This window comes from Mytilus californianus, unplaced genomic scaffold (assembly GCF_021869535.1).
Source record: "Mytilus californianus isolate M0D057914Y unplaced genomic scaffold, xbMytCali1.0.p SCAF_11, whole genome shotgun sequence".
Lineage (NCBI taxonomy): Eukaryota > Metazoa > Mollusca > Bivalvia > Mytilida > Mytilidae > Mytilus > Mytilus californianus.
The window spans coordinates 62,265,957-62,338,045 of NW_026262593.1; the positions used below are offsets into that span (position 1 = coordinate 62,265,957).

Below are 72,089 nucleotides of genomic sequence, written 5' to 3' on the forward strand. Positions count from 1 at the left end.
GTCTGTTTCCGTTCGATTCCGTTAAATACCAATTTCTCAGAGCAATTGGTACTTTGCGGAACGGAACGGAATAACAAATTTAAATAGTTTAAATCAGAATCAATGTATCTAATCATCGTCGGAAAGGACGACGGGAGGTCTTGTCTTCTTAGATATAATTACAAATGAAAAGAGTAATACTTTTTGTCTGACTTGCCTATTTCATATAAATCATTGATCCGGTTATTGAATGCATATCTAAAACACTTACCACTCATTTAAAAAAAGAGGTGTAAGACAAAAAAAAAATGAATCATGCCGTCTTTAACATAGATGTCCGTTTCCGTTGATTCCGTTAAATACTAATTCCTCAGAGCAATTGGTACTTTGCGGAACGGAACGGAACGGAATAACAAATTTAAAAAGTTAAAACCAGAATCAATGTTTTAAATCATCGTCGGAAAGGACGACGAAAGGTCTAGTCTTCTTAGATATGATTACGAATGAAAGGAGTAATACTTTTTGTCTGACTTGCCTATTTCACATAAATTATTGATCCGGTTATTGAATCCATAGATATCTAAAACACTTACCAATCATTTAAAAAAAGAGGTGTTCAGACAAAAAAAAGAAAAGAAAAGGGAATCATACCGTCTTTTACATAGATGTCTGTTTCCGTTGATTCTGTTAAATACCAATTCCTCAGAGCAATTGGTACTTTGTGGAACGGAGTAACGAATTTAAAAAGTTATTTAAAATCAGAATCAATGTTTCATATCATCGCCGGAAAGGACGACGGTAGGTCTGTCTTCTTAGATATCATAATGAATCAAAGGGGTAAGACTTTTTTCTCTGACCTGCCAATGCGTGAAATTCATGATAATTTATCAGGACATGAATGTACATCTACAGGATATTAACCGATGTTATACATTATTACACATTTTACATGTGAAGATGAGATTTAGTATACAATTGTGTTATCTGTATATTGAAAACCGTAAACAGAGAAATTTAAAGTTTGTTTTGTTTCAATGATTTTTCGAAATTTTGTAAGATGCCCCCTATGGATACCTTATATGAAATTCCATTCCGTTCCGTAAAGTACCAATAGCCACAGGGACATCGTAATAGCTTCTAAAATGACACTTCTGGGGAACCATTTCAACAACATTACGTTTTATAACTTTTGAGTACTGTAATATTGATTGTTGGACCTTCTACAGTACACAAAATTGAGTCAGGTGAGATACTTTTTAGCCAAGAACATTATGCTACTGCTAGTCTGATTTTTTTTTTATAAATAAGCATTCAATTTACAGTTAGTAGATTTCGGTAATTTTAGTGAAATCATGTCAATAGACTTTTTTCATATTAACGACTTATGAATCCAGGTTAAATGGTTTTCCGATAAATTACCTACTATTTGATAGGACATCCTTGTATTCGGCGAAGTAAGAGCAACCAAAAGAAATGAAATCAAACATATAATCGGTGCAATTAGGGAGCAAAGTTTACTGTTTTTCGATGATTTTGTCGTGTATAGAAAACATAAAGCAGTTAATTTCCCCCGAAAACTGTTCCGATTGAAAGCTTGATTTTTCTTCTTTACGTTGCTCTTATACTTGACCGAGTACCAGGATGTCCTAGCAATGAGTAGGTAACCTGTCGAAAAAATATAAAATCCGGAGTCAAAAGTTGGTAATATAAAAATAGTCTATTGTGTAACCTGAAATTGAAAACAAAAGCATACAATTTAACCTTACACAAGATGCATGCATATCAGGATCAATTTACCCTGTCGACGCACCCTGTATCGCTCCTTTTTGCAGTTCATGCAATTCCCTTAGTTTTTATTTGTCTCTCTCTTATCGATTTACGGGATTTGAACATTTCAGATTTACTGTATTTTAATATCGGTGAACTATCGCCGCTTTAATTTGATACTCAGAGCGTTGACAAAGTGTACTTTGAATTCTTGATTTCGTAACATTATAAAATTTTGTAATTAGCTTTACTTCATTGTGTCAACATCATTATTCTTCGAGATTAACTTTATACTATTTGTTAAAGAAACCAGCACAATAATTAGAATGCATTTAAATGCGATTTAAAGATTTTATCTTTGAAAAGTACATGTGATAATCATCAGAGTTTAACCAAAAGTACAATTGATCGATGGTAAGTTTACAATGTTTCGATGTTTCATACAAACAAAATCTGTGTAAAATCTCTTAAGGCATCTTTTTTTCTAAATTTTCTTCAAAACGAAAGTCTTTAACACGATATAAATTATTCTGCACTAATCAGTTTTTGAAAGTTTTTATCATAGAGCTTGCATTGTCTACATCCAATTTTTTGCAAGTTATGCAATTGAATTTGCGTTTGCTATTTCTTTCTTGTGTGTTCTTTTTTATACTTTTAAAACTGAAAGTACAAAAAAGATTTATCCTGGCACATGATCAGAAATATTTGGAGATGCACAAAATAAATGTTTCTGCACAATCCTCTATCGAATGTGCTTTAATTTGCATCGAAAGCCGTACATGTGAATTTTATAGTTATAACGGTGTTGGAGATATGTGCCTGGTTTATACAACCGATCTATACAAAGGAAACATGACCATGCAAACAGATTCAAAATGGGTGACATTCGAACTAGAAAAAGGCAAGTTTATAAAAAAAAAACTGTTCTCTTTTTTTTATTTAGATAGATTGAAAGCAAATTTGCGATATAAAGTATTTACATGTGCATTTGAACACGGATCGCTTTTTGTATTATCGTATTAATTATTGAGCTTCTAAACAAGTATTATCATGATTAAACTAACATATATAAAGGAATGAAACAAGTTCAATTGACCGATTTAAGAATACAAAGTAAAGTCATTTCCATAACCAACAGACGAAGCACTTTTATCTTGATCTTAGTAACTGTATGTATTTATTATTGCGGTGTTCTACTGTTACACTATGGTTTATGCTATGCTATTGCCGATTGAACTTGTTATTTATTTTTTTCGTAGCCTAATCTTATTCACTGTTGCTTTAATGTGGTTACCTTTACAACAAATATTACCTGACCACTTATGCATGTAGTAGTGATTGTTGAAGAGAAAATTAGAAAACTAATTACTCAAATCATAGAATTAACAGAACTAGACATGCTTAAACTAAGGAAGTTATGGGCTCGTTGTTACAGTCGAACTCCTTCGTATTACCAAAAATATAACCTATGTGTGTAAACCTCTTTGCTTGTGTTATTAAACTCGGTCTCACTTTTATTAAATAAGGAACTGTGGTATGATTGCTCATGACACAACTATCCACCAGAATTCAAATAATGTTGATGTAAGCAATTATAGACTATCCGTACGGCATTCATCAATGAGCAAAACTCATACCGTATAGTCAGTTTTAACTCACTCAGGCAATGTTGGCCCTGCATGAATTAGGCTATTCTATTGAGGTTCTTTTTTTTTCAAAGAGCTTTTCAACTGTTTTGATTCTTATAGATCCTTGGCTTTCAAATATTTGGCTTTGAACGGTCCTGATAAAGGTACGTCCACAAAAGCGTTTCTTTTAGTGTTGTTTTATTGTTTTGTAACTGGCCCGACACGACAAAATGTGAAACAATTCATCCGAGAAAGCCAACGGCCTTAATAATAATAATACAATATATACGAAGAACAATATGATTGAAATTAACCAACGACAGCCACTAAATTACAGGCTCCTAACTAAGGACAGATACATACAGAATGTGGCGTGGTTGAAGATATTTGCTCAACCGTCCAATAACCAAGGACAGTGGTGTAGCAGCACACCTTAAGTAAAATTACTATTATACATATAGATTACGTTCGTAGATGAAATCTTAAACGTCACTACAGACATTGACATAGCGAATAAATTGTGAAATGTACACATTTCACATTACAAGGGGACTAAGGAACATTATCGTTCGAAAAATGAAAATTCACAATATTTTCTTGTTAACTTTATTTATTTTCGTCTGTCACGTTCTGTGTCTTCTCGGATTTTTTTTTACATTTGATTGTAGCACTCGATAATTAAGGTGTTACGGCTAGGTATATCTTCTTTTTTCTTCTCCGATTCGATGTTTCCTATCATCTTTTAATATTTTTAGATAGATTTCAGCACATTTTTTTATGTTCAAATTCAAGTCCACCAGTTTTAGCCAATGTTTTATAGCGTGTTGTCTGTAAGGACGTCTGCGCGCAATTATCACTTAAATCTTGTCTTCTGAGAATAGTCCTAGTAGCTGTGCGTGTTCCGGTGTACAAAATGTATTCGAATCGGCACACAATCTAGACAATCCAAGTGTGCAGTTAGATTTTAAATAGTTCATAGAAAAAGAAGATCTTGATGTACAAATTCTTTCTTATCATTCCATAAAATCCTGTTTGTCTACACCTATGCAATTTGTACTATTTTTTAATTATTTCAAATATTGTTTTTTGTATTTCAATATCTAAATAAAAGAAAGAACAACTTACATAAAACATCCCTTGGCCACTATCATCTTTTCAACAAAAGAAAAAAGAAAATAATGTGCATCTGAAACTAATTAGTTTGTAATTAATTTGAACCCTATACAGCATGTTCGGGCCCAACAGCTAGATGACAAACATAGCACAGTATAAAAACAGAAAACCAGAAAAGTTATAGTTCTTTAGTGCAAAACGTTACCTTTGCGTTAATCGCTTGGATATTTGTAAACAAAAATGGAATGAAAAAGATTTTATAATTCAACCGCCTCAAAAGAGTTAGGAATGTTCATTAAATTAAAAGCCATGTTCCATACCCGGCAAGTACAGTAACGGCAAGTAATGGGTATCATGTTTCAGAGAACAACAAGTTTTATCTATAGATGATGATTTTATGAAACAAGACTGCAACAGCTATGAATGAAAAATTGTCATCTTTTTTTACACAGACCTTCACTCTATTAAAACAGAAGCGTGGACAGAATCAAACCTATATATTCTTAGATGCAACAAAAACTCTACTAACTAGGAACATTTTATTCCAAAAATTATGGAAGACTACCTTAAATATCATTACTAGTAATCAAATCATCATAGGAAAGTCAACATATGAAGACAGTCCTCATTATATGAGGTGGCGTGCATTACTAGTCCTTAAATTATGCAAATAGAAAAAAAGATTTAAGAAGATAAAAGAGGGGCGAAAGATACCAGAGGGACAGTCAAACTCAAATATCGAAAATAAACTGACAACGCCATGGCTTAAAAATTTAAAGACAAACAGACAAATAATAGTACACAAGACACAACATAGAAAACTAAAGACTAAGCAACACGAACCCCACCAAAAACTGGGGGTGATCTCAGGTGCTCCGGAAGGGTAAGCAGATCCTGCTCCACATGTGGCACACGTCGTATTGCTCATGTTATTACAAATCCGGTAAATAGTCGGTAGGTTACATTTGTGGTGAAAAAGGAAGTGGATTGAAATTACGACATAAGGAACATATCCGATATCATCTGTGAAACAGCTATTCCATAACGGTCAACCAACTCGTGATGGCGTCCGTAAAATTTACGAAGGGATGATTTCAACTTCACCATTTGGAACTCTTGCTTTAATAGCTTCCTTGTGAGCAGCAACCCTCTATCAAGGAAATCATGATATGACATACAAGCCCGGGAATATCGTATCAATTGGGAGATATGTTTTAAGTATTAAAAGGACATATAACTGAATAAGGGTCTGAATGAACCAATAAATCAATATGTTAACTTAACTGTACTTTACATGTCTTCAAAAGAGTTACAACATACTTTATTGTTCCTGCAACATATCAACTAACAATTTAACCAAATCTAAAAGGACTGAAAAGATGAACAAAGTGCAGACCTCATCTTAAGTACGTTTACTGATTCGGAGGCATATACCACGGAGTATGATGGTGATACACAGACATATGTAATGCATATTCAGGACGAAAACATGTTATTGTGAAATGAATATGAATCCTATGTGTACCAGACTGACACGCTAGATCACAAGGTAACAGTTCGCAGATAGACAGGTCACCATACCCGGATAACACTATTTTGACTCCGAGTCGACGTCTTTGATTTTACTTTAAAATGGATGCTATCGGATAGGCAGCAAATACCCCTTCCGAACATGTAACCAAGATACCAGCGGGGAGGTAAAACGATTTTAAACTTTACTAATCAGATTTGAAACTGTCGTTTGCATTCACTTACTTAAAATATATTAAATTTCATAACTTGTAACTTGTAGTCAGATTTGACCGCTAGTGTTAAAATTATTAGTATTCGATAAACAGAAGAATGAACAGGAAAGTAAATAAAATTGAAAATTAATCTTCTTGAATTTTGTAATGGCATGGTGCACAACGTTCTTATAGAATCTCATGATTTTAATTACATAAAATTAAATACCAATATATATTGTTCAATGATCTGATTGTTAATGAATAAATGTAAAGATACATTATTCTTTATTAATCATTTTTATCTATTTTAGATTGGTCTAAAGTAATTCATAGGAAATTACATACAAAAATATACATTGATTTCAGCAGCATATAAATGTACCATTTGAGCTGTAATTATGCACTGATTTAGGTGCACTAGTTCTTCATAAATGGCATGCTATTTTCTTAATCATGGATCACAAATAATGGTTTGTTGGCGAAAACTCTAACACAAATATTGTTCGTGATTTCCTTTGATGATTTTGTTGAAAAAAAGTGATCTAGACATTTTTAGGACTTAAAATAAAAAAAAACAAAACTAGGTGTGTGTATAGTTCAATTAAAAAAATCTAACATTTCCGCTTTATTTATTTACCAAATATGAAAGGTGTTGCCTCATTTCCTCGTTTGTACGTTTGTCCAAACAAGTAATCATTGTCTCGCCTTCGACGAAAGTCGCATAAAGCGAGACACAGGGATTACAATCCGGCGGAGGCGGCGACGGCGTAAACTATTTGTATGAAGCTTTAGATTTCAGAAGCTGTAAGACCTGGATGCTTCATACTTTGTATGCAGATACCTTATGTTACGTATTTCCGTCTGTTGTATGTGATTTGTCCTTGACCTAATTTTCATGTTTCAGTAACTGCTTGAAAAAAATCTGATTTTTTTAAAAAGTGAAATACTCTTTTATTATGAATAATAGGATAGCTATATTGGGTATATGAATTTCTTGCAAGGTCTACATGTCTGTCAGGTAGGGTTCACCTGACCTCGACCTCATTTCATGGATCGGTGATCAAGGTTAAAATTACGCGGTCAAGTTTGTCAATATAACGGAACTATAAACAACTATCATACAAGTGGGATGTTTAGCTTCTTATAAAACTAGGTTTAACCCACCATTTTTTTCTTCCAAGTCAGAAATATGGCAGTTGTATTGTTTCACTGTTCTGTTGATTGATAGCGTTTGATTTTGTCAGTTTTTAATGACATCACCTTTTTGAATTTGCCTTGGAGTTCAGTACTTTTGTTATACTTTTTTCATATGAACTTGACCTTATTTTCATGGTTCATTGGTCAATGATAGAATTTTGTGGCTATGTCAGTTTATCAGTTACTATACACAATATATCAACTAAAGTTGGTGTATGGAATGATTATAAGGTAAAAATGTCTGTCTGGGAAGGCTTATATTACTTTGGCCTCATTTTCATGGTCCACTGATCAATGCTTATATTTTGTGGTTTGATCTGTTTCTCGGGTACTATAAGCAATAGGACCACTATATTTTGTGTATGGAATGATTGTTTCGTGTACATGTCTGTCTGATCGTGAATTCATTTTCATGGATCATTAATAATGTTAAGTGTATGTGATCTTGTACAAATGTTGAGGTAAAACCTTCATATTACAGACTTCAAACATGTATTCAATCAGAAGTAAAACAGGCGAGACATTTCAGCTTGTGCATTCTTGTTTAATAAAAAAAAAATCCACTCAAAATAGTTATGTACTTATTAATTTGTTAATGAATTTAGAGATAACTGTATTGTATTTGAAGCTTTGCGGACGTCCATCGGTAGTTTTACTGTCGCAAATTAAGTTTACCTGGCGACGCGTAGCGGAGATAGGTAAACGGTTATTTGCGACAGTAATACTACCGATGGATGTCCGCAAAGCTTCAAATACAATAGAGTTATCTCTATTCTAATGCAAAATAAACAAATCATTCAAATTTAGTCATCATTTTAGTGTAAATTGTCATTAAACGAAAATTCCGCGAAATAATGTTATCTTCTTTGGCGCCTTAACTTGGTGACGTCATAGGTATGCTTCCGGCGTCAAACGTAAACACCGAGCGTTTTCTGACTTCTTGGCTGCTTCAAAATGTAATAAAATTTGATAAAAAGAAGATTTCTAGGTGCAAAAAGGGGAGGTTTTTTTTTTTGCTTTTTATTAGAGAAATGACATGTCAATACATTCCAGAAAATGTCGGCTTCCTTGGTTACAGACAGGGAGATAGAGATTTTTACGCTTATTGTCATCCAATCAAAACCATTGATACAAAATAATTGCATTAGAATGATACTTATGTTCCCTTACGTAACAATTTGAGTAAGAATACAATTAATATTGTGACTTTTTTACATTCATAATACAATCATCTCTTACAATTTTCATAAAGCAAAATATAGAAACTATACAAGAAGATACCAAAGAAACAATTGATATCGTAAATCGAAAAAAAAAATCTAACAAAAAAAACTTAAAATACATATGAAAATCAACACCATTCTGCACAGAAAAATAAAAAAGATGTGAAACAAATACTAAAAACTAGGTTAAAAGGATGTGGAAGGGTAATCACCCTTTGCTGTCATAAGAAAACAAAGATGGGCATCATAAATATCGGATTTGTCGGTGTCTCTGATTAAACCAAAGGGTAAAGCAAAATTCATGTACCGTGAAATTAAAACAAAAATGCTTAAGATTTAAAAACATGATACAAACTATAGAGTCTTCCGATTTCAATTTTTTGTCCTTACTCGTTATTGGTTGAATATGAGGCTAATGTTATAGGTCAGCATGGGTTGTTAAGTTTTAATTATTTCAATGTCAATTTTGTTTGATGCTTAAATAGAACGTTGACAATAAAGCTTTGTGAGCATTTGTTTGTATAACGGTGAGAAGTTGTGGTATCATGGCCAAGACGACTACAAAGAACAAGGATTAACAGGTCATGAGTGTAACCAATGTCGTATAGTCAGTTACTACTCAGTTAATCACATTTTTTATAATCTCATTTTTTACTTATATTTTCCTATTTTCTATGGATGGATATGTACTAATATTCGAGGAAGCACCACAAACGAACATAAAACCCAGGATTGTTTACAAAATCCATACATGTATAAAAAAAACATATGTCGTCATCCTTGTTTTTTTTTTAGATAAATCGCTTCAAAGATGACCGATACTCTTAGAATTTGACAAAAGTATGTGACGTTACGAAATACAGAATATAACGTGGTTTACATTGACTCATTTCAGTTGTCTATCATTTTTTGTAATTCAATGAACATAAAAGTATCAAGAAAATAACTCGCAAATATGTATAAAAATATAATTTAATGGACATGGTCAATTCGATAAATACTACCTAATACGATTTATAATTTTCTTTTGATTACTAATCCGTGGTTTCCCATTTAAAGTCCGGTAAGCAAAAATACTCCGAACGCCGTCTTGTCCAGCTCTGCTAAAAGAAGACTTAAAATGTCCGAACTTAAGTCCACGTCCAGCTGCCCTATCGCATAGTGCTTTTGACGTAATCGTTTCTCTGATAACTCCATTATAGGAGATCAATAAATGCTTCTTTGCATGAAACATCTTCAATTGTCGTTTTATATCATGTAAAACGAAACAATTCTCAATAAGTTGTTCATTTTCAATTTCAATCTCAATCATTTAACATCATATCAAAGGCATTGTGTGCATTATATGTTGTCTTTAGAATGTCATTTGCAAGTGAGCTTTGTGAATACGATTTTCTGTTCGGATATTTCACACGGAATAATGGTAAAGTGTCTGAAAATCCCAGTATATGGTCTTTGCGGTTTTGTAAAATGCTTGAATTTAAAGGCTGCTTCTGGGAAACAAGTATATTGGCATTGAATTGTTTACAATTATGTTGAGCCAGTAATGAGTGTCTCGGAAGCCAGTCAACAAAACTATTCAAACATTCTCCTTCGGTTCTGTTACAAGTTGCTGACCTTTATAATAAAGACGCATCCCTGTACTGAAAAGATGGGTGACTTCGGTAGCTTTTGGATGAATCGGTTTTGTCGGAATAATGAACTTATCAAAATCTCCTTTGTTACAAACTTCTGACAATTGAACTATCTCGGAATCATATCCTGTAATAAATACATATAAATTAAACATTAGAACATGTTATTTCTATAAGTGTGGACACAGATCAGTGTGGATAGTATGATGAATGTTTGACAGTGTATTCTGACAAAAATGGTTTCTATGTTTTTTTTTCCATAGTGTTATATGTTCCACAGTGACAGTCATCCAGAATATTAGACCAGTACTAAACACCCAAAATTCGCAGTGTTATGTGGATTACAAAATGATTCTGTTAAAGTATATGTATGTTTCACAACTTTGGTTTTGAATAAAAACAAAAACTCAAAATTAGTAGACGAACACATTAGTTGTATTTCTGCATTATATGATTTTAATATGCAAGGTGGTTTATGAGAACCTTTATGTATGTTCGTCTCGTATGGTTCTATTTATGTCCGTTGGGGCGGTCATTTCTTACTTGGAACTGTAAATTTGTTAAGGATCATCCCAGTATCATAAGTGAAAGATTTCGTTTAAATGTTTAAAATTGTTTTTAGATGATGTCTAATAGTTCAAAGTGATGAGAATATCTGGCATGCACATGTGGCTAGATTAGCAAGAAAGTACACTTCTGTTGTTTTAAACATAGTATTTTAATTCTTTCTTTGAAAAAGTCTTTTTCTTAGATTCTTCAAGGCCTGGTTGAAGTTATAAAAGAGAAAAATTTACCAGTATGAAATTATTTTAATAACATGGTATGTCCAATTTATTTGTTTATGATTCTTAATTTCTAGAAATAAATTATGATAAATAGTGTAGACTAAAAGAAATATGAACTATGATTCTGTAGCATTTGAAATGAAAAAAAGTATTGCAGAATTATTCTTGTTGCAAGGTTTTTGTTATGTTGATAAAAATATAAACGAAACCTGTAGAATACAGTTTCGTTGTGATATGAAAAAATAAACAGTGCTGATCTGGTTATTAATATTAACAAATTAAGAAATTATCAAATGGATGATAAAAGTTGAACAATGAAAGATAATTTTAGGAAACTGACTAGGCCTTGTTAGTTTCGTCCATATGTATGAATGAATGACCAGTTGCACTCAGGACTCTTCAGTTAGCAGTACAGATGGTTAAAAAAGTGCTTTTAATCTCCCTTTAAATACTTATGTTCTGTGGATGCTGCTTCAATAATTCCTTGTGCTGACAATTTTAATGATCTTACATTACAGCTATTTATACATGTATGTAGATATATTTGTCTGTTTATGAATCTCATTTTCACAAAGAATGCATTTGCATAACAATGAACTGAGCTCAATGCAAAGCACTTTATTAATATACTTAGATAGAGATCTCAATCCAGTGATATAATTTGTTATAATGGCCCTTCATAAACACCGCTAACAAACATGCCAAACTACACGGATCGAAGGTCCTGAAAATAGACATGTCAATTGATTATATTATATGTAAATAAAAATGTATATGTTTATAAAAATGTATATGTATATAAAACTTATACAAAGTTGTGGTAAAAAAGTTAGCAAAAATGTCACTACATGTACATTCACAAATAAATATACACGGAATGCCACTCTCTATAAATAGGAACAAACTTCCACCTTATCATAGTAAACAGGTGAAAAAACATTCAAAACTATAAAATATTTTCAGTGTCTATTACCGTCACAACCGAATCAATATATTTGTCTGTGGTTGTATCTTACGATCCTTTACGATAGATAATTTAACTAATCAGGAATCGATTCATGCCTAATATATCATGTACAGAGCACAAAAATGTCAGTATTCACCTCAAAAGCTAACAAAACCTTTAAACATACTTATTAAGAAGGGATATAGTTACGATACTGTTGTCAGGTCATTAAAGATTGCATATTTTGGCTTTAATATTGATTCACTTATAGGGTCTTTGCATCGGAATTAAACATATTTATTCTAAAACCAGTTGTTGGCATGACACGGGTTATGTTCTTCTCATATATTTTATGATGGTATAATACTAAACCCCTAACAGGAGAGATTGTGCCTGATATTCATATGATGAAGACATAATCTTTCAACCAGTTTAATTGAGGTCTGGAGCTGGCATGTCAGTAACTGCTAGTAGTCTGTTGTTATTTATGTATTATTGTCATTTTGTTTATTTTCTTCTGTTTCCTACTCTGACATCGGACTCGGACTTCTCTTAAACTGAGTTTTACTGTGCGTACTGTTGTACGTTTGTTTTTTCTACATTGGCTAGAGGTATAGGGGGAGGATTGAGATCTCAAAAAACATGTTTAACCCCACCGCATTTTTGCGCCTGTCCCAAGTCAGGAGCCTCTGGCCTTTGTTAGTCTTGTATCATTTTTAATTTTAGTTTCTTGTGTATAATTTGGAGTTTAGTATGGCGTCCATTATCACTGAACTAGTATACATATTTGATTAGGGGCCAGCTGAAGGACGTCTCCGGATGCGGGAGTTTCTCGATGCATTGAAGACCTATTGGTGGCCTTAGCTTCGGCTGTTGTCTGCTCTATGGTCGGGTTGTTGTCTCTTTGACACATTCCCCATTTCCATTCTCAATTTTACTGTGTTATAACTCTAGATTCTACTGACGAGGACAGGTAACACTAGGCCACCGAAAGCTGAATTTTTAGTTCAGTCTAGGAGGCCGAGTGGTCTAGAGCGCTGGACACAGTGCAGGCGGTGCTGTCTCGATATCTGAATAGCATGATTTCGAATCCCGGCAAGGGAAGAACAAAAATTTGCTTCCGCAAATTTGCAGATTTAACATTGTCGTGCTGATATTTGGAGTAATTATGAATATAATATGTGTTTTTAGCCGTGTATCACCTTCACTGGTGATCCAATGGATGGATCTGTCGTAGAGTTGTCACTTGTTTAGACGTACTTATCAAAATAGTTGTTTCTGTGGCTGTATCTTACGATCCTTTACGATAGATAATTTAGCTAATCTGCAATCAATTCCATCTTCATGCCTAATATATCATGTACTATGTTACAACTCTAGATTCTACTGACAAGAAAAGGTAACACTAGGCCACAGAAAGCTGAATTTTTAGATCAGTCTAGGTGGCCGAGTGGTCTAGAGCGCTGGACACAGTGCAAGCGGTGTTGTTTCGATATCTGAATAGCATAGTTCAAATCCCGGCGAGGGAAGAATAAAAATTTGCTTCCGCAAATTTGCAGATTTAACAATGTTGTTCTAATAATTAGAGTAATTATGAATATCATATGTGTTTTCAGCCGCGTATCACCTTCACTGGTGATCCAATGGTTGGATCTGTCGTAGAGTTGTCACTTGTTTAGACGTACTTGTCAAAATAATTATTTCTGTGGCTGTATCTTACGGTCCTTTACGATACATAATTTAGCTAATCTTCAATCAATTCCATCTTCATGCCTATTATATCATGTACTGTGTTACAACTCTAGATTCTACTGACGAGGAAAGTTAACACTAGGCCACAGAAAGCTGAAAAAGAACAAAAATTTGCTTCCGCAAATTTGCAGATTTAACATTGTTGTTCTGCTATTTAGAGTAATTATGAATATAATATGTGTTTGAGCCGTGTATCACCTTCACTGGTGATCCAATGGATGCATCTGTCACTTGTTTAGACGTACTTATATATATATATATAAAAGTCTAAATTGAAAACAACGTTCAAACCTATGATTGCGTTGGATAAAAACCGCAATTTTTATACGTGTGCATGTAAAACAAATTTCTTGGTAGAGGGGTCTAAATACAGCACAAACAACAATTTCCAAAAGACCAAAAAAAGTGAAAAAGTCTATTTTAACAAAACGCATTTGACTAACAGGTCGAACAACTGATGTTCTTAAACCCTGCTGACTGCCATTGGCGATTGCCACATAAGTTTATCACCAGATCTAACAAAATGGATCTTAATATTAATTTAATACCAAACAGAAAACAATAAACTTATATATATATCGCATCTTTGTCCATTCTTGAAAAATCGCAATAGTAAATGCACGCAATAATTTTTGAATTTACCGTAACTGGCCATATGTACAATAATTACTTAAATATTTTTACTTAATTTAAGAAAAAAAACTATATATGCTACAATTTAATCTGTATCTAAACTCATTGGAGTTTCAGAGCCAAGCAAATTAGAACAGTGCAATCACTGAAGAAAACATGTACATTTCTGTCAATACAAAAATAAAAGTTGACTTGCTTTTCATGCTTTTAATACCTTATTTAATGAATGATTTATTTTGGAAAAGAATATTAAATATATATAGATTTTTAACATTGTCATAAAATAAAAGAGGGAGGTTTGGCTAGCCATAAAACCAGGTTGAACCCACAATTTTTTCTCTAAATGTCCTGTACCAAGTCAGGAACATGGCAGTTGTTATCAAATAGTTCGTTTCTATGTATGTTGGCGTTTGTTTTTGTTGCACTTCAGTGTTCCTATTGTTCCTTTGTTTTCCTCTTATAGTTGATGTGTTTCCCTCGGGTTTAGTTTGTAACCTGGATTTGTTTTCTCTCAATCGATTTATGACTTTTGAACACCGGTATACTACTGTTGCCTTTATTTATCAAACATAGATATAATCTAGATTATTATGCAAATATGTTTTTATTCTACCTAGAGTGGGGATATATTGCATTCACCTTGTCCGTCTGTATGTTTATCCATTCGTCCAAAAAAATATTTCCGTCACACTCTTTCATGTATGTCAATAGGTTGCATTATTACTTGTGTATACCAAATATCCTTTTATTAACTTTAACACATATTATTATTATTTTGTTTATTCATTATTTTGTTTATTCTAACCAATTTGATTTGTCATGTTTGTTCAGAAAGTGTCACTCAGATGTTCAACTGTATTTTCAAAGGTAAAATGAAAACTCACATTGCATAATTATTTTTAAAATATCTAAAATAGAAATCTTAAAACTTCAATACTTTGTGACACAGCTGTAACAGCTAATCAACTAATTTTCTGTTCTATTTCTGGAGTATTGGCAATAATAATTTAACAATGTTTGCCCTTGTATCAAGTCTACATGAGAGTATATCAACTTTAAGAAGATCAAGAAGTATATATTTGTGGGGGCCTGGAGGATTTTCTGCAGATTGAATCATCATTTTCATCTGATGCTACGCATGCTTATTTTATTCAGTGAATACAATAACCATTTTCAAAATCCTGCTCCCCAAAATCAAATTCCTTTCAACTTTTTACCTGCATGTGCTACCTCTGTGCGGATTGACTATACATTTTCATCTGTTGCTACGTTTGCCGATTTTATCATGTTTATTAACAGTGGATACAATATTCATTTTTCAGTGGATATAATATTTATTTTCAAAATCCTCCTTCCAAAAATCAAATTCCTTTTAACTTTATACCTACATGTACTATCTCTGTGCGGATTGACTATTCATTTTCATCTGTTGCTACCTGAGACTACTATAACACATTGTGTTATAGTAGTCTCAGGTTGCTACGCATGCTTATTTTATTCAGTGCATACAATAATCATTTTCAAAATCCTCCTCCCAAAAATCAAATTCCTTTCAACTTTAGACCTTCATGTACTACCTCTGTGCGGACTGACTATTCATTTCCAACTGTTGTTGCTATGCATGCTTATTTGATTCAGTGGATAATACATTCATTTTCAGAATCCTTCTCCCCAAAATCAAATAGTACTTCCCCTTTACTTTCAACTTTATACCTACATGTACTTATTTGTACTATCTCTGTACCTTTGTTTTCGGGTCAAATCCTCATGCACCTTTTGTAAGTTTAGAAAATCCGACTTAAACAAATGAAAAAGCATTCAAATACCTTGCCGTTACTGTTAAATCTCATTATCTGAAACCAGACAGGTTATTCCACTGTACACTGAGACCCTCAAAATCAAATGGTACTCCCTCTTTCTTTTCAACTTTATACCTACAGGTGCTTATTTCTACTACTTCTATATTTTTGACTTGGGGTCAAATCCTCATGCCCTTGTTTTAAAGTTAATTCCGACTTAGAGTCAGACACATGAAAAAGCATCCAAAGACCTTGTCGTCACTGTTAAAATCTCATTATCTTACAGCCAGACAGGTTATTCCAATGGTCCAATGAGATCCAATTTCACTGACGACTAGAAAGGTTTGAATATATATAGATATAAGAAGATGTGGTATGAGTGCTAATGAAACAACTCTCCATCCAGGTCACAATTTGTAAAAGTAAACCATTATAAAAGTAAAAGTACGGTCTTCAACACGGAGGCTTGGCTCACACCGAACAGCAAGCTATAAAGGGCCCCAAAAATGGCAAGTTTAAAACCATTCAAACGGGAAAACCAACGGTCTAATCTATATAAAAAACGAAAAACGAGAAACACTTATGAACCAATCAACAAACGACAACTACTGAACATCAGATTTCTGACTTAGGACATATGCCAATTTTTACCTCGGATCATGCAAAATATATCCAAAAGAAATGATAAATTATCCAGCTGAGATACGATGACCCAATATTGGGAGAAAATAAATAGAGAACTCAATAATTTTTTACGGAGCTGAATTTCCAGATTGTATAAATCGAACGTTCCGGAAATTTTCTCAGGTGTCCCACACAAACAAAGGTGTAAAGTAAAGAATTTTGCCAAAAAAAAACATCAGTTCAGCAATACAGGCTTAATTTGTATGTATGATTATGTGTTTCGTGTCAACCCCTATAGTAAATGAAGTTGTCAAATAAAACTCTTCCGCCCGCCCTGAACCAGTAAATATTTGTTTTGTTATAAAGGTAGTTAACAATGCATCTCACTTTACTGTATTCCATTTTTTTGAATTTTCATTATTGATCAAAATTATGTTGATTGTTATAACGTATGATTGATTTTATTTTCATAAATCTTTTTAAGATAACGATAGTAATGGTCAGTTTATCTACCATTTGATTAACCAAAAATTAGTGATTTGCATAATTATGATGTTTTGTATAATAGTTTTAAAAAGTATAATACAGAAGGAAAACACAAGAATAGAATTAGGTAAAAATAATAATAGTTTATTATGTTAGGTTTTAAATTGCAGTTTATCTGAGAATTCAATATCTTACCTGTTTTACTATAAAACATTTTCCACTCCCACTTTTCTGCCAAGCGCCATCAAACGAGACGGAAAGTAAACTTATGTCCACATGACTGTCAGTAGAGTTTTCCATGGTACATGTACGGCTCTATATCTGAAAGAAGGTTTATCTCTTTTGTTGACATTCTATAGTTGAAATACAGCAATCATGGGATTTTTATCATTAAAAATACCTGATTATAAATGTTCAATTTGAAAAGTATGATATATAGAAAACGGTATTCAATCGGGTACGGGTCTTATTATTCATATGATGTTTGGACCTTTTTCTAAAATTAATACATGTATGTACTAGTTTAAATATTAACATTTGGAGGTGTAGCTACATGTAAAGTTCTATACATTTTAAATGTGCTTATAAAAAACCCTTTTCCGTGCATTATATTCACATGTATATATACATGATTACCTTGTTATTTGTATTTCCTCCATCGATTCCTTGTTTACAAGTGTCAGCAGCCTTTTTCTCTTTGGTCAATGCTATTTCTCGCTCTGGTTTTTTAAGGGCTTTAACAGTTATTGAAGGGACATTCATGGTTGAGAAGAAATATCCACCTTGTTCGGTTCATATACCATTATGTATCATTGCTGGAAACAAATAATACATATTATAGAATATATGGCAAAAATGATAGAACTGCCCGTAAATACAATTATTGGCATTCATCACACGGGAAGCTGAGTTCACGTAGTTTGGTTTAGCTCGGTTTTCAGTATCGCTTAGTGCGGTTGAAAAAAGTGTCAACAAGCACTGTTTTATGTTTTGACAATGAATCAATGTTCAAACCTGACCTTGGGAATAAACTCTTTTTTAAGATATTTCCATACTGCTATATAACTATACTCAAGAACTTTCAAATGTAGAACATAATCTTCCTTAAAAAATAACGCCCAAAATAAAACAATTTTAATAAATTTGAAAAGAACATGAACAAATCCAGATATTCTATATTTATTTTATTAGATAACAAAAGCGAATTATCTCTGAGACAGAAATACAGTTTATTGACATTTGTGCGCTTTAAGAGTGTTATTTAAATATTGATTTATGTCAGCACTCGTGGTATAGTGGCATCATGCATAGAATAAAGACTCTACTGATCATGAAGAAAATACGCGCGAGTTCATATGCCACTCGTTTTTGAGAAGATAAAAAATCGTAAGTTTAAATTTTAAAGTTATAAAATAAGTTATCTTAAGTTAACGACGAGTGGTCAGTGGATTCTTGAAAAATAATCTACTGTAAGAACAATAGACTGACGTCAGAGAAATGGGTTAAGTGTTATATAAACAACCTGTTTGTAAAAGAATACAATTAATAATTACTTTTCTACTTTCTTTCTTTGTTTTTTCATGAAGTGAAATCTCCATCTATGACAAAAGCTGTAGTCAGTAGCTTTTACATTGTTTGGAGTCACTTATGAATATGGATAAGTGTTGTGTATTTATTATTGATTCATTCATGCACAAAAACATGTGGTATAAATAACACGCTTATAATTGGAGTGACAAATTTATTTGAAAATTTTGTGTTTTCTAAGTGGTTTGGCTGATCAGCTGATTTTTAATCCATCATCATTCTGATTGCGATTTCTTGGGGATAACTGTAGGACTGTATGATCTGGAATGATATTTTGTAAATTGCTTTTTTCATATCTTTTTTTAAATGTTTTGAAGAAGTTCGTGATAGGTTTTTTTGTTATTCTGTATAAATAACTTATCATAATGCTATACATATATATATTTTCATGGGTGAAGCAACCCCCTTTAAAAACTTAGCTCATATTGTCCATTAATAAATAAATTGATTAAATTCTTGGTGTACTTTGATATGTTGAATCTGTCCTAATCAGGGTCCAAAAATTGAATATGAGGGGTTCTTTAATATGCTGAATCTAACCTTGTATAAAGATTTTAGATTTCCAGGACCCTGTTATTGATTTGGTCCACATTGATGTCCAAAGGGTCCAAAATTAGATTTTGTGTTTTTTTTTATTTCATCAAAAATTAAATTCTTGGGTTTCTATGATATGCTGAATCTAACCGCGTATTTAGATTTTGGATATTGGACCAAAATAGGTAAAATTCCAATTATAAATTTGTCAGTTCTTTGACCACATTTATTCTATGTAAGAAACTTATGATGTGTCAAATATTTAATCACAATTCAAATTCAAAGCTGTATCAAGCTTGAATGTAGTGTCCATACTTGCCCTTACTGTTCAGGGTTCGACTTCTGCGGTCGTATCAAGCTGTGCCCCACGTAGCATTTTATCTAATTTCTCTTGAAGTTTTTTAACCCAAGATAATTGTAAGAATAACAATATATATGAATCGTCTAATAGAATGGTATGGTTTTGGATTTGTTTATTGTGTGTAATAATAGCCATATGTATGTGTTTAATAACAATTTGTTATAAATTATTTGAAAGTTTCTGTATCATTTTGTTTGAATAGATGGACTGAAAATGTTGCTGTTCCATTTAGAGTGGATTTTGTAAGAGTCAATAACAACTGCTAGCAAATTAAATTTTAAAAAATTAAGACAATTATCCCAACATAAGCACACTGACAAAAAATATAAGTATTCATATTTTTTGGCATTAATTTCTTTGTTAATAATGTACTTTTATATCATTATGATTCAAACAGACAAACAGGTACCGTATGTAAAATGCACTGTAAATAATTGGCGCTAATATATGATTTTCTACTTCCTTTTTCCATGCGGCATTTCTAGAAATCTATTTTAAAAATCTCTTAATCTGAACATATTAAAGGTTTTCACAATCATTATTAATAGAAAACTATCGATTATTGGTCATAAGACCCATCCTTCAATTGTTTCAGTATGTTAGATAAAAGAAACTTTATGCTATAAATAGGATAACATTATTTCACAATTATATAAATAGAAAGATATACATGTATATCACGATTATTAGTCATATAAATACACAGCCTTTAATTGTTTCAGTAAGGTAGACGATCAAACGCTAAATGGCTGAAAAGGGTGGGCGACATTTAGATTTAGATGTTTCTTTTTTCATTTGACTTATTAACAACCAAGCGTGCCACAATAAACAGTATTTATCAATTTTCAAATGCATAATTGTCAATACTAAAAAATTAAATAGAATTCTAGCCTTCCTAAAAATCGTTTTCTAACCAAAAAATCTTTTGATAAGCTTTGATAATGTTATGTTTGTTTTTGTTTATATCCTTAACTTATTATCTATCCATTGGCCTTTGGTGGATTATGTCTCTACAATCATGCAACCCTAGAGATATCTATTTTCCACCAAATCATTACAGAAAATAATATTATCAGACGGTATATGGTTCATTTTCTAAATTGTCGAATTCTCAGTACACCTATATATATATATATATATGTTAAAAATTTTATTTTTCATGGAGAATGCAGTTGTAAGTGTTTATATGAAAGTTTTATTGATTTATGAGTCGGAACATCAATAATAAACACGATTTATTTCTATTTTGATCAGATTTAAATATAATAATTCAACTATATTATACTTGTAAAAAGTAAAAAATTTGTACACCATATCCGGATTTCGACAATTAATTTCTCTTCAGTGATGTTAGGAATCGAAACGGTATTTGGAAGGCCATATAATTTACCTCAATTAAGAATAGACTCTTGAATTTTGTAGAGTCGAAATAGGATGAACGGATTATATAAACCCGAAGGCAAATATAATACAAGCCCAAACGAACAAATATAAACAAGTCTAAATTGAAAACAACGTTCAAACCTATATGATTGCGTTGGATAAAAACCGCAATTTTTATACGTGTGCATGCAAAACAAATTTCTTGGTAGAGGGGTCTAAATACAGCACAAACAACATTTTCCAAATGACAAAAAAAGTGAAAAAGTATGTTTTAACAAAACGCATTTCACTAGCAGGTCGAACAACGGTTTTTATTTAACCCAGCTGACTGCCATGGCGATTGCCAAATACATATGTACGTCTAAACAAGTGACAACTCTACGACAGATCCATCCATTGGATCACCAGTGAAGGTGATACACGGCTGAAAACACATATTATATTCTTAATGACTAATATAAGGTCGTTTGCAACATCAATTTTAAAGGGGAATCTTTTTCTGTTTTTCAATAAATATTTCAACTCTGTGAAAAGTTTTGTTGTTGGGTTGCATTATTTTATACACATAATATATGATTAATCATACTGCCGTATTTTTTTAATCGTTGTGATAGTGTTTGGTCGAAATGAAATACATGTATTTAATCTTTTGAAAAACTAATGTTTTACGTTTTGTTGTATTGTTTTTTTCCAGCATTTATGTTACTGTCAGCTGACGTTGCATTGACAAGGTTTATTAAGTTATAGTTATTAACTAAGCAGGTATATGTCATTTAAACGTGCTCGGGTGACCTTACTTGACCCGAACGACGACCTAAATGAGGAAGAAAAATTTCGAAGGCCCTAGGAAATGAAAAATATATGAAAATAAGAAGATGTGTCTACCAGCGACCAAATGACATAGAAGTTAACAACTATCATAGGTAACCGTATGGCCTTCAACAATGACACTCATCCCGCTAAGTAAGCTATAAAAGGCAAAATGACAAAAAGACAAATGTAAAACAATTCAGACGGGATAACTTACGGCCTGAGTTATGAACAAAGCAATGAACGAAAAACAAATATGGTATACAGCAAGAAACAACAACCACTGAATTATAGGCTTCTGACTTGTAACAGGTGACACTGTCAGGCCCAAAACACAAAAGAGGGTAAAAAAATCGTTATGTAAGGGCAATCCCTCCTATCTTCTAACTTTTTTTGGCAGAATTTGACCTGACGCAAGATCTTGTCTCGCTGATCATTTTTGTTTATTAAAGTTTCTTTCTTTCTTTTATAGTTTTCAAGATAATAGGCAAAAACACACAAAATTTGTTAAAATCGTCATTAAAGATCATTAACTACAATAACCAGTCAACTGAAGAATTCGGCTATTAAACTTATTTGTAGATCTTGTCTTACTGATCACTTATGCTGTTTAAAGTTTCTATCTATTTAAAGTAGGTTTTGAGATTTTAGGAAAAAACGCAAAAAGAAAAAAAAATGTAAAAATCGTCATTAATGGGCAATAACTATAATAAGGAGCTAGTCGATTGACGATTGCCGCTATATTGACTTATTTAAGATTTTCTCTTGCTGATCACTTGTTCTGTCTAAAATTTCTCTCTATCTATTATAGTGTTCAAGATAATATATGCAAAATGGAAAAAAAGTAGTAAAATTCGTCTTTTTAGGGAAATAACTCCAAGAAATTGTCTGACAGTTTTGATATAAATAGATAAAAGGTAGAGCTAAACATTCTGAACATTTCTGCCCTGTCAGTTTTTCTCGATTTTTCTCGATTGATAGCGTTTTCAAAATAATAGACAAAACTTACATTTGACCCCTATGTTCTATTTTTAGCCATGTTGGTCATCTTGGTTAGAAAGCAGGTTCAATTGACATATTTTTTAAACAAAATACCCTAATGATGATTGTGGCCAAGTTTGGTTAAATTTAGCTCAGTAGTTTCAGAGGAAATGATCTCTGTAAAAGTTAACGAACGACGGACGACGACGATTACAGAAGACGGACGCCAAGTGATGGGAAAGGACCATGTGAGCTAAAAATCAGTAGAAAAGGGCTTAGCTCGTCAGATTGATACAAAGCAGAAAAAGAACAAAACACACACTGGACTTGGCAAGGAATTTATACATCCCTCACAAAAACAAGAGACACAAAATACTGATCTGAGAGTACTCGCAATTACTGACAGCTAGTTCAAAGACAATAACATCTGGGACTATTATATCACGTCTCATACTACATGAATAAAAACTAATAAAAATATGTGTATAAGACTAAAATATCAATCAGTGCACATCTATATATTGGATGTGGACAGAAGCCTATCAACTGACCACCAACAGACCCCTAAAGAGTTATCATGTAGTGTTAATCACAGGGACTCGGTTAGCAGATTATTAATTATACGGATATGGATAGTAAACTTCACATTGCTAGAAAACAAAGAAATATTGATTCCAACATTAAAAACGTTAATAATGTAAAACATATAGACAGGAAATACGAAAAAAAAATTTGAAAAACATTGATTAACAATAATTTTAATCTGCTAACCGAGTCCCTGTGGTGTTAATTTGCACCCATTCTGTAATAGGCTGGATTTAAAGTCTCCATTCTGCCCGCATAATGCTGTGAATTTATACACACCAAACAATATTAATTTTACTTATTTTAACAATACACGGTACACTTAATACAAATTGCCAGTACATCAGGTTTTTAGTTAAAAAAAAACATGTCCTATTTTCGGTTTAAAATATAGTCCGCATGCATTTTGCTGTTTCCGGGGATACCAGTAAGGTCTAGATCACTCACCTGCTGATACGTCACCTGCTGATTTTGCACCATCAGCTGGCGATACGGCACCTTTTTGGTAAAATTTGATTTGCCTCCCTTTGCACAGTATCTTAATTTTTCAGAGAATAACTAAACGAGATGTGTGCTCCCACAACCATTTTGAGATTTTGAAATTATAAATATATCCACAAATGTATTTTTCACAAAAAGATTTAATATACATCTCTTTTCTTCTCATTTTAATCTAATTTAAATTGTTTTTGTCAGGATTTATATGAATTAATATTTAGAAAATGTAAGTATTTTTCATTGGCTTGGTAGTTTAAATATTATGTAAACTATAAGCTAAAAAAGACTAAGATATAAATTTTGTTCTAAATATATTTTTATATAACTATACAAATAATGATGCCTGCCGTGTCATATGCATAATGAAGTTTTGGATGGAGTGTATACAATAGAGAATAATAGACAAAGACCACAGAATAGACACAAAAAAAGGAATGAAAAATAATAGGATAAAAATAGAGAATAATATGTAATTCTTTGACAGAACCGGCTTCCGTAGGCTTTCGTACTGCCGGACATATGTACTTCCACGGTACTACAATATGTCGATACCTATATTCTGGCATTGCATAAGGTCATGTTAATGACGTCTTTACACTAAATCCATCGGAATTTGGATGTGACCTAATTGATATTTTAGTCTTAGATACATGAGCTTTTTATTAGTTGTTATTGGCTTTGAACTTGATGTTAGTAACTGTGAGCCCTAACAGATCTGAGTGTCTTTTTGTTGTTAGGGATGTGGGATGGATAAATACCCTCCCGCGTCTGGTCTGTGTTTTTGTTTAATGTTTTTCTGCATTGTATCGATCTGTTGAGTTAAGTCTTTTCAACTGATTTTTCTAGATTGTTCCTATGTTGTGCTGTTACAACACTGTCCCAAGTTAGGGGAGGGTTGAGCTCTCACCAACATGTTTAACCCATCAAATACTCTATGTGCCTGTCCCAAGTCAGGAGTCTGTAGTTCAATGTCTAAACAAAATTATTATACCAATATCATAGAACACAAAAAGGGAAACAGTAGTAAATTATGGAAGCACCTACATACTGTCAACGGAACCGACAATCATACCAGTATTAAAATCATAAGTGATTGTAACAAAAAGGAAATTTTAGAACCGAAAAGCGTTGCTGATGTATTTAATGCTTATTTCACAAATATCACAGATAATCTTAATATAAATCAAAACAGCAACAATAGTTCCTTTAACAAACTTGATGATTTCATATCGGGTCATGTACCAGATAACGTGTATTTTTCTATACCACTTATGAGTAATGATTTTGTGTGTTTACAACTAAAAGCACTAGATGAATCAAAAGCAACAGGTCTTGATAACATAAGTGCAAAGTTTTTAAAGATGTCTTCTCATGCTATTTCACTACCACTTTGTCATATTTTTAACTTAAGTATTAAAAAATGTATTTTTCCATCTTCATTTAAACTTGCAAAAGTCATACCAGTTTATAAGAACAAAGGTTCAAAACAGGATGTTTTTAATTACAGACCAATTGTAATTTTACCACTCATTTCTAAAATCCTCGAAAAACATGTGAAAACACACTTAGTAAAGTATCTTAATAAATACAACTTATTGTATAGAATGTAGTCAGGCTTTCGCGTAAACCATTCTTGTCAAACTGTGTTAACAGCTTTATTGGATAAATGGCTTAAAGCCATTGATGATGGCGATCTTGTTGGGGCAGTGTTTCTAGATCTAGCAAAAGCCTTTGATCTTCTCAATCATGAACTGCTTATTCAAAAATTAAACAAATATAAATTTGCTTATACTTCGTTACGATGGTTTACATCATATTTGGCTGACAGATATCAGATGGTATCTATTTCAAATACATTTTCAGACTTACAAAAACAAAAAACGGGTGTACCTCAAGGATCCGTTTTAGGACCTGTGTTGTTTTTAATTTTTATAAATGATCTTCCTCTGTCTAATCCTAATCATAACACCGATTTATTTGCTGATGATAGCACCATATCAGTCATTGGACAAAACAAAAGTTGTATCAGTCATAAACTTAATACGGTTTTACAAGATATTTTTCGCTGGTGTGATGACAATAAAATGGCTGTAAATGTATCTAAAACGAAGGCTATATGTATTGGCTCTAAACAGAAGCTTTCAGTTACATCAAATGAAAACATTAATATTGCTATGAATGGATAACAAATTAAAGAAAGTACATGTGAAAAGGTTCTAGGTATTTTTTTTGATGCATCTCTATCCTGGTCTTCTCATATTGATTATATCATAAAAAGGGTTAACTCTTCTTTAGCTTTACTAAAAGGGATAAAGAAATATTTATATCACATAGCTAGACAAATGTTCTATAACGCTTACGTTTTACCTCACTTAGATTATTGTTGTTCAATATGGGGAAACTGTAATAACTTTCTATTAGATAGTTTACTAAAACTGCAAAAGAGAGCAGCAAGAATAATTTTAGACGAACATGATTACACCAAACCTTCAAGCGAATTATTTCACGAATGTAACATTGTGCCGATTACACAAAGAATACATTATCATAAATCATTACTAATGTATAAGGCAAAACATGGCTTAGGTCCAGAATACATGTCCAGTCTTATTTTATCAACTTCTGCAAACCAAAACTACAATACGAGATTTTCGTCCTCAGATAATTTTATAATTCCAAAACCAAATACAGAGTTGTATAAGTCTAGTTTCTCGTACAATGGACCAAAAGTATGGAATGCTCTTCCTAATTCAATTAAAAAATCAAACACAGTATTAGAATATAAACATAACTACAAATCTATGTACTTTTAACATTACCATGATATTTGTACTGTAATGCCATATATAATAATTGTTTATTGTATTTAAATTGTATTACATCTTTATTTATCATTATTATTGAAAATGTATTGTTTATTTTTAATGTAATTATTATTGTATTAAGAGAGCCTTATTGAAAATTGGTGTAATCCAAATGAGTTACTCTCTCTAAATAAAGATATTATTATTATTATTATTATTATTATTATAATGGTTGTCTTTGGTTCATGTCAGTCTTATTTGTTTTTCGTAAACGCGAAATAGAAAATGCGAAAAAACAAAGTCGAAAATGATGTTATAAGTAAAAAAAGGGTCAATACAGACACTTTCTATTGTGCCTATAGGAAAGGGTCATATCAGCAGGTGATGTTATAAGTAAAGAAAGGGTCAATAGAGACACTTTCTATTGTGTCTATAGGAAGGGGTCATAGAAGCAGGTGATGTTATAAGTAAAGAAAGGGTCAATAGAGACCCTTTGTATTGTGCCTATAGGAAGGGGTCATATCAGCAGGGGATGTTATAAGTAAAGAAAGGGTCAATAGAGACACTTTCTATTGTGCTTATAAGAAGGGGTCATATCAGCAGGTGATGATATAAGTAAAGAGAGGGTCAATAGAGACACTTTCTATTGTGCCTTTAGGAAGGGGTCATATCAGCAGGTGATGTTATAAGTAAAGAAAGGGTCAATACAGACACTTTCTATTGTGCCTATAGGAAGGGGTCATATCAGCACTTGATGTTATAAGTAAAGAAAGGGTCAATACAGACACGTTCTATTGTGCCTATATGAAAGGGTCATATCAGCAGGTGATGTTATAAGTAAAGAAAGGGTCAATAGAGACACTTTCTATTGTGTCTAAAGGAAGGGGTCATATTTGACACTGGACGTAAAACAAACCACAATCAATAAATTTAATATTACTCTTAATATCAGTGTAAATTAAATATTCTTCTTCTTCCAGTGCTATGGGGGTATATGTTGAATAATTGAAAAATGAGTAATTGATAAAGTTAATCTTGGTACACAAGAAAAAAGTTGAAGCAAATTATCAATAGTGATATAAAGGTTCCTACAGATACGTATATCGGTCACGCGTTATTTGGTAATTTCGACGTTAACTTGTGTTATTTTATGAGAATTAATGCTTAAAAGTTTATAAGATGATAATATTGGACTATTATAAAACGATTATGCCATGCTGCTTTAGTTTTCATTGGGTATTACTTTATAATATTAAAAACAATTTAATTTAACTATCGATATTATTATAATTGTTACAAAAGTCTTTTATTTATTCCTGGTTATCGTCAACTAGACGCTAAGATCTAATCTTTATATTCTTATTAAGAAATATATGTAGTAATGCACAATACATTAACACATTTTAAAGTTATACATAGTTTAAATTAGTAAAGATACGCATAGTTAGGAAGTTACGATTACTACAGAACAGAAAAAACCCAAAGATGGACGCAGTGATCGGGAAGCGAAATTTAAAATTATAAAGAAATTGAAAAATATATACAGAATGTGTTTTCTTCGTTAATAGATTAGTCGTGCAATCTGTGGCCACCACCTGTAAAAACGGCTGGTTTTGTTCCAACATAATGCACTTATTGTGAATGACTTTTTTTATCCTCCCGTTCCTTGCTCAACAGAGTACGGTGTATACGGGTAACTGCATGTGTATCTGTCCGTGCGTCCGTCCGTAACAGCATTTTTCTCAGCAACTATTCATCGCAGCAAAATACTGTTTCTCCACCTCTTTTTATTTTCGCACATATGGAAGTTTTGATGGCATTTTCTCAGAAACTATTTCCGGCAAAAATCTAATATTAAGTAACAAGCTTCATGAATTTTTTACCTGTCAGTTCCCTTCCTACTTCTTATCTTCCAACTGAAAAGTAATAATAACAAAAATTCCGAACTCAAAGGGAAATTCAGAACGGAAAGTTGTTTATAAAATGGTAAAATTAAAAGCTCACAGACATCTAACGAATGGAAAACAACTGATGCCACTTTGTTATGTATGGGTTGTACTTATTGTTGAAGGCCGTAACATTTAGTTATTAATTTCTGTGTCATTTGGTCTCTTGTGGAGAGTTGTCTCATTGGCAATCATACCACATCTCCTTATTTTTATATCTACTTTCCTCAATACAAATACTAATATATGGAACAAATCTCCGTGATTTTAAAAGCTCTCACGTCGAACAAAAAACGAACATAACACTTTTAGTCTTCATTCGACTCGTATATGTCGAAGTTAAACAAATAATTGACAAAAAAACCACAACAAAACTACAATTTTTAATACGGTTGTGACTGTTTTGAAACGCTATATGGGTCATTATCAAAAAAACATGCAAAACTATGTTATTTGGTCTTTTCAAGTCAAAAGACATGAAACTATATCAAAATGTATCAAAATAACTATTGCATATGAAAGATATGAATGTTTTGTGATACACTATACACAGTTTACAGTATGAAATGTTATAAAAACATTCTTAATTTTTTCTCAAACCCTTGGATATAGCCAGAATCAACTGTTATTTTTTACTATAAATCCCTTCAGACCTGAAATAGGGCTATTATTCATATCATTTGTTATTAGAAATTATCACTTTTTATTGCATTTGATACATACAAACATTTTTTTAATGATTTGGAAGGTGTATGTTGGTTTTATAATGAAAAATTTAACCAAAAGGAAAAGTCTCATTTTTTAAGTCAATGGTGTAACCAAAAGACAAATTGGTAGGGCAAGAGTAATCTTTCTCAATATTTCAGCATTTACAATAGTTTCTCCCTTAGCAATGTTACTTGTAAGCATGTTATGCAAAAGAAAACAAACATTTATGTTGAAAATTTAGTAAAAAAATATTAAAAGTAAGTACAAGCTATATTGTAATTGAAAATAGTGTCCATGGTGTACTCTTATAAAAATCTTTTTTTTTTAAATTCCTGAACTTTGAATTATGAAATATATTGATTGTAGAAACATGCACCAGGAACACCATATAAAATAGGGGAATGGGGCCCTTATTTTGTAACTAAATCTTAAAATACACCTGAAAATCAATGGTGTTACTGTCAATGGTGAGACCATTTCAATAAAATAACACCATTGACCAGCTTAGTAACACCACTGAATATATTATGACAATCAGCATTTTTTGGTTTTTCTTTCATGTTTAACAAGCGAAACATCATATTATTTATAACAAACAATACTTATTTAACAATGTTTTAACAATATCATGTATTACATATACAAAGTTTTCAAAAACTGGTGTATGCTGGTAACAGCAATGACACTATTTAGTAACACTACTGACATTTTTAGTTATTGATATTATGTTATATAATTTGAGATTTTTAAGCCTAAGAATTATTTTTTCTTCTTTTTCTTTTGCTCAGTGTTCTCTGTTTTGTGTTCAGTACTTAATAAAAGTAAAATTTGAAATGTGTTGTCAATGGTGATACTTTTGTGTCATTGGAGTTACTGAAGAGTCACTGGTGTTACTATATAAAAATGCGATACTTTTTAATTTTTATTCATAAATGAAAGTGTTTTTAGGTTGTATACGAAGGATTAAGCATATTCTTATCATTTCATCTTATACATTATACATATATTCAATTTAAGTGTATTTTTTAATATTTACAACAGCCATAATTAGGATAGCCAACTTTTTTACGACAATGTATTCTGAAATTTATGTTTAAAAAGAATGTATAGCTAGAGGAATAATGTCAATAAGTAGTAATTTAAACCTTAACAACAAATTGGAACAGTTGTTTGATGTTTAACAATAATATTTAGTACCTAAATGCATGTTTTAAATTGGTAACACCATTGACACGATTCTATCAAAGGATGACCTAAAATTGTTAAAATTGAAGGAACCCTTCATTTTTCCCATTGCATATTTCTGAAAATAGTTGCTACCATACTATAGAATAGAGGGACACATTTAAATGTTTTAAACAATGACATCGTTTTTCCAAATATTACTTCATCGAAATTTGCAAAGTTGCATGGCATAATCGTTTTATAATAGTCCAATATTATCATCTTATAAAGCATTAATTCTCATAAAATAGCACAAGTTTACAATTATAATAATATCAACAGTTTAATAAAATTTGTTTAATATTATAAAGTAACACCAAAAGAAAACTAAAGCAACACTATAATTAATAATGACATATTTGTTATATAATAGTCCTATATTTTCATCTTTTAAGGCATTAATTATCGTAAAATAACACACGTTTACATCGAAATTACTAATAACGCTTGACCAATATACGCTTCCGTGGGTACCTCTATCAAAATATATGTGATTAAAATAAGTAATTAAATTGTATGTATTTATAAAAGTTATAAAATACATTTACACCATGATTACATTGAAAGTATAAGGATACCCTACATTTATCATGATAATCATGATCATCATAAACGTAGTCAAATTTCAGAATGACTACCTCCCCCTTTTTACCCCTGGTAAATTACTGAAATATATCGTTTTGCATTAATCATAAAATCATTGTAAAATTATATTAATTGTATGCTTAACTTCTTTTAGTGGTGTCCAAACAATAATATTTTAAGAAAAAAAATAACCTAACAGCCATATAAGTTATTTTCCTGCTACATGTATAAGTTTAAATAATTTCATTTCACTATTTTTTTTTAACTTTGCAAGATTAATAAATTATTGTTTTCCAAAACTATATGTATTCAAGGATTTGTATAGTACGACTATACAAATCGTTGATGTATTCTTATTGTGAACTATAAAAAAAAAGACAAAATTTTCAACAGTGTATTCAAAATTATACAAATCATTTAAATTATACTTTCCTGCGATTTTACATAATTAATTTCTATCTGTTATTTATCTTAACTTAATTAATAAAGTAACATGACATTAATTTTCAATTTAAAATCGGTTAATGTACAAAAGGAAGCAACTTTAGTTGTTCTACATAGGGGCAAAATTGGCAGGTTAATGGTGCAAAATCAGCAGGTGCCGTATCAGCAGGTGAGTGATTTAGACCCGTCTCGGGGATACAGAGACACATATATTTGTGGCTTAAACAAATCAGTACTAATCTGAACACAACGTTATATATATATATATAGATATACATGTATATATTTCTATGTAAAAATATGAAAACTGGTGGCTACAGGCGGACACAGCTGGACACAGTGCAATTTCTATATAAAAGTTTAAGAAACTGGTGACTACAGGCAGACACAGCTGGACACAATGCAATTTCTATATAAAAATTACAGAAACAGGGGGCTACAGGCGGACACAAGTAGACGCAACGTTATTTCTATATATAAAACTTATAAAACTGGTGGCTACAGGCTGACACAGCTGGACACAGTACTATTTCTATATAAACATTACAGAAACAGGGGCTACAGGCGGACACAAGACTTAGTAGACACAACGTTATTTATAAAACTAATAGAAACTGGTCGGACACAGGTGGACACAGTACTATTTCTATATAAAACCTTAAGAAACAGGGACTACAGGCAGACACATGCTGGACACAGTACTATTTCTATATAAAACTTTGAGAAACAGGGGTTACAGCCGGACACAAGTGGACACAATGTCATTTCTATATAAAACTTACAGAAACAGGGGATATAGGCGGACACAACTGGACACAATGCTATTTCTATATAAAAATGTAAAAGATGGTGGCTACAGCAGTATAATTTGCGTTTCAAAAAATTGTATCTAAATAAAAATTACATTTTTGGCATTTTACATTAGGAAACGATTATTTGTATTAAGCATTTCAACTGAATTATTATATTCAATATTTATAATTTATCATTGTGTCCGTGTGTCCAGCTACTGCTGCCAACTACTTTTTGCACCGGAACCTTGCCATGTAATGTCTTGTTGGTATAATAATGGTGACCGGGGAGTTTTGTTAAATTTTTCTTTTTTACATCATAAAATATGTGGTTCTCCTACTTACTGGAGGGATAAATAAAACATACATGCATTATATTGATTTCATTCCCCATTACTTTTATTCCCATGTAGCTTTTGGTCCCGAAAATTATGTCCAGCCTGGCAGACACAGAGAGTTCCAGTGTCTTTGACACGATAAGGACAAACACTTCAGAATGGACAGATATGGTACTACCAAATATTGGAATAAAATTTGACACGTGTGCACCAGAATCTATAAACAAAGTTTTCTCAAAGGGTGTTTTACACTTTATTGAACATGTTGAAGAGACAATCCGTTCTGAAGTTGTAAATCTGTTTTGGTTTCGAAGCGAAGAAGATGAAGAGAAAAAAGATTGTTTTGAACATGCAGTTCTGGATGTTTTTGACATTGACTGTTATCACATAGACGATATTTCTATAAGTGACATCATGAAATTAAAGCAAATTGAGAAATCAAATTGGATAGATAACTTTGTAGCAAAATCTGATAGATGTCAACGCTTTGCAAGAGAAAGGTTATACAAATATACATATTAGGTTTTTTCCCCGAAGTTATCGAATTTCTGTTGCACATTGTGTTATCATGGTTATGAAGTCATCATCAAAGAAAAATTTCATGAAATATTGATTGATGTCTGGGCTTGTAAACAGTGTGTACAGTGTGCATGGTGTGTGTGTTAACATAACCACTTATCTCTTGTGGGATTCTGAGTCCAAAATGATTTTCTGAGTGACCAAATAAAAAAAATCACTCGGTACAGGCACACAATGTGAAAAGGTTAATCACTTAAGGGCCACAAATTCTGAAAAGGGATAAACCTTAACATGCTTAAGGTATATCATGTTTATGACCCCTTCTGTAGCCATGTGAATTACGAAATTTTCAAACTGCAACTGTATCAAAACAGCAAAGATAATGAATAATAGAGTTGGGTCATTTTGTAAATATACCAACCTTGGGGAAACTTCGTGCAAAGCATTATTATTTATTGCTTCATTGCCATTGTATTTAATAGAAAAAAGGAATTTTGTTGCAAATAAAACCAAGATTTTTGTAGAAAATCTACAGACTTTAAAACAGAGATTTTTGTTATAAAATTTTAAACATAGATTACTCACTTGTTTTTCTATGATGTGCTAGTGTTTATTGCTTACAGAAAGTCCTAAACATGCAACCTATAAAATCAAAAAAACCTCATGCTGAGTCACTAAAGTTGAGTGCACCCTAGAAGGTGTACTTGAATTGTTCTATATTTATATTTGTTTTAACCATGTTAACTAATATCTAAATTTATAAACTTGTTTAAGCAAATCATTGCTAGCACTGCATGCAATGATCCTGAGTGTCTACATGTATCAAGCACCAAATTGTCAAATATGAGAGTACAAGGGGAAAGGCTGTCATGACGTAGATACTTGACTATTTGTATAAATTCTCGAAATTCATGAAAACACATGGAAATAATTAAAAGTTGATGGCTTGTTTTGGAGCATTAATAGGTCATAATAATAATTCTCACTGATTGTTGTAATAATTGGAATAATTGGAAAAAAAAAATGGATTATTTGGGTTAATCAAGTTGGTTACGTATCTGAGCATGTGCACAAATGGGAAATTTAATTGTGCATCTGAAAGTTTCAAAATAATGTGCTACATGTATATGATAAACAGAATTGTCATTTATTCATAAAATCCATCTTGTGTTAAAGTCAAGTATCTACGTCAGTCAGGAGTACTACTTGTACAAGTAATTTTTATTTACCTGAAGAAGTAAATATTAATATACTTATATAAGTAAATTTGTAGGATACTTATACAAGTGTATTTTATTTACTTGTATAGGTAAAACAAAATTGGGCTTAGTTATGTCCCTTCGACATTCAGATTTTTTTTACTTATACAAGTAAAAAAGTCATCCTATCTTCTTTTCTTGAATTCTTTGGACTTCTTTGCTCTTATATGATTAGAATTTTTAATTGTCTGTCCTTTGCAGAGGTCTTTACTAATCATTTTAGAATATAGCAAAGTACTCTCGACCAATGAAATTGTAGAATTGGGTGCCTCTTAATTGTGGAGAATGAATGTAAATCATGTTCTTAGTAAGATATTATCCTATTATTTGGGTCTATTTTCAGTTCAAAACAAAGAGTTTCTATAAATGAGTTACAACTGCCCCGAAGCACATTTATCAGATTGAAAGGATTTATCACACAGTGATTGAAACTGACTAAAAATTGAATTGTGAAACAAACAAAAATCTCAAAATAAGTTGAAGTTTACTGGTGCAGTAAAATTGGTACCGTGAATTTTATTATGAAAAAATTAATAACTTCAAATTACTATAAAATTAAACAATACCAAACATCCAAAGCAATGCAAAAAAAAAAAGGAAAAAATCTTTCAGATAAAAAATAACCTAAATCGTTAGCTTTCCAAAACTTTGCTTACTTGATCAGCGATTGGGGAGAATAGTTATTACCAATACATGTATTCCGATAAAAAAAAACCAGGAATTTAATTTTGAACATGTTAAAACCTTTTAAGGGCATTATTTTTGAACATTTCCCTGACATAATGAAACAGTATTTGATGTAAAAAGCCGGATCAAATTATTGGCTGTGAAATAAAATTTAGTTGTAACTCAAATGTATTAATTGATATAAACTGTAAATAAAAAAAAGAGAATTCCTCACTAAAATATTACATGATTTACATTCATACTTACAATCAGGAAACATACAATTCCTACCATTTCTTTCTACTGTTGTGTCACCTAATATCTATAACGCATTTTTTTTTAAAAATATTTCCCAAATGATAAGAAAGTCCTCACATCACTAAAACTAATCCATAAATGACATGCCGAAAAAGGAAGTCATGCATCAATTAAAAACATTGCACTGACAATGAAACTAATTCTTGAATAGATCATTTGAGCCTTGAGCACTTTACAATATTCTAAGTTTGTAAGAGAATGATAATCCCTTACTTCATGATAAGTACTCGCTAACGCTCGTACTTATTCATGAAGAAAGGGATTATCATTCATTACATATACTAAGTGTAATTTCATGGACAATGAAAATCTTATTTGTCTGTTATCTTCAGAACACTGCTCATTTACAAGCCCCCAAGGGGCAATTTTTGAAGGCCATGCACAAATACTTAAGATCTTTGCGCAATCAGTTTCTTTGTTGAATCAATGAGATGAAACATTGAACTCTAATAAAAAATTATGAGCTAAGAAAAATTATGAGCTGAGAAAAAATTGTTAAAGGCATGTTTTTACAAGTCAAAACTTGAGAATTTTTGTGGGATTGTAAAAAAAAATTACTTATACTAGTAAATTTTTGAGAAAATTAAGGGGAGATTATTCAAACATTATAATTAACTTATATAAGTATATTTTATTTACTTCTTCAAGTAAATAAAGATTACTTGTACAAGTAGTACCTGACTGTACGTGGAGAGTAAGACTTCAAATCAATGATGCTTGAAAAAATACATGGATTTAGTTGTTCCGTCTGTGTTCAGGTCTTTAAGGCAATCAAATCATATTCCAGTTTTCAACAGCATGTGTTCTTATGTTCCATTTATGGGCATTATGTTTTATGGTGTGTGCGTCTGTTTGTTCGTCTGTTCGTCTGTTCGTCTGTCTATCCCGCTTCAGGTTAAAGTTTTTGGTTAAAGTTTTTGTTCAAGGTAGTTTTTGATGAAGTTGAAGTCCAATCAACTTGAAACTTAGCACAGTCAGAGCTCAGACATAACAAGTCGTTTTTGGTTTTTGACTTACAGAAGTCAAAAAATGTATTTATTATAAAATTGTGTTTTCATTTTCAGACTTATTTAAGTCAGAAAATGACAGACTTGTTTAGGTCTATTTATGTTTATGAAAAGACTTAATTTTAATTGGTGGCCAAAGTGCACCACCTATGACATCATAAACCTGTCTCACTCACTCACTCAGAGAGTTCACAAGGACCTGAGCTATCTATATTTAATTATCTAATTGAACATTTTTACTTAACATAAGATTATTTTCCTCATTTTGTGTGGTTATAGAAGGTTGCATTGTAAAGTAAATAAACATTATCTCCAGTTTTTTAGGCTCTCATGCATATTTTCTTTAGAAGACAAAGCATTGTCTTTCAATGTTGTCATAATTTCATGTAGATGCTTGACCTTTTTATAAATATGCTTGGGTCTTGAAGTTGACCAATTTTGGTAACTTATTGACTTGTAGGAGTCAATATATGCAACTTTTTAATTCAGGTCAAATATTTCCTGCTTAACACTAATTGACTTATTGAAGTCTTAATTTGACTTAAATTAAAGGTAGACAAATCTTGAAGCCTACAAACTGAGACCTCTCTGAGTCAAAAGCAGATTTAGACTTATTTATGTCTGAGCTCTGACTACACATGTACATGTTCCCTTTCTAATTTCAATGCCACATTAGATTTTTGACCCCAATTACACGGTCCACTGAACATAGAAAATGATAGTGGGAGTGGGGCATCCGTGTACTATGGACACATTCTTGTTTAAAACGAAAGTTAGAATATTTTAGTATGTGATTGCGATAATAAAGAGTCAAGCGCACTGTGCCACACATGAATCAGGCTCGAGTACGGAACCAGTTATTTGTTGCTGTCAATAGTTTTATTTTCATGAAACATTTCAGAAAAGGGCTGTGTGACGCCTGCTGGAAAAGGCATTCCTACCCTCGTACTTTTATGTAAAAGTATTAGATGAAAAGCAATTATGATTTGGGTCGAGAAAATGAACGGGTTTGAAATGCTAACAAGTGCTCAAAACCCAATCATGGCCTTGGCCTGACACATATCTGCATTGGATATATTTAGAAATTTTTAATATATGTTTATAATGGAAACTCTAGTTTAAGAATTTACACCTCTGAGGAGCCAAAATTTCTAGAATTAAACTTTTTTTCTTAACCTGATTTTTGGGTTTATATGACTGTAAAAAAATAATTGGTGAAGAAAAAATCATATGGTGGTGCACTTCTTTTTTTGCCACGGCCCATTGAAAGTCCCAATTTTTATGATTTTCCCATTTTTCATCAATTTTTATCCATTTTTGGGCTATTATTGTGAAAAAAATCATAGTTCCACAATCAATATATTTTTTTCATACTTTCACTAAAGATGAAGTAGACCAATCTGAATAAATTTAACTTAAAAAAACTATAGGTAGGTGTTAATATAAGTAAGTTTTATCATATTTTGATGCTTTTTTGTGTCAAATTTACCATGATGTCAATTTTGTAAATTTGGGATTTTTCTCTGTTTTAAGAACAAAATGCATATTATTTGCTTGTTATTATAACACTTCTTTGTTATAAATGATTGAAAAAATACATATCTAAGAAATTTGAAAAGAAAAAAGTGACATGTGATGAACTTGTTTCTGGTAAAGTCATTTCTTGCACCCCTCACCCATTTTCTCAAAATTTGGGCTAAAAAGACTGACTTGATTGGTAATAACATTTGAAAAATTTATTACTCAAAAACTACTTATTGTAAATACACAATTTTTTCACAGAGTTAAGTTTGATTATAACATTTTTAAAATTCATTGATAATTTCAACTTGTATCACATGTTTTGGAAATAATTCCAGAACGAGATTTCAACGAGACTGAAACGTCAGAAGAATACATCCTTAAGCAAACTTGACTAAAATTTTGGTGGCCAGTTTTTTTTTAAAGTGAACTATCTACCTTTGACAGAAAACTTTCAAGTGAAACCAAATCAATTACTGTTATAATTGCTTGCATTGCATCAAGTTGACCATGCTGAGATGAATGTATGGAATTTAGTTATAGAAAATTTAATTTGAATCAACAGTATTTGCAGATTTTTATATGACCACAAAAACTTTTTGGGGTTCGTATAATGCTATGATGTTGTCTTCGTCGTCCAAAGACACATTTGGTTTCCAGACAATAACTTTAGTTTAAGTGAATGGATCTCTATCAAGTTTTACAAGAAGGTTCAATACCACAAAAGGAAGATTGGGATTGATTTTGGGGGTTATGGTACCAACAGTTTAGGAATGAGGGGCCAAAAACAAGCATTTTTGTAGTTTTCGGACAATAACTTGTGTGTAAGTGTATGGATCTCTCTGACATTTTACCACAAGGTTACATATCACAAAGGGAAGGCTGGGATTGAGTTTGGGGTTAATTGCCCCAACCATGCAGGAATTAAGGGCAAAAAAGGGACCAATAACAAGCATTTTTCTTCTTTCCAGACAATAACTTGTCTTTAAGCATATGGATCTCTCTAAAATTGTACTACAAGGTTCCATACTACAGTCAGGAGTACTACTTGTACAAGTAATTTTCATTTACCTGAAGAAGTAAATATTAATAAACTTATATAAGTAAATTTGTAGGATACTTATACAAGTGTATTTTAATTACTTGTATAGGTAAAAAAAAAATTGGCTTAATTATGTCCCTTAGACATTCAGATTTTTTTACTTACATGTATATAAGAGAAAAAGTCATCCTATCTTCTTTTCTTGAATTCTTAGGACTTCTTTGCTCTAATAGAATTTTAAATTGTCTGTCCTTTGCAGATGTCTTAACTAATCATTTAAGTGTAATTTCATGGACAATGAAAATCTCATTTGTCTGTTATCTTCAGAACACTGCTCATTTACAAGCCCCCAAGAAGCAATTTTTGAAGGCCTTGCGCAAATACTTAAGATCTTTGCTCAATCAGTTTCTTTGTTGAATTAATGAGATGAAACATTGAACTCTAATAAAAAATTATGAGCTAACCTGGGAAAAATCATTAAAGGCATGTTTTGAGAATTTTTGTGGGATAGTAAAAAAATTTTACTTATACAAGTGAATTTTTGAGAAAATTAAGGGGAGATTATTCAAACATTATAATTAACTTATATAAGTATATTTTTTTTACTTCTTCAAGTAAATAAAGATTACTTGTACAAGTAGTACCCCTGACTGTACTACAAAGGGTACCCCAGTCTGATATATACAAATTTATGTAAATATATCATGTGTATATATTTTTGGTATCTGAAGTATTTTCCTTGATTTATCAGGAACACTAAAGTCCTAAACATTTGAAATGGATGAATAAATACATACATGTACATGTAGAAACATTCTGAGTTACATGTGTATGCCTATTACAATGTACAAAAACATGTATGTATCAATAGGGACATTAATAGAATATATATCCAATAGCCAAATTCATACAATATCATAGATATAACAAGATGTGGTTTGAGTGCCAATGAGACAACTCTCCATCCAAGTCACAATTTGTAAAAGTAAACCATTATAGGTCAAAGTACGGTCTTCAACACAGAGCTTTGGTTCACACCGAGCAGCAAGCTATAAAGGGCCCCAAAAATGACTAGTGTAAGACCATTCAAACCGGAAAACCAACGGTCTAATTTACATGTATATAAAAAACGAGAAACGAAAAACACTTATGAACCACATCAACAATATATCATATATATCATGCATTGTTGTAAACACAAGGTCAATTTTGCATGACTTAATTGCCATGATTTCTTGTTTATCAATGGGGATTTTTAGAAAAGCATGTTAAAATTCATGTCAGTAATTAAGCTTCCAACAGAAACTAAAAGTCCACCAGCAATAAATGTTTTAAACCCACTGCTAGTACATGTAGTAGATGAAAATAAAGTACATTAAGCATTTTTCTGGATTTACTTTAAAAAAAAAATATATCAGGAAAGCTCAAATTTTGTATCTCAATTATGTACATGTTGTACATGTTGTAAAAAAAGTATTCACTCATACTTATCATGACTATTGTGCATGTGCTAAACTTTGTATATAGATATAAGAAGATGTGGTATGAGTGCCAATGAGACAACCCTCCATCCAAGTCAAAATTTATAAAAGTAAAACATTATAGGTCACAGTACGGTCTTCAACACGGAGCCTTGGCTCACACCGAACAGTAAGCTATAAAGGGCCCCAAAAAATTACTAGTGTAAAACCATTCAAACGGGAAAACCAACGGTCTAATCTATATAAAAAATGAGAAACGAGAAACACTTATGAACCACATCAACAAACGACAACTACTGAACATCAGACTCCTGACTTAGGACAGGTGCAAACAAATGCAGCGGGTTTAAACGTATACATATTTATTTACATGAACCACATGTTCATTTTTAAAACTTGAATATGTCAAGCATGTAGTTTATGTGTGTCATGTTTGTTGATCCATATCTTGTTTACTAACATAATTATAATGTACAATGTACCCACTAGATATATATATATATATATAATTTATGTTGGCTATTTTGTAGAATTTGTAGAGAACTATCAGCAAGTCTGAAGACATTTGTGTGGCAGCTTTTATACATGCACAGAAGATCAAAAGGAAACAAATCACAAGAATTGTCAGAAGGAATGTTTCAAGAACTCTTTGTCACTTTTGCTAGAACATTTGGCTTAAATATTGTGTAAGTACAATTTTATTTGTTATGTGTATACATCATTGCACATGTATAATGCATATTTAATCTTGCAAGGGTTAAATCTTCTTTAAAGATACGAAATTTCCTCTTTGATATGGCCATCGGTCATATTTATGATTTAACAGTTTACAAGATGTTAAATTAGTTAAATTAGTCGAAATACTAAGGATTTTCCTTTGACAGGAATAGATTACTATAGATACATGTACATGTACACTGATGTATATTAGACAAAACCGTTCAGAAGTCTTGGGTCCTCATGATCAATGCTCTTATCTTTGTATTTGCTTTGTTTGCTTTTCTTTTGAGCATCACTGATATGTCTTTCGTAGATGAAAAGTATATCTGGTGTGAAAAATTATAAGCCTGGAATCTTTAATGAGCTTTTATCCCTCATGAACCCTTTTAATGAATTGAATGAAAAACCCTTTTTAACAAAGTCAAATGCCCCTTAGAAAGCATCAATGTCATTTGAATGTAATGAGAGGGAGGTCCTGAACTTTTTTGTAATTCAAAAAACAAAGCCCAAATTAAAGTTAGTCTTTTGTAATTTAAAAAAAAATTAAAATGGTCTTTGAAGTCTATTTTAGGAAAGATATATGCAACTATTATAACAACAGATTTACATCCAAAAGAGTTTGCATATAATTGTGCAAAAATTCACTTTAAACTAAACCCCATGCGAAAGAACAGCACTTTAATTGCTGATTTTCATCTGAAAGTCACATTGAGACATCTAACAGAGAAAAAAATCTCTCACCAAATAGAATTACATGTTGTGTTTACGTCACTGTTCATTTTTGGGTCCTATTTGCGGTCTGCATTTAACATATTTAGGGAGCTACCATTTGATTTTTATGAGGGGGCTAGGATGAAATTTGAAAAAAAAGGCAAGACAGGAGTTTTGAGTAAAAAAAAAAGGCAGGATGAGCAACTAGGCAAAAAAAAAAGGCAGGATGACAATTTATGTAAATAAAGTCAGGATAAACTAATAAAAAAAAAAAGGCAGGACCGAACAGAGTGAAAAATAAAAAGGCAGGACAGAGATTACAACTAAAAAAAATCCAGGACAAAATTTTTCACATCCTAGCCCCCCCATAAAAATCAAATGGTAGCTCCCTTAAGCCTTGTTGATTTCTATGAAAATCAGACCAGATAAAAACCAAGCAGCAAAAAGGTTTAATTGCAGGATAAACACATGATAAATACAATATTTGTATACCTTATCTGAAAAAAAAAAACAATATTTATTCCTACTTGCATTGAACAGAAAAGCCACATTTTTCTTCCTTTTTCTGAAGCTTGTACAAGTAAATTTTAATATTTTCAGGTTAATATCATACATGGTCAATGTACATGTATTTATTATGGTACTAGTGCATGTGGTACTAGTTAATCTATAGGGAAAATTGCAGATATCTGAATACACTCATGATTTAATTGGAAAACAAATCCTTACGTTCAATTGTACATATATGACATACATGTACAGTCGAACTTGGTTGTGTTGATACTCGAATGAGTCGAAGTAATTTCTCGGTCCCGGTAAAATTCCCGTTTGATCAATGCATAATTACCTCTGATGAGTCGAACTCGGTTGATTCGAATACTTGGTTAAGTCTAGTAAATTTTATAGTCCCGTCGATGTAAAATTCATGTAAATTGAACCCGATGACTCGAAGTTCGAAAGTAAGAATTTTCAAAAGATGCAGATCTAATGATAAAAATTCAAATCTGATGTATTTCTTATGTAACCTAATCATTTTCAAAAGAGATTAAAGCTGAGTAAACATAATTGTTTGTATAACAATTAAAAATGACATGTTTATGGTGACCAGTAATTAACACCCTTGGTTGATCGTTCAAGCGGAATGTTAGTGTGTTAAACTTTTTCACATCAGATAAAAACAAAACGATTTAAATGACCCAAGCCGAGTTTAAATGAATCATTAGATTTAAAACTCATTAATTACAGTAAATAAAAATTATGATAAATTCATGATAATTTAATGTAAAGCAGACGACCTATGGCTCATCAGACACCGTTCATAACTTAATTCGTTCCGCGAGTGATTTCATAATTTATAATGACTGACCTTTGTAAATATTTGTGTATACTATTGATTTTATTTGTACATGATTTGTATCTATACTTGTGTGTTTAATTATTATGAAGGACCAAAAATGGAGATTTAATACACAATCATAATGTGTCGTATCGAAAAAAGGCACACTGTTCATTGTATCTAGTTTACACAAATCATACCGTATTTCATGCATTCCAAAATTATGACGACATACACGACCTCGGATGAGTCGAACCTCGGATGTGTCGAATACTTTGGTCCGGTCCCTTCGACTTCGACACAACGAGGTTCGACTGTACTATAATTTTATGAAAGAGGAAACTCTAAAGATGTTGTTTTTTTGTTTGACCTTATTATTTATGATCATTAAAATTGGCAAAGAAAACATACTTTTATTTATGTTTTTTAGGAGCAGTCCAAGTGTTGAAAATTACTTAATGAAAATTAATGAAAAAGATTTTGTTGCCAAACCTGATGCAATTATATGCCATCCTACAACAACTGGTGATGACAAGATTTGTGCTGTTATAGGGGTAAAATAACCAATATGTTTTGTTGTCTATTAGGTTGAAATGAAGTTAACATCACAAAACTGTGACCTCCATTACTTGATCTGTTTGGTATCTAGGGTTTTCATGGTTGGAGTTACACTAGGTTTTTGTAATAATCTAGCTATGAAAGAGGGTAGGAATGCCCTTTACTGTCAGGCGTCAAATGGTCATTTTTGGCTACCGTTAGTGTCTAATTGGTTAAAATTTTACCAGGATTCGTCAAAATAACCTTATAGTGATTCGTCAGAGGTCTCAAATAATTATCGTAATCATTACCGTCATTTATGGAAAAAAATTTAGCGTGAGCCAATTTTTTTATCGCCTTAAGGAAAGTGTACATTTTTACGTCATGCACAAAAAATCACCATTAACGTCATTTGGCAAGAATTTTTACCGTTCTTCGTCATGAAGGTACCCCCATTACCTCTCTCATGGAAGATAAATATATTCAGAACTCATCTCTGAAATCAATGGGCCACTTTTTTTACTTTAAGATAAGTCAGACTTGGTTCTCTAGTTGATGGTTTATTATATTTTTCAAACCCATGATTAATACTGGTTTGTATTTCAGGTTAAGGGATGCAGCCAAGATGAAGGCAGTGACCACACAAGAAATTTAACAAATATGCCAAAAGGATCTAATGCTCCACATATTGGATCGGACCTCAAAGGTCAACATTGTGGACAGTTCCTGTGTACACTACCATATTCTGCGTTTGGAAAGAATGGAATGTTTGGTTTCATTATACAAGGAACAAAAGTAAGTAACCCTTCCAGAGCACCTTGGATTACCCCTGTTTTGGTTTATTTGGTGGGGTGAATGTCTCTCAGTCTTCAGTTTTCTACATGTATGTGGTGTTGAGTTAACTTTTTTGCAATTTCATTGTTTTTGTTTTTTTGCCAGGACGTTGTCATTTATAGTTGATTTCCGCATCTCTGATTCTTCCTAATTACAATAAAGTCACAGAACTCTGAAAGTGATGATTAGGTAGTCTCAGAAGGTGGCATTTTACATACAATTTTGTCCACCATGTAATGCATTGTGGGAACCATGATCTGCCCATGTGTCCCTCTGTCCATCTGGTCTTGTTACTGCTCTCACAAGTACAATTCTTGTCAGATTTTTTATAAAACTGATACTATAGGTTAATATCAGCAATATCTCAGACAAGTTATATAAAGGTGGTCGATAAACTTTTTTTATACGACCGCAAAAAATTTTGCGATCATATATTGGTATGACGTTGGCATCGATGTTGTCGTCGTCGTTCGAAGACACATTGGTTTTCGCACTCTTACTTTAGTTTAAGTGAATGGATCTCTATGAAATTTAACCATAAGGTTCAATACCACAAAAGGAAGGTTGGGATTGATTTTGGGGGTTATGGTACCAACAGTTAAGGAATTAGGGGCCAAAAATAAGCATTTTGTAACTTCCAGACATAACTTGTGTGTTAGTGTATGGATCTCTCTGACATTGTACCACAAGGTTCCATATCAAATATGGATTTTGGGGGTAATTGCCTCAAAATTTTAGGAATTAGGGGCCAAAAAGGGGCAAAAAACAAGCAATTTTATATGGACAAATACTTTAGTACAAAACATAATTTAAAGCAGTGTAAGGGAGATAAATCAAATACATCATTTGAATTACCTCCCTTACACTGCTTTTAAATTATGTATAAAGTAATGGTTAATGAACAATTAAGACAATTTAAAACAATGTAAGGGAGGTTATCCACATACAACGTTTTGATTACTTCCCTTACACTGCTTTTAAATTATGTGTAAAGAAATGCATATTTATAAAGGAAGACCAGTAAAAATATCTGCAAATGTTGCATCTTTTTTTTTTTACAAAAAAATCCATATGAAAGATTTGACACCATATTTTAAATTCTATTATAAATAGATTAAGTTAGCACTATGGTAAATTAAAATGGGTAATTATGGTTGCAAATTCCATTGAAAATTTGAATTGAGATTATGACCATATCTTGAGGCAAAGAATTTTTTTGGGGAAAAAGGAGGGGGTGGGGGGGGGGGGGGGGGGGGCGTAAAAAGAAATTGTGGGGGTCAATTTTTTCTCATTTCAGATTTCAGAAATTAAAAGATATATTATTCTTCAAATATTTTTTTTTTTTCAAATTTCAAATATTGAAAAATTTCAAGAAGTTTTCTTTAATTGCACAGTATTGCGCATTAGATATGTAAAATCTTTGACCACATTTATTTATTTGTTATGCCAAATCTGACCATGTATTTAGATTTTTAATTTTGGGTCTAATTTTCAAATTGGTCTACATTAAGGTCCAAAGGGTCCAAAATTAAACTTAGTTTGATTTTAACAAAAATTGAATATATGGGGTTCTTTAATATGCTGAATCTAAACATGTATTTAGTTTTTTGATTTCCAGTCCAGTTTTCAAGTTGGTCCAAATTGGGGTCCAAAATTAAACTTTGTTTGATTTCAACAAAAATTGAATATATGGGGTTCTTTGATATATATGCTGAATCTAACCATGTATTTAGATTTTTTATTTGTGGGCCCCGCTATCAAATTGGTTCATATTGAGGTCAAAAGGGTCCAAAATTAAACTTTGTTTTATTTCATCAAAAATTGAATTGTTGGGGTTCTTTGATATGCCAAATCTAACCGTGTATTTAGATTTTTAATTTTGGGTCCAGTTTTCAAATTGGTCTACATTAAGGTCCAAAGGGTCCAAAATTAAATTCAGTTTGATTTTAACAAAAAATGAATATATGGGGTTCTTTGATATGCTGAATCTAAACATGTATTTAGATTTTTGATTTCCGGCCCAGTTTTCAAGTTGGTCCAAATTGGGGTCCAAAATCAAACTTTGTTTGATTTCAACAAAAATTGAATATATGGGGTTCTTTGAAATGCGGAATCTAACCATGTATTTAGATTTTTTATTTGTGGGCCCCGCTATCAAATTGGTTCATATTGAGGTCAAAAGGGTCCAAAATTATACCTTGTTTTATTTCATCCAAAATTGAATTATTGGGGTTCTATGATATGCCAAATCTAACCGTGTATTTAGATTTTTAATTTTGGGTCCCGTTATTAAAATTGGTCTACATTAAGGTCCAAAGGGTCCAAAATTAAACTTAGTTTGATTTTAACAAAAATTGAATTCTTGGGGTTCTTTGATATGCTGAATCTAAACATGTGTTTAGATTTTTGATTATGGGCCCAGTTTTTAAGTTGGTCCAAAATTAAACTTTGTTTGATTTCAACAAAAATTGAATATATGGGGTTCTTTGATATGCTGAATCTAACCATGTATTTTGATTTTTGGGCCCGATTATCAAATTGGTCCACATTGAGGTCAAAAGGGTCCAAAATTAAGCTTTGTTTGATTTCATCAAAAATAGAATTCTTTGGATTATTTGATATGCTGAATCTAACCATGTATTTAGATTTTGGATATTGGACCAAAATAGGTAAATTAAAAAAAATCAAGTTCTTAGACCACATTCATTCTGTGTCAGAAACTTATGCTGTGTCAAATATTTAATCACAATCTAAATTCAGAGCTGTATCAAGCTTGAATGTTGTGTCCATACTTGCCTGTACTGTTCAGGGTTCGACCTCTGCGGTCATATTAAGCTGCGCCCAGCGGAGCATTTTATTAAAAGAGGTTATGCCCCTTGGAAATATTAAATTTATGGAAAATGGCTTCATTAGCACTCTCACAGGTACAATTCTTGTCAGATTTTTATAAAACTTAAACAATAAGTTAATATCCGCAATATCTCAGACAAGTTTTATAATGCTGGAGGATTGACCTTTTAAAAATATAGAATATGTGTGCGGGTGACAATAAATAGGAAGTCTTTTTATTAAAAATACATATAATAAAAGCAAATTTTATTTTTTCAGGTGACATTTACTGCTTTTAAAGCAGATGATGGGTATTATGACAATTTATGTAGTGGACATTTGCATCAAAAAGAAGCATTTGTAACATACAGCGAAGAATACAATATTCTAAGGAAAGAAGACAGAAAACTTCTGGTGCAAACATTCTTAGATATTGGAAAGTTAATGGACTCTCTTTGTGAGATGTAGTTGCACAGATGTCAAAGAAAATCTTAGAGTTTGGTGGACATTTTCTAGTCTTTTGCCAGTAAATGTTTTTAATATAGATAACTTATATTTTTATGCATGCAATACTACTATCTTTTCTTTGTGTACAAATTAAGTAGTTGTACAAATTTCAAGACTCACATTCATAGTTTCAGTTGTGATTTTCCCCAACCAAATTTGTGCAATCATATTAATTAGATTTTGCATTTTTACAAATAGTCAATGATTTGCAATAATGAATGCATTTGTTTCTAACTTTACAGTATAAAATCAAATCTGTGATCAATCGTATAAATATGATACAGTAAACTACAAAATATGATGTACAATAAGCAAGTCTGAAAGGGTACAAAAACGCCAAAAAATAGTAAAATTATGAACAAATGTAAAATATTTAGGAAAACTAATATCTTTCATCAGTAAGATATCAAATGATTCTTAACTTGGGAACAGGACTCATACAATTTGAAAGAATTTATTCCTCCCCCCAAACATCAATATTGAACAAATTAACCAACTTTTTGATTCTTGATAATTTGTATGACGATCAAAATTGTTATTTAAGTTCCACTAACACACGCAAGATATGAATCATTTGACATCTTACTGATAAAGGATATTAGTTATCCAGCCCCGGAGCCATAAAACTCTTATTTTCTGAGTAAAAAAATATTCTCAGAATGCATTATATTACTCAGCAATGAATAAGAACTTTTTTCTCTGCCATAAAAAAAATTCTCAACTTTGAGAATATTCTTAGCTGAGATTTTTTTTTCTCAGCTGAGAATTTTTTTCTCAGTGATGTAAGCGGTAAAATAGATGTTTGAAAACTAAAAAGTGTACCTAACTTCACAAAAATGCAGGTTTTATCTCTTTAGCAACACTGTAAAACATAAAAAGAATCAATGATAGATAAAATGACAAGTAGCATTTTGTAAGCATCGGTAAATACATGGACAGAAAGTCACAGTCCTGACAAAAAGTCACACTGGAGAAGATCTTGAAATATTTGAGTTATTAACCCGTAGCTTGTTATAAATATATATTACTTTTTATATTTCTCATACAAGTTTTGTCTTAAGATACACGTATTAATGATTATGTTTTATAAATGGTGAAATCTTCGAAATGTAATCTCCTTGGAATGTAAGAGGGGTGTAAAAGGGTGGGGTGGGGGGAGGGGGTATCTGTATGGAAGAACGCGAAATAAAATTGCCATATCACGATGAACAAACAATCAAAATTTTCTTGCACGTTGATCTTTTCATGAAACACGGTGAATAACGAACTTTTTTCACGGCTGCACGTGCAATCAAAATGGCAAAACACGTTGCACGAAAATAACCCTTTACCACCCTCATGTAACCTTCCTTGACGTTTACGTGAAGAGTGCTTTCTTTCACGTCCGCACTTCTATCGAGTATGGTATGCCAAATAAACATATTACGGATCAATGACATACATTATGTATTCAGACGACTAAGAAGACACCATGTGACAATTTTAAGCCAATTGTTTATTAAAGTGAAACAGAGCTGCTTTTTTCTCAGATCTACAAATAAACAAAAAAACAAAACATAACAAAAAAAAAAAACCCAACAAACCGGATATTTTTATATTAATATGAATGCCAGTAAATAATTTTAATCTGTTTTTAATATTCAAGATATGTAACTTTTAAAATTAATATAAATTTGATACAGAATTGAATATGATTTAACAATTATGCAAGTTGTAATAAAAATTGCTCCTCATAATGAGTTTAATATATTGCACAGGAAGAGAAAATGAAAGTACGACGTTGGGTGAGAAGGCATGGCATATACCGGTATTGTCCATTACATTTATTCACAACACCTTGTACAAATATTTTTTTTCGAAAATAAAAACAGTAAAATAGAACAAACAAAACTATCCGTCACAATGATTTATGAGGGTCTTGATAAGGGAAAAGGGGGAGTGGGGGAGCGTGTTCTATTTTTCCATATTCTGTAATTCTATTGGCCATTTTTCTCTATCCAGTATTAGAAATGTTTATTCTGTAAATGATTCTTGTTTTCTAATCGTGCATATGGAAGAAATTTCTGTATCATGATTTTGACATGATAACTTTTTTCTGTATCAAAGACATATGTATGACGACACTACCCTGTAATACAAACCATCCCCCTTTCCCGGGTTTCCCCTCCCCCGAATCTGTCACTGTACTGCACACAATTTTGACTAATATCTGTTTAAAACCAAACAGGGGGAAAGTATTTTACTTTCTTTGTAATAATTTGGATATCTGAGATAATAATCAGTAGATAGGGTGACATTACATGTATTTGGTTTGAAGATATGAGGTACCAAATCAAATCAAATATCAAATATTTTATTATTCAAATCAGTGTCCCATAGGGCATTTACAATTAACAATTATGATAGTACAAGCAACAAACATGAGACATTGTACAGTACATAACGTGACAGATATTATAATAGACAAATGAAAATAGCATTAATAATTACAAAAATACATTAAAAGTACTCTTGAGTATTTTGTTTTTTTCCTTCCTTCCTTATTACCATTATTATTTCTGTGTCCAGCAGTGCACAAATAAAAAAAAAATTAAAAAATATTAATAATAAAATTTGAACAAACTTAAATTATTATCTATAAAGATGGAAATTTACTCATCTGCAGGAGACACCAAGGGACGGTGTTCTAGGATATACTGTTGATTGCAATAGGCAATAACAGCAATCCTCCCCATGTCAGAAGCAGATGAACAAAATAAATAGAGAAACTGAATCCGGTCAATTAACAAATATTTTTTTTTTTAAATAACAACAATTGCTAATTATGCGAAACATGTCATATAAATCTGCTATTTGCAGTGTTTAACCAGGAATATACACAACTCTTTTAATACAGTTGAGTTCTCACAAGACAGCAGCCATAGCAATTTCTCTTGGGAATTTAAGTTAATGAAATTGTGACATGATTCCGAAATAATGTGATATAAATGGTGTCTGTCTTCAATATATTTTGTGCTATAAAAGAGAAAATGAACTTCACCTTCAATATCACCAGAGTTACACTGCTGTCATAGTCTAAGGTGTGGAGGAGTACCCTGGTATCGTCCTATTTCAATCTGCAAATGGTGAGATGACACCCTAAATTTTGTTAATGATCTCCTAAGTTCAAAATTGGACTTGATATTTAGATATTTTTCAAAACCATAATTATTCTTAAATTTTATATAAATGTGGAGCTTCCCTTCTGAATTCTTGGTCAGTTGATCCTTCCAAATTTTTATGCACGTCTCTTTCAATATTTTCCTGCTGGTATTTTTTTTAAATATTTTCCCCATCATTTAGGTTTGTAAACCCAGGAAGAGTTTTTAAAATTTGTTGGAGAGAGCCATACCATGACGATTTATGCTGAGAAAATAAAGTTTTTGAATGCTGGTATGCATCTTGTAATAAAGGAAATGAGTCTAAATTTTCTAATCTAAGCTAATAATTCAAAATAGATTTGACTAAGTCAAAGTACAGTGGAAATCAACCAAGTTCAGATAAGGCTGCAAAATTTGTGTTTTTTTTGTGCACACCCAGAATAGATTTACAAAATTTACTGTGTAGCTTTTCACAAGTTAAATTCGAATAAATTTTATCTAATGTTATCTGGTTTCCAGATCTATATTTTGCTATAAAGGGATTAAATGAGCTCAAAATTTCACTTCCATAAAGAAGAATAGGCTTAATAGTATGATCAAAAACATGTATACTAGTTTTTAAGCTAGGATTTAGAGATAACAAATCTTTTCTAAGTTTAAAATATGCTTTTAAAGCTGTACCAGTACTGCAATATAATTAAGGTAGCTGTAGTAATTTGTAAAAAGTAGTTTTTTAAGAGAGATCTGAAAACTAATAGAAAAAAATCAACCTCCTGAACTAGATTTTATCCTTGATAGACCAACTGTCCAACAAAATATAAAATATTGCCTATTTATCAATTATTTTGGAGAATATTAAAATATATTTAACATTTATTGGTAGTGAACAAAAAATGCAATACCCCCAAAAATTCATAGACAATGTTATCCGTCCTCGAGTATGAGTTGAATAGCCCTTACCAAACAATTGAAGTTTTAAATTGCAATGAATTATGGATCTTACAAATCTGAAACCGAAGACGTATTAAGCATGCTGGCGAAAGAGACTTTTTGATTCTGCAATTCTATTTAATTCCCGTTAATTGTTCATTTATAAATTTTGAAAATTCAAAGAAACTGAGATTTCAACTCCATCGGGCAAAGTTGACCTTCAACTCATTTAATTGGCTATTATTTTAAAGTCCTTTTGGTCATATTTCTGATTTGTTGTTTTCAATTTGTTTTCTACTATTGCAGAGCTATTTGTTGTCAATGGTCATCTTGGTCTGACCTCTGTCACGAACTGTTTCATCAGTGTTGTAATGTGTAATCATTTTTGACACAATACATGAGAAGGATGCAAGGTTGACTTTGAGTGCAATAGGGGACGAAATGATACGTCAAGATTTGTTAACTCCTCATGCAAGATCGTGATTATGGAGCAAAATACTGATGCTTACGAATGTACAGAAATTGCATCGCTTACCTACATCAATTGACCAATTCCGATTACGACCAGTTCCATATTTTATTCGTTTTACCGTATTCTTAATTTCTATTTAAAAAAAATTATACATTTTAGCACCCAATTATTCAGTCTTTTTTCTTTAATTTTTTTTTTGCACATTTTTTTCTTTATTTTATTTTGGTGGGGGGGGGGGGGGTATTTTCTATTCTGTAAATCACCTCGTATATCTTGGGAAATTTCAAATAAAGATCTGATATTCAAGCGGGATATATAATGCATAATTCTACTAGAGTAGGAGTATCTACAATGAGAAGCTGTTTAATTGGTCGGTTTTTTGTGATCTCTTTTAAAATTCGGTATGCTACAACGAACAATTTTTTAATTCTCATATGCTATCACACAGAATGATAAGACATATTTTGATTTCTAAAGGTCAAATTATGTTGTATGCTACTAAATTTTTCAATGTTCAAAGAAAATGTTATGGCCATATTTGGAATATTTCTACTATATTGCATTTTTTGATAGTATCAACATACTCATTTTACAAAAATCATACTTATTCATTTATTTCTATGTATAGCAGATGCAGCCTAAAGGATTTTATTGGTTATTGGATGCTCTCATGATTATATTAAATAACTTTTGTAGTTGTTAGATTGTTTTGTTTAAAAAAAAAAAAAAAAAAAAAAAAAAAAACACTATCATTTCTGTTTATAGCATATTTTAGAAAAGTGTCTACAGAAAATGAAGAAAAATATTAAAATGGCATTTTCACCATTGATAGATGCTAAAGTAGTTCTTTTAATTCTATATTGAATACCTCAGCATTTGGATGTTGGCTTCCAATTATTTTGAGATTCTGGCATCCCATCACATCATTATTTTCGCTCAAATAGCCGATGCCCACTAAAATGTGGGTGATTTCATACAACAACAAATGAGCAGTGAAGCTATTTCACACTAGATTTAAAAAGTCTTTCAATCTTTTCTAAAATTCATAGTATCACAGCACCATATGTACTTTTTTTTATTGTTCTAACAATAGTATGATTAATTATTTTAAATAAATCAACAAATTATGAACCCTGGAAAAAGCCTGAAACCTCAATTTTTACAGTTTTTGACAAAATTGATATTGAGTATTTATCCTAAAAAAATATATGAAAAAACAACATTAACCAAAGAAAAAATGTTGGACTGAGTAATGATGTGTATGTTTTTTTCGGGTACAATTTCATTTGTGCAGATAAGTGACGTTCTTCAATGCAAATTTTAACAAAATTTTAACAAAAACCCTATTAACAGTTGTATTTTTTTGTATCAAAATACCCTCAATAGCAACATTTAAGAATTTTTTTTTATACTTAAGTATGGTTTCGGCTATACTCAAATATTTAAGAATATTCTTAACTTTGAGTAAAAAAATATCTGAGAACTTTTTTATGGCGGTGTATTTTGCTGAGAATAAAAAAATTGAGAAAATTCTCAGGCTGAGCAAAAAAAAATTACTCAAATAGTTTTATGGCGCCGGGGCCCGAAATATTTAATATTTGCTCATGATTTTATTTATGTCTTGGTGATTTAGTACCCTTATATACTTTCTTATTATATAAGAATTCATATTAATATATGTGTCTTGTCTTTCCATTCATATATTAATTAGGCAACAGTCCTTCTATTCTTCATGTTGGATGGGGTACAGTTGAAGTACAATATATGATTATGTTCCTGAAGTAAAATAACCAAAGTCTAGCTCTAAGGGGAGATAATGTGGACTGCTATAATTCACCAGTCTATCTCTAAGGAGAGATAATCAGGGCTTCTTTAACTCACCAGTCTATCACTAAGGGGAGATAATCAGGGCTTCTTTAATTCACCAGTCTATCTCTTAGGGAAGATAATCAGGACTTCTTTAATTCACCAGTCTATCTCTAAGGGGAGATAATCAGGACTTCTTTAATTCACCAGTCTATCTCTAAGGGGAGATAATCAGGGCTTCTTTAATTCACCAAATCATATTTGAAAAGCAACTGCTCCAAATAGATGTAATTGATTTTATTGAAATACGCTAAGGGTTTTACAATACATGTATGAAGCTGTGCTATATTTTAAGATTAATATTTGGTTCTGAAATCTTAATGGAGGATAATTTTCATAAGGTGTATAAATCATTCCTCTTATGAAACAAACATAATAAGTTCAACTTTTAAACATTTAGCATGTAAATAGATTTCACAAATGTTGTACACCAAAGCAACATTAAAATGAAGCAATTTTCTGGTAAACAATTTAATGGGAGATGATTCAACATCTGATGTAAGATACAATGAACATGTTTTATTCATCACTGGACATGTAAGTTTTGCAACATGATATTTTCTGAAACAATTTAACCAAGCTTGATCTAAATGACTATCAGATTTTTATTAAGAAAATGGTCCTGATAAATAATTATCATCTTTTGTTTTTAAATGTTTTCATGATTTGATGACTTTCAATTTCACATTTGTACATTTTTCTGTAGAAAGTTTATATTCTTATAGCATTATTCAATGACACAGTTGAAACCTTCTGACCTTGTGTAACTCATGCAGATATAGCATAATCCATTGGAGTATGATTGGAACAGCTCAAACAAATCATGACATGGCTTATCAGCTGACATATTAATATAATCATATTTTGCCATGGGTGTGTACTCAAGGCATTTAAAGAACTTCATATTAGAATATTCAGGGGATGAAATTAGTGTGGATAAGGGGTACGGGACCTTTGTCTTTTCTAGGAGAGGACTTTTCATTTTTATATTACAAAAATCAAGGACCTACTATTCTTTACACTGATGCTTTATACATGACTATTGGTTTCTTATGGAGGACTTTTTGCTCAAAATTTCAATTGGTCCTGGACCTTTCATTATTTAAAGCAAATTTGAACCCCTCATATTGGTTGTGGTCTCCCATTTATTGTTTTGAATTCAAAGTATGACAATTTGTATTTCTTTGATATTTTCCAGGTCAAAAGATATCTAAAGATAAAGAGAGACATACTGCCAGTGAGGAATAGAATGATGTGTGCTACAGTGTTCAAAACAATACAGAACTTTACTAAATGAATTATTAAGTTGTACCATTTTGTGCATGGGAAATATACAATATCCTTTTAATACCATCTTATTTTTTTTAATTTGGATTTTATATACTGTATATACGTGTATTGTACAAATTATTTACAAAAAATAACATGGAGACTGACTGATAAGGACATTTTTGCCAATAAATGTTTTAATATAGATAACTTATGTTTTTATGCATGCAATATTACTACTCTTATTTTTTGGGAAAGATGAATTAAGCAATAAAAAGAAACTTTGAGTAGGCTTTATATTAAAGTTAACTACACATTTTACTTGAGTTGATGCATGTTTTATTGGTTGCTAAATAGTTAAAATTTTAGAAGGTGTTTCAAGAAAGTTACTGGTAGCATTGATTGCATAAAGCTTTATATTGCAGAAGGTAGAAGATCGAGATGCTTCATACCTTGTATGCAGATGCCTTATGTTCCAATTTTTCTGTCTGTCATATATGTGTATATTGTCCTTGACCTCATTTTTCATGGATCAGTTTTTTTATCTGCCTGTTTACAGGATGTATTATGGTATACTGTTGTCTGTCTGTCCTTCTGTCTGTCTGTCCCTCTGTTTGTTGTCAACATGTCGAACAATAACTAAAAAACGCTGTAATCAATTTGCAAGAAATTTTAGTGAATTGTATATATCTGTTAAAGTGAAATCCCTTTTGATTTTTATAAATTTAAGATTTTATTTTTTCAAGTTATTGGGTTTTATTCATTAAAAATGGGGGGATTTTCCAGTGTTCGGACAATAACTCAAAAACAGTTTCACCAATTTGCAAGAAACTTTGGTGAATTGTTTATAACTATTGACATTAGCTCTCTTTTCGATTTTATGAATTTGAGATTAAAAGTTTCCAAGTAATGGGATTTTATTTATAAAAATAGGGGTGATTTTCCAGTTTGGAACAATAACTCAAAAGTGCTTTGAGCAGTTTTAGTGAAACTTTGGTGATATATCTATTAAAATAACCTCCCCTTACTTTTTTTATAAATTTCTGATATGACATTGAGAAGTTATTGAACTTCATCTTTCAGAAAAGCGACGGGCATATCTTGCGCTCATGGAGCAGCTGGTTATTAGTCTCCTGACGGTGAAGTCGAAGGGGACTTTAGGTGTGCACTCCGTCTGTCTGTCTGTCTGTCCATCTGTCAGTCCGTCAAATCAGTTTTCCAGTTTTTTTCTTCATGCTTCATTGATTTGATATTTGGTGTATTGTTTTATTACAAATTACAGGTCAAGTTCAATTTTCACGATTTTAGCTTTTCTCCTTGTTCAGTTAAAGCCCTTTCTCTAGAATTAAATTTTGATGAAATACTTATTAACTACTAGATTTCTGTTCAAAGGGGAATAACTCATTTTTCATTCTGTATAATCTAGTTTTCTGAATGCTATATATTAAATTTTTTTTAATAAAGTGAACTCTTTTATTTAGATTATAATCTATTTTTGATAAAGGATATATTTCATTTAAGAAATATTCATGGAAGCCATAGATTTTTTGGAAATTTACACATGGCCTTGGTTCAAATGTTCAAATTTTATCCTGAGTGTTAGCAAGGGATAAAATTAACTCAAATAATCAGTTTGCATCAGGTTTTTTCATCATGCTTGAAGATATTGAATTGATATTTTTATGTAGTTTCAACCATGACAAGTTATAGATCAAGTTAGAATTTCGTTCCATTACAATGAATTTTTAACCGGTAGGGGACTATGTATTGCCATGCAATACTCACAGAATGCTTGTTTGTCATGAAAAATACTTACTGATAATGAGCGATAGGATAATTATATTTGGTATATGAGATCTTTGAAAGGTCAACATATCCGTCAGACAGGGTTCACCTGAACTCAACCTCATGGATAAGTAGTCAAGGTTATGTTTTCGTCATCAAATCTGTATCCAAGATGGTCTAAGCAATAAGTCAACTACATATGGTGTAAGGAATGATTGCATGTTGTTTTGCAGTGTTCATATGACCTTGACGTCATTTTTATGATATATTAGTCAATGTTTTAAAATAAGGTATGTTTCTAAGATATTATAAGCAATAGTGCAACTTCATTTGGTGTATGAAATGGTTGTAGGTGTACCTATCTATGTGACATGTTTCATTCATCTGACCTTTACCTCCACTGGTCATTAAAACTATATTAAGTTTTTAAACTTTTTTTCTTTTATCAGATACTAAGGGCAATAGACCAACTGTATTTGATGTATGAAATGATTATAAGGTTTACATGTCTGTCCGGCAAGGGCAAATCTCTTCTGACTTTGAGGTCATGCTCATGTATCATTGGTCTTTTAATGGTTAACTTAACATGATAGCTTAGAAAAAAATGGGGTTATACCGTTTTACCTCTGTCTGTCCGTCTGTCCGTCCACCTGGGAAAATATAGAAAAATTCCAATTATAAACACAAGATCAAACTATCACCGAAACAGCTGTTTCGGTTAGAGTTAACTACATAAAATTCCAAGAAGTATAACTTTTCACTATTTAATGCGGATTTTAAAATGTTTCCTTGCAAATTATAGAATAAAACATAAGTATAATGTTAAACATAAAAAGAATGTGACATCATTATGAGTGGTCTCGTAACAGGAAAGTTAAAAAAAAACAAAAAACACAGGGAATAATTACCATCAGTCACTCATGTATTTCCCTTTTGTGTAAATACTTATAATTACTTTCCAGGGATGAAATCGATACAACTTGAGACTAATTATACGCCTTGTATGTTCAATTGCCTTTCCGTTCCTTACTCGCATTATAGTTAAATTTACAATAGTTTCTTTCATCGTAAAAAAAAATGCAGTATTGATCAATCATAAAACAGTATTTATTCCGATCATATGCATGAGCAATAATAAAAGCAAAGATAAAACTCTGAACATTTATTCTGTATACTGGTATTGCTATGTTTCTGAAATTCTCTCTAGTTCTATGAAGCTTTAAAAAAGCATACATCTGCTATCTGTTTTTGGAAAGTTTGCTATAGCTCGTATAGCAATATATTTTCCTAAGGCATCGGTCTCAAACCAGAAGTAGGACAGACTAATTTACTTCCGGTGTTCTACTCCTAGATAATGTAGTACTAATGTTTGGATACTATTTCCAAGAAGATGCTTTTGAAATTTTGAGAAATTACTATTTGTTTATAGGCTTATTAGCTTGAATAAAAATGGACTGAATGTTCACCGACAAAAATGGATTCAACTTCATTTTTAAAATGAGTAGCACAAACACTACTTCGCGGATCTGCCATGCGAGGAAGATAAAATCAATACAATTCTTAATGCTTAAAAACCATGCATAACTTTGGTTATTGTTTGTTTATTGGCACAACGTTGTAAGGTTTTATACAATACATAGATCCAACGTTGGCTCAATGATTAAATAATATGGCCGATGTTGTACAAACGTTGGACCAACGTAGTAATACAAACGTTTAACACACGTTGGCACTCTGTTGGTTCAATTTGTAAACTTTTCGATTCATTTGCTAAAATCCCTTCCAAGCAACAACTAAAATAAGTCCTGATTTTTAATTCTCGGTTTTGAGCGTTCCCGATGAAGGTAAATCCAGAAAAGTCCTTCGAACGCTTGCCATTTATAAAGTGTTGTTTCATTTGTTATGGAATTTTGATTTATGCATACAGGACAGAAACAAAATCAAGGACCAAAATGAACTTCTAGTAAATATCAAAATGATTTCGGGGGGGGGGGGGGGGGGTAACAAAAATATAAATGATTATATAAGAACTTATTCCACATTGATATAGGCTTAAATATATTTTGGTATAACTACGAAAGACAAACAACAGTAAACAAAATAAGACATATAAAACTAAAGACTTAGAAACACGAACCCCAACATACAGTGGTTCAATCTCCTGTGCTCCGGAAGTTTAAGTATATCATGCACATCACGTGGCACTAATCGTGTTGTTCATGTACTTTGAGTTGGCGCAGGAATCTACAAATCACAATTGTAATTTTTTTAGATGTTAATAGGATGACCCTTAATTATACTGCTTTCGACTTTGTCTGCTTAATATTTAATTGATCTTTACTCACAATCTTCTTTAGTTAAATATAAGATATATTTATGGAGTCAATAGGGCAAAAATACCTTTCTTTTGCATATATCTTGTTCACCGTCAACTGGAAAGAGATATTGTAAAAACACGCTTTTTATGCCCCCGCAACTTTGGGGCATATTGTTTTACCCTCATCCGTCCGTCCGTCCTATCATGGGTATATAGTTATTCCGCATAAATCTTCCTACAGTTTGAATGCAAGGAAGTTTTCACTTTGCTGGCTGTTTGTACATATATCGAAGGTGTGCATGTGGTCAGGGTTTTGATTTTTATAAATATTTGCTCTTTTGGGAGATAGTTGAACTTTGTCATTTTTTGTAGTATTTACTTGCATAAGAGGAGCGTTTGCAGATAACTCCTCTTACAGTTTGAATGCTAGGAAGTTTTCACTTTGCTGGCTGTTTGTACATATATTGAAGATGTGCATGTGGTCAGGGTTTTGATTTTTATTAATATTTGCTCTTTTGGGGGATAGTTGAACTTTGTCATTTTTTGTAGTATTTACTTGCATAAGAGGAGAGTTTGCAGATAACTCCTCTTACAGTTTGAATGCTAGGAAGTTTTCACTTTGCTGGCTGTTTGTACATATATCGAAAGTATGCATGTGGTCAGGGTTTTGATTTTTATAAATATTTGCTCTTTTGGGAGATAGTTGAACTTTGTTATTTTTTGTAGTATTTACTTGCATAAGAGGAGCGTTTGCAGATAACTCCTCTTACAGTTTGAATGCTAGGAAGTTTTCACTTTGCTGGCTGTTTGTACATATATTGAAGATGTGCATGTGGTCAGGGTTTTGATTTTTATTAATATTTGCTCTTTTGGGGGATAGTTGAACTTTGTCATTTTTTGTAGTATTTACTTGCATCAGAGGAGTGTTTCCAGATTACTTCTCCTACAGTTTGAATGCTAGGAAGTTTTCACTTTGCTGGCTGTTTGTACATATATCGAAAGTATGCATGTGGTCAGGGTTTTGATTTTTATAAATATTTGCTCTTTTGGGAGATAGTTGAACTTTGTCATTTTTTGTAGTATTTACTTGCATAAGAGGAGCGTTTGCAGATAACTCCTCTTACAGTTTGAATGCTAGGAAGTTTTCACTTTGCTGGCTGTTTGTACATATATTGAAGATGTGCATGTGGTCAGGGTTTTGATTTTTTATTAATATTTGCTCTTTTGGGGGATAGTTGAACTTTGTCATTTTTTGTAGTATTTACTTGCATCAGAGGAGTGTTTCCAGATTACTTCTCCTACAGTTTGAATGCTAGGAAGTTTTCACTTTGCTGGCTGTTTGTACATATATCGAAAGTATGCATGTGGTCAGGGTTTTGATTTTTATTAATATTTGCTCTTTTGGGGGGTAGTTGAACTTTGTCATTTTTTGTAGTATTTACTTGCATAAGAGGAGCGATGACAGATAACTCCTCTTACAGTTTGAATGCTAGGAAGTTTTCCTTTTTGCTGGCTGTTTGTACATATATTGAAGATGAGCATGTGGTCCGGTTTTGATTTTCATTAATATTTGCTCTTTTAAGAGATAGTTGTACTTTGTCATTTTTGGGGTATAAGCGGTTAAATGTTGTGGTTATTTTAAAGTAACACTTTGCATCTGCGGGGGCATCAATTGTGTCTCAGAGACACAATAATATCTCAAAGAAATCTACACTGACTTTGTTATAATACAGTTACTTTAGAGTGGAGTGCGGGGGCGTCACTTTGTCTAGTCTCATTTGTGACACTGTAACTATCACTTTCTGAAAGTTAGCATGGCTTGGACTTAAATTCATTTGCAATGTACGGAAAATATTGATAATTTTACAAAGCTATATAAAGTCAGAACTAATGCTAGATTGAAATAAAAAGTGATGGACCCGAATATCAACAAGACAACAATTTATTTTTCTTATTATCATTATTATTTAAATTACACCATGTACATTGTATTTATAAATATGATGTGCAGATTCAATGTTTATAGGAAAATAATAAATTTCATTTTCATTAAGCCATTTTTATATTTTATATCTTTTAGATACAGATATTTCAAAAATATTCTTAGGCTCTAAGTTAACCCTGTATAACTTTTAAACAGGATGCAGAAACAATAACGTTATGATTACACATTGTTGAGGAAATACATATTTGCTTGTCATATTTAATCTAATTAAATGATTTATACTTTGCATTAATAAGTTGTTCTGCAAAAGCTATCGCTGATATCGTGTAATTGCTAAACGATACAATACGTTTTCAAACTAAATCCATCATTCACTGCAGTTTAGAAGTGTTATTCAATATTTGGTCAAGATACAGTTCTATTGATATAATCCAAGCTTTATTATCTGTATTATTTAAGATACTCGTAGGCTACAGCTTTGGTATTATTCTCCGGAATAAAATAATCTTCTTCTATTGTTTAACGAAAATCTCATAGTCAGTTCTGATAATTTCTGACATTGTGCTGATAATAATGACACAAGAACGTGGTAGCCAGTAAACGAAATTATGAACATTAGTTTTTAATTCATCTGGAATGATTATTTGTCACAGTAGATCCATCATATACAGACGTTTAAATGAGCGATTCAGTAAAGGCTCATAAAAACGTTTAATTGATCTTAAAAAAGCTTCTCTAGCTGATTCCATATCACCTGAAATTTGAAAAGCTACTCCAAGACAGTCGTAGGCTACAGATTTGTCAACATGATCATTACTGATTCTATTGTTAAACGAAGGTCACTCAGTGATTCCTGATAATTTCCGATATTGTGCAGATGATAATGACACAAAAATGTTAGGAAATGAAGATATATAACTGGAGTTATCATGGCAGGGTTCAAATCAGTAGCACCCGTTTTTATTTCGTTTGGAATAAGGTAATCTTTCTTGTAAAAAATAACTGAAGGTAAAAATAGAATTCTTAGTGTTCGAATTATTCCTCTTTTCCTAAATGTTTTGAAACGGAATAGTTCTCGATGTATGTGAGATAAATTTGCACCAAAATACAATTTTTCCCTAGTAATTTTTTGGAGTAAATATGACAGAACACAAAGAGCTTTGTTGTATTGTTTGTTTTTGTAGAATAATGACACCAACATCAACCAACCAGTCGCAGCATCATGGTAAGTACTTAGGAGTAGATTACAGAGACATTGTTTATATCGTTTATATATGTTATGGTTACTTTGTAAACCGGATAACAGAACCATTTGTGCTTCGATCAAACCAGTTTGAGTCATATTGAGTAAAAGAAGAGATCTTAATTTCTGTGTTTGACTTGCGAATACTATTTGTAAACTTCCTACAAAATCGATTAATTTTACATTTGGACACATTGCACGAGGAAAGGTTACTTTTGACTTAATTATCTTCTGAATGTTATTCAAAAACAAATCAACCTTGAACTGTACAGTACAAATCAACGACACCATGGATATGTTTGCCGAGAAAAAAATACATTGCCATCCGTAATCAATAAGAATATACAATGTTTCTAACAATTTTCTCCTGCCATGTCCAATAATCTTATTTTCAAAAAGGTTGTTTTCTGGAATAAAGTAATGTGGACACATCGATTGTTCCACACAATAAATCAGTCTCTTGACACATTTCATAAAACAAGGTATTAAATTGTCTTTTTTCCACATCGATGTCGGCAATTCTTCAGAAAGCCAGAATAAGATAGTTTTAAAAAAGTATGAACAAAGTAAGTCTTTACATCCGGGAGATTCGCTTATAACATCTTTCAAAAGAATTTTCATTAGAGCATAACATAACAACTGTGTATGAGTAAATGAATATATCAGAAATTTTTCAGCTACAGAGAAGGATATACGCCATTTAATTCCTCGTTTTGATTTTCCCCTGTGCCAATTGGTACAAACAGGACACCATGATCGATAATCTTTTGTTTTACTTCATTAGTTGGCCATGAATTATTTGATCTAGTAACCCATTCTGAAGCTGAAGTTATCCATAATTTTGCGTGTACACAATAGGCAAAGTCAAATAGTCCGTCTTCATCGGATAAGCACGGTCCATGAACAACCATATGATGTTCACTAAGAAGGTGTTGCTTAAAAAATGCAATTGGCAGAAATAAATGTCCTTCAATACTTCGGCACAGCAACTTCTTTTTCGCATTTCCTTTTATCAAACGTAAATACGCAAATCCAGGTTTAATATCGTCAGTGATTAAAAAAAAGTAGTTTTCAGCAGAATGATAATCATGTAGTATTGTTTGGTCAGTTACCTCTACCTCATGTGTTACAATCATTATATCTAAGTCACTCCGTTTTAGTTCTAGTCCTTCACCAAAACTACCACTGGTGATAATCGTAGGTGATTTGTAGCTATAAATTCGGTCTTTGGATGAGTTAATCAATCTGATTAGTCTAACGTAATCTTCTGATCCAACAATATTCTGACATAGGTAATCATACAGGCAAATAGACATATCTGGTGTTGAGTTAACTGAAATTAAAAGGAAGTAAAGTATAATATGCCTGAATCCATTAAGAATGTACTTAATTATTCAGAACAACTTTTGTTTAAACATATACAAACTTATAAAGTGTTAAACCGACAATAAATCTATGTCACTTCCTTCTAGTCCTTCACCAAAAACTGCCACTGGTGATGTACGTTTCGATTTTGCAGGTAAAATTCGATATGTTCATCACTGTAGATGAACTATTTAAACCAGTCGAAGACCCACTCATTATAATAATATGATACCAAACAAGCATTTGCAAAGTCTAGTTTTTACCAGTTGCTTTCTGTGAAATCTATAGTAATAACACATAATGGTGAATTTTTTAGTTGTTAAAAGATGATACTTGAACTAAAGCCTCAGTTTTGCTGTAGACTTATTCAATGAAATCTTGATATTTTAATTTTATTTTTTTTTATAAGAAAATAACATCTTGATAACAAATGTATAATGAAAAGAATTCAACAGATTCGTAATTGCATTAAAGCAAAGAAAGAAAGATCGTCGAGTCTAAAAATTATCTACTGTTTGCAGTTTTACGGTTGTTTGGGGTAAAATAAATTCTATGTTTCTAGTTTTATTTAGCACACGTGTATTTTATTGATAACAAAAAACGGTTATACATAAATCTCGTGTCCTAATATATTGAATGATGAATAAGTAACAGTTTTTTTTGCAAGTTATTGTTATAAGAAAGTATGATTGTTTTTTCATTAAAAGAGCAAAGAGATTTTTTTCGTCTTTTTTTTTTTACAATTTAAAATGTATAATCCCAATAGAACTCAGCTTTAAACGATGTAACAATGAAGTCATATGAAATTTCAAATTCAAAATTAATATGTTTTATATACTTGAAAGGCTAAGTTTTACTGTGACCATGATAAAACAAGTATACGTGTACTTTATTGTAAAAGAAAAATCTTTATATTATCAAAATTGTCATAAGTTTACTGCTATTGAATTATTATATTATATTTTTCTTGTAAACTAGTTTGTCAAAATTTTCTCTTATGCATTACCCTCAAGTACGAGACATCTCGTTAAAACTTCGCTTACCACAAACGCAATTGCGAATGAAAAAAACGTGATGGAAGAATGTAAACAAACATGCACTGCAAGGTAGATCGTAATAATTGATTCTTAAAGAATGCACTTGATACAACAAGTTATTTTAACAACTAGAAAGGAGAAGTTAAACAAGAACGTATGAATAATAATAAAAAAAATATCATGGCTCTATCAAATCACTTCTATGACACGTGCTCAACATGCTATGTGTTGATTGTTCATTAATGGCACGATCTGGTAAACTTCGTTAACAAACCCGAATTTCAAAGATTTGAGTGCAATCAACAATCATTGCATGAAATATTATTTGTCGATAATACGTTATGGGTTCGTAATAAATAAAAATAAAATTTGCATACAGGACTTAGCTTTGTAAATATGCATGCATTGGTTCAATAATTTTGATAACATTAGAATTACGAGAAACCCGTTTTATATGACTTAAATATTTTGCATTTAATACATTTGAAGTCATGGTTTAGTTCCGCCGCGTTGAGTTTGACTGTCCCTCTGGTATCTTTCGTCCCTCTTTTATGATAGGGTATTATCTGGGCGTGTACGGGACAGATATGATATTTGCGTCTAAATTTTTAAATCATTTGTGGTAGATAAACATTTGCTTAAACCACTTACCAGCCATGGTAAAACATTCGTTCGAACAGAATTTGATGACCTAGTCCGTTATCAATGACTGCTATCTGTTGGAAATCTGAGGAAAGAAATGCAGTATTTCATATGAGTAAAATGTCACATTTTTCGTTATGACAAAGTGGGTTTAATGTAATATAGTAGTTGTCGTGTTTTGCTGTTTAGGACCACATCTTCTTATTTATATATTTATTGTCAATTTCTGAAGGTAATATTTGCATCGCTGGTAGTGTTTGTTCTGATTGACAAGATCCATTTTGCAAATAAGAAAATGCCTCGGACGCAACAACAAGAAATGTTATTTCTATTTGTTATTAGTTATAATCTTATGAACATTGAAATTCCTTTAAATGTCTTCTGTCTCTTATTCTTAAGATATGAATGATGAAATTATACTTAAACTAGGGTTGTAATTTATCTATGACATGTATGATGAGAAGACTGTTTACAATACTGGGTTGTATATCTTACACTCTAAGGGATTTAATGCGCTGTACACTTTTATGCAATTGGCGTCTTTGTCCATTGATCTTTATCATATAAATTGGTAACTCATTGCGGGAAATTTGTATCAACTATTACTTTTGCATGATAATGAAAAGTTTTACATATAGAATTGAGATTAATTGATTATAAAGAGAATTTCAAGAAAGACAAACAAAATATAACATGTTATTGAACTGTTAAGGTATCCATTTGATTACAAGAGAATTGTTTTTTACGTGTTGCTTTTTTATGTATAAAATGATGACGTCAAATTAGTAGTTTTTACATAAGATCTGGTCAGTATTTAGTTGTCTAGGTTTCATCGATTTGATCGTTATTTTGACGTGGGAAACATTATGAATTTTAGATAGGTCTTCTACTTTATTTGAAAAAAAAACGAACATATCTGCGATAACACATTTCAAAATTGAAATAGAAATATGACCTTGTACAATCCCAAAGTATCGACCTGATGTTTACCATTGGCAAATGCTATATAGAAAAACATCTTTAGTTAAATTTTAACTTATTGATACACACATAAATGTTAGTGCCGATAGTATTCAAAGAACGTATTACTTAGTTTATTTCATAACATTTTAGAATAATTTATATAAAGAATCGACAAGCCTACATGATTCGTATGTACATTTATAAATTTCGGCAATATATGTCCAAAATTGTAGATAATTTAAACAAAAATGTCACCAACGTACGGTATGTGTTATTGAATTTATCAATCAAATTAAATTTAGACGGATCTCTACTAGATTTTGCCATACTTTTTTATTCATAACAATACAGGGACAAGTCGGCTATTCAAGGGTCGTAAATGGTGCCCATTGGACTATTTACAACCTGTCGATAAACAGTATTGCCGAAACGTACATCGAAGTTATCGAGGAGGAAACTCAACTCATTAGCCGTCTTATCACCATTCAAGTAAGTATCTCTAGCATATTCATCCTTTTCATTATGGAAGAAATCTAAATATGAGTTGCAGCAAATAGCCATTATATTTTTCAAAGAACAATCTTATTAAATACGAAAACTTCAGTAATATATAATACTGCGATGAAATGTTGTGCAGAGAGCTAAAGAGGGACAAGTATATATATATGTAGATGATCAGACCTTTGCGTAAACAATATTTTCGATGATAGCTTATACCCTAAATTCCAAGAAAAAAACTTTTCACAATTTAAAGAGGATCTGCTTACCCTTCCGGAGCTTGAACCTGAGATCACACGCAGTTTTTGGTTGGGTTCGTGTTGCTTAGTCTTTAGTTTTTTATGTTGTGTTTTGTGTTCTATTGATTTTCTGTTTGCCTTTTTCTTTTCTAGCCATGGCGTTGTCAGTTTAATTTCTATTTATGAGTTTGAATGTCCCTCTGGTATTTTTTGCCCCTCTTTTAAAATGTTTTATCTGTAAATCATTGAACTAACGAAAGGTACCACGTAAATGTTATAAATAGAATGTGATATCATTATGAATGGGCGTGTAAAAGGAAAATTTTACATACTAAGTATGCTAAATGTCAATTTAATTTCTATTTATGAGTTTGAATGTCCCTTCGGGATCTTTTGCCCCTCTTTTAAAATGTTTCCCTGCAACTCAATGAACTAAAAAAATGTATCACGTAAATGTTATAAATAGAATGTGAAAAATGAAAATGAAAATAAAAACAGAAATTATCATCGGCATCCTGACTTTTCTTTTTGTGTAAATATGTACATTTACTTTCCTTAAATGAAGTCGATACAACTAGAGAGAATAATAAAAATTTAATGAAAAAAAGTAAAACAAAAATACATAACTCAAAGGTAAATTCATAGAGAGGAAGTCGTTAAAAAACTGACAAAATCAAAAGTTGGACAAAAGCTAATTATCAGTATGACTCCGTACGTTTTATATTATATTTCGCTTTGATGAAAAAATAAATATAGCCATAGACTGATATTCTTTAGCATTATGTCATTGCTAACGTAGGAAAGTAATTGGTCATTTTCCAGCTGTTTGATTAGAACACCATCGACGATTCTTAAGTAGAATAGTTGATTTTACATACTAAATAAACTATACGCTTGCTAAATGCAATATCCTTTTCATTCTCAATTGTATTAATGATTAACTTAAAATAGTTGCTTATACAATGTTATATTATGATCTTCTAGATAAACATTATTAATCAAAGGATTAGAAAAACTCTAAAAAGTTATAACTTTCCGCTAACAATTAGCAGGTCTTTAGAGTGTTTTTTTTTTCATCAATCAATGGTTATGTTGCTTTTTTCGGAATTTTTCCTTATATCAATTTAGTATTGAAGAACAGAATCTACGTGTATATGATTTTATCATTAGTCATATACCGGAAGATTCAAAGTGTACTATAAGTTATCCCTTCACTACAAGTGCAATCGGAAGTCAAACATATGATTGCGTTGGATAAAACCGCAATTTTTATACGTGTGCATATAAACACGATATAAATCATAATACAATAATTGCAATAGATTCTGAATTAACACTATATTAGATATGTGGTATATACTGTTTATTCAGAATGTTTTGCAATGTTTTTATTAGGGTTAATATCATGTTTATGTTTTGCTAAAAAAAAAAAACACGCAATTATAAGTTTTATCAGATTATTTGTATTCAACATTTTCTGAAATCGCAATAAGAAATCTATCAATTTTGTCTGTTGTTCAACAACCACAGCAATAAATGCGGAGACAACTATCTGATTTAACAGTAATCAAGTCATCCGGAGTTACATTAAAAATCAAAACGAAAATGATAATATCATTAATTAAACGAAATAATCATAAAAGTAGGAATGATATCCTAGTTTATTTTGTTTGAAATAATAACGATGGAAATTAGATAAATGAATAAATAAACAATAAGTTTAAAATAGGAAAATAAACCAATCCATCAGTCAAAACAACAACAAAATAAAAAAAATTATTTATCAATAGATATAGAAAAACTCACAGATATCAGGCTTTTAATTTTCAACATGAAACACGTGGTTGGTCTACACAAAGAATGTCAGTGGTGCTTGAATTTAAACTTCTGCTAAACCAAATCACATAACAAAATTTTAGATCGTTAATAAACGAAATAGTTGAAAAGTTGTGCAAAATGAGACTTTTTATCCACTGCGATAGAAAACACTTTAGCGTTTTGAATATATTACAACATGTTATAAACAGTTAATTTACAGAAAATAAACCTACCGATAGTTCAGCTCAGTTGTCAGTTGTCAGTACTTTGCTACTGGCATGATGTATAACAAACCTCTCTAAAATTGTCTGTTAATAAATTTAAAAATTATAAGAAACGAAGGTTTCAACTTCTTCAGGCAAAGTTGACCTTTTGCGTTATTGCTTTATATAGGTCCTGTTTGGTGATATAGCTCTTCAACTGCTTAGGTTATTATACATTTTTTGCAATCAAATATTCGGTTTTGAGCGTTCCTGATGAAGGTAAATCCAGAAAAACGTTTCGGACGCATGAAATTTATAACGTGTTGTTTTCATATTTCATGTCAACATGAATAAAAAAATGAATGAACAAATACATATTAATAAAAGCAAATACATGCAAAACGATTTATAACTTTAAAAAAGTGGAGCCGTCCAAAACTTCTACCGACAGAATTATTAGAATCAGCTCTAGGTCCTTTCTGACAGTAAAATGTTGATGATTTCTTGTACTTCCATGTTTGACGACTTTTTTGAACTGAGATTCATAACAATGTCATAAACAATGAATTTCAATATGATCATCAAGATAAAAACCATATACAACACTATTTACAAAATTAAAGGTTTGAACTGTTATTTAATTTTTCATATTTCTATTGCAGATTATGTATAATGTTTATCTATGTTTCTCATCGTTTGGAGTTTTTTTTCAAAATTACCAAATCATTTTAAAAGAATACTATTCTAGGGTAGAAATGTAAAAAAAAAAAACAATTGTAGGCTAGAACAGCTTCGATCAGAAACTTTTCTGAAGCAGAATAACTGTTCAAAGGAATGTTCATGGAAAATACTTCCGAAACTGTTCTTCGGACACTTCCCGAGACGGTCTAAGAAAGTTTTAAACTTATCTCTATTATCAGAATACTGTAAGAGACAAAACCCATTCCCTGAAAAATGTGTTTTATGATTTTCTCTCAAATTAGAATCTTTCAATAGATAATTTACCCAAATGGTAAAATACAGTATTGAAATTTAAATTTTACCTTAGATTTGTTGCTTTCTTAACTATTCTTCAGAAAGAATCAAATTTTCTCAGCGTTAGAATTATGAAACAAAATCTCATTATATATACAAGATCAAACAAGGACAGCATCTATGTTAAATACCAAACATGTAATTGTTCACTATTTAAATTTTCCTTGCATATGTTGAAATTAACTTAAATATGCATTTTAAAGTTTAATGAGGGTGTGACAGAAGTATGAATGGACTTTTTAATATAACGATGAAGCAGGAAAGGAAAGTAAAAATAGATAACTGAGAGTATGATAATCATCAGTCATCCATGTGTCTCTTTTTTCGCGTAAATATCTATGTTTACTTTCAACGATGAAATCGATAAAAGTTCAAAGAATGATGGACAGTTTTTAAACATTCATCAACGGCTGAAGTTTAGTATGACTCCTAAAATATTTATTTAATTATTTTTTTGGTGACAAAAGCAAAATCACAAAAATACTGAACTCCGAAGAAAATTCAAAAAGGAAAGTCCCTAATCAAATGGCAAAATCAAAAGCTCAAACACATCAATATTATAAGCTATAAATTAAGACAATTAAGGCCAATACAACACCCTAAAACCCTAAACATTCATCTTTTACACTGTCATTGTTGTACTTACTTAACCATAAGCAGGTATGTAGAATTTTTTGATGAATCAATGTTAAGGATGTTATTATGCGGATTTGTTTCTGAGTATTAATATATCAATATGAATAATGGGTTTTTCCTGTATAATTATTCATAGATACCAGGAATACCGTACGCCAACGCGCGTTAAATTTACAATAGACTCACCAGTGACACTCGAATCAAATATTATAATGGCCAAATAACTTTTTATGACTGTTAACGAAGATATAGCAATACATTATAAACTGTTTGGTTTAAAAGCCCAGAGAATCGTAAATTGATATATATATGACTCAGCCAATTGAAATCATATGCAAAACGGGAATTGGGCAGTTTAATCTATGGATATATCTTTATATTCAAAAAAGAAAAATATACCGCTGAAATAAAACTTATTGCAAATCTTATACATTAAATAAGTTACTTTTACATTTTGTATTTACATTTTTTTCCTATTTGCAACATTATACATCCATCAAACAGAAATGTGGTATACAAGAATTAAC

At 31.4% G+C, this 72,089-nt stretch overlaps 2 protein-coding genes across 4 annotated transcripts; one reads left to right on the forward strand and one right to left on the reverse strand.

Annotated features, from left to right (window-relative positions):
* Positions 1-32,936: 32,936 nt before the first annotated feature.
* Positions 32,937-56,155, forward strand: LOC127720472 (uncharacterized). Of its 3 annotated transcripts, none has more exons than XR_007990809.1 (6): positions 32,937-33,372; positions 41,216-41,371; positions 43,883-44,006; positions 44,596-44,784; positions 47,932-48,178; positions 55,766-56,155. XR_007990809.1 is itself a non-coding variant. In XM_052227054.1 (5 exons), the coding sequence occupies exons 1-5, from the start codon at positions 32,966-32,968 to the stop codon at positions 48,118-48,120; spliced, it is 1,065 nt and encodes a 354-aa protein (XP_052083014.1). In that variant the 5' UTR covers positions 32,937-32,965; the 3' UTR covers positions 48,121-48,183. The 3 variants fall into 3 exon arrangements, 1 of the variants encoding a protein (XP_052083014.1); XR_007990811.1 differs by having other exon boundaries at positions 32,953-33,043; XM_052227054.1 differs by lacking the exon at positions 55,766-56,155 and having other exon boundaries at positions 47,932-48,183.
* A 5,897-nt stretch (positions 56,156-62,052) lies between these two features.
* On the reverse strand, positions 62,053-64,453 carry LOC127721014 (uncharacterized). The gene has a single exon (XM_052227722.1). The coding sequence runs from the start codon at positions 63,745-63,747 to the stop codon at positions 62,674-62,676; it is 1,074 nt and encodes a 357-aa protein (XP_052083682.1). The 5' UTR covers positions 63,748-64,453; the 3' UTR covers positions 62,053-62,673.
* Between the last annotated feature and the right edge of the window lie 7,636 nt (positions 64,454-72,089).

What these genes read in the sequence shown, in the direction of transcription:
- LOC127720472 (XM_052227054.1), top strand. Translation starts at nt 32,966, where the DNA reads ATGTCCAGCCTGGCAGACACAGAGAGTTCCAGTGTCTTTGACACGATA. An exon ending in CAACGCTTTGCAAGAGAAAG is followed by an intron (nt 33,373 to 41,215) that starts GTTATACAAATA and finishes GCTATTTTGTAG; the next exon opens with AATTTGTAGAGAACTATCAG. An exon ending in AGATTTGTGCTGTTATAGGG is followed by an intron (nt 44,007 to 44,595) that starts GTAAAATAACCA and finishes TTTGTATTTCAG; the next exon opens with GTTAAGGGATGCAGCCAAGA.
- LOC127721014 (XM_052227722.1), bottom strand. Translation starts at nt 63,747, where the DNA reads ATGAAAATTCTTTTGAAAGATGTTATAAGCGAATCTCCCGGATGTAAA.